The sequence below is a fragment of the Tachypleus tridentatus genome, chromosome 2, assembly GCF_004210375.1.
Source record: "Tachypleus tridentatus isolate NWPU-2018 chromosome 2, ASM421037v1, whole genome shotgun sequence".
In the NCBI taxonomy this organism is placed as follows: Eukaryota; Metazoa; Arthropoda; class Merostomata; order Xiphosura; family Limulidae; genus Tachypleus; species Tachypleus tridentatus.
Genome location: NC_134826.1, coordinates 17,688,193 through 17,740,193, shown reverse-complemented (window position 1 = coordinate 17,740,193; position 52,001 = coordinate 17,688,193). Strand labels below are relative to the sequence as shown.

The 52,001-nt window shown below is 35.4% G+C and overlaps 2 protein-coding genes across 6 annotated transcripts; both read right to left on the bottom strand.

Annotated features, from left to right (window-relative positions):
* Positions 1–7,650: 7,650 nt before the first annotated feature.
* Positions 7,651–15,868, bottom strand: LOC143238821 (uncharacterized). The gene is made up of 2 exons (XM_076479385.1): positions 14,905–15,868; positions 7,651–9,405 (listed from the first exon to the last, which is right to left on the bottom strand). The coding sequence occupies exons 1-2, from the start codon at positions 15,787–15,789 to the stop codon at positions 9,208–9,210; spliced, it is 1,083 nt and encodes a 360-aa protein (XP_076335500.1). The 5' UTR covers positions 15,790–15,868; the 3' UTR covers positions 7,651–9,207.
* Positions 15,869–15,877: 9 nt separating this feature from the next.
* Positions 15,878–46,230, bottom strand: LOC143238804 (uncharacterized). 5 transcript variants are annotated; one of them, XM_076479355.1, is made up of 3 exons: positions 46,102–46,230; positions 45,719–45,824; positions 15,878–17,287 (listed from the first exon to the last, which is right to left on the bottom strand). In XM_076479355.1, the coding sequence occupies exon 3, from the start codon at positions 17,264–17,266 to the stop codon at positions 16,004–16,006; it is 1,263 nt and encodes a 420-aa protein (XP_076335470.1). In that variant the 5' UTR covers positions 17,267–17,287; positions 45,719–45,824; positions 46,102–46,230; the 3' UTR covers positions 15,878–16,003. The 5 variants fall into 5 exon arrangements, with proteins under 5 accessions (XP_076335470.1, XP_076335479.1, XP_076335495.1 ...); XM_076479364.1 differs by having other exon boundaries at positions 46,081–46,216; XM_076479380.1 differs by lacking the exons at positions 45,719–45,824; positions 46,102–46,230 and adding exons at positions 18,166–18,451; positions 30,051–30,295.
* Positions 46,231–52,001: the final 5,771 nt, after the last annotated feature.

Sequence of the window (52,001 nt, the reverse complement as noted above, 5' to 3'; positions counted from 1 at the left end):
AAGGTCAGTATAGCCACCAGAGACTAGTACTGAATATAATGTAAATTTCGAAAGTCCATAAGGAAAGAGCGTAAACAAGGGAGATGTAATGAGTTTCTTTGTAATCCATGCTGGAGCTTTGTTGGCTTATAGTGTTAACGAAAATGGCGAGCATTTAATTATTCAAATGTCTCTGAACAACAAAGACCAGGTTTTCAGAAATCTCACCAAGTAGTCTGTTGAAGGTTTAACTATTTATAACTCTTCAGCTGAACCACACAGAGCAGCCTTCTAGAAATCTCATCAAGTAGTCTGTTGAAGGTTTAACTAATATAACTCTTCAGCTGAACCATACAGAGCAGCCCTCTAGAAATCTCACCAAGTAGTTTGTTGAAGGTTTAATTACTACAACTCTTCAGCTGAACCACACAGAGCAGACTTCTAGAAATCTCACCAAGTAGTCTGTTGAAGGTTTAACTACTATAACTCTTCAGCTGAACCATACAGAGCAGCCCTCTAGAAATCTCACCAAGTAGTTTGTTGAAGGTTTAATTACTACAACTCTTCAGCTGAACCACACAGAGCAGACTTCTAGAAATCTCACCAAGTAGTCTGTTGAAGGTTTAACTACTATAACTCTTCAGCTGAACCATACAGAGCAGCCTTCTTGAAATCTCACCAAGTAGTCTGTTGGAGTATTAACTCCATAACTCTTCAGGTTTAACCAAGTAGTCTGTTGGAGTATTAACTTCCATAACTCTTCAGCTGAACCATACAGAGCAGCTCTCTAGAAATCTCACCAAGTAGTCCGTTGGAGTTTTAACTTCCATAACTTTTCAGCTGAACCATACAGAGCAGCCCTCTAGAAATCTTAATAAGTAATTTCTTGAAGGTTTAACTACTATAACTCTTCAGCTGAACCATACAGAGCAGCCTTCTAGAAATCTCAACAAGTAGTCTGTTGAAGGTTTAACTACTATAACTCTTAAGGTGAACCACACAGAGCAGCCTTCTAGAAATCTCACCAAGTAGTTTGTTGGAGTATTAACTTCTATAACTTTTCAGCTGAATCATAAAGAGAAGCCCTCTAGAAATCCCACCAAGTAGTCTGTTGGAGTTTTAACTTCTATAACTCTTCAGCTGAACCATACAGAGCAGCCCTCTAGAAATCTTAATAAGTAATTTCTTGAAGGTTTAACTTCTATAACTCTTCAGCTGAACCATACACAGCAGCCCTCTAGAAATCTTAATAAGTAATTTCTTGAAGGTTTAACTACTATAACTCTTCAGCTGAACCATACAGAGCATTAAACACATAAAATGTGTCATTGAATCTGATAAGAATGTACATTTCCGTAAGTGATCAACCAATATAACAGAGAATTTCACTTCCTCTATTGTCGAGTGAAAATCCTATTTATAAAAGAGTCATAGAATGCAACAAGTTTACTGACGAAACACATTTATATAGAAAAGTAATTGAATATGACAGGTTTACCGACGAACTGTACTTCTACAGAAGAGTCATGGAATGACACAGGTTTATTGATGAACGTTATTTCTACAAGTTTATGTAATTATGTTCTGCTAGACGTTATTTTAAGGTGTGTTATATGTCCAATATAAACATTTTCAGATTCAATTTTACAAAGTACAGCTTTTCCCATAAACTGTATATTACTTTTCTTTTGTCCTAAAATGTGTATTATTTTATTTATTTGTCTGAATACAAAGTGAAAATAATTTAGTTTAAAGGTATTACCTTAAAAGCCTTCAGTGGCACAGCGATACGTCTAAAGCAACTGAAAGTGGACTTTTGGAAAGAAGAGATCTATACATTGTTTATTATGTTCCTGTGATCTTATATAATGTAAATAATATGTTATACATACGTTTAGCTAGTTTCGAATACATAATTATATATTATTTAGAAAACAAGTGAAGTGAGCGCTGTTCGTTTATTTTTCTCCAAATTTATCATCAACAACTCACAGACACCTACTGTTTTAGAATTCTAAGCCCAATAACAGCAACACAATATATATTTATGCTATCAAAATGTATAGAAACGGGGTTTCGATGCTTGTGGCGGATAGAGCACAGATAGCCCTTTGTGTCGGTTTGGGCTTAACTTTGAACAAACAAACAATTACCCTAAAACCGAAACATGATAAAATTATAAAGGAATGTTCAGTATTGACATATGCTCCAGGTTTAACTTCTAGTTTGTTAAACGTGTTTGAGCACAAAACTACACAAAGGGCTACCTGTGCTCTGTCCTTCACTGGTATAGAAATCGTTGGACGTCTGTAGACATACCACTGTGCTAAATTTCGTGTTTTGTTGTCCATGTTGGGTAGAATACAAATAGTCCATTGTGTAACTTTACGTTTAACAACAACCAAATCATTGCTCTCAAGAGTTTCCATTTTCTGAAATAATAGGTAAACATTTATATATATATATATAAAGAGTGAGTGGACGAATAAAAAATATTTATAACCAATTTCAAATACTTTGTATTGTGTATTATAAGTGCTCCTCAGATGGTGGTCTTTGTTAACCTGAAGATGACTTAAGAAGGTCGAAACGTTGTTCTATACTTTATTTTAATGAACATTTTAATAAACATACCAGCCGTCTTGAGAATACATATTAAACACGTTTGATTCTTAGAAGTTGGACACAAGTTGGACCTGTGGTAGAGCTCTGGATTTCAGAGTTAGAATTTGTACGATATCGAAAAACATTCTTCACATTTGAAGCCTTCCGTACGTTATAAGAGTGACAGTCAATCCCCTAGCATGGATAACGGATGGTAGGACGATGTTAACTGACTACTTCCATTCGTAAACAGTCGGAATGGAGTTCGGAATAGTTTTGCCATAAATGCAAGTAAAAATACAAATTTTTATAACTGTTATTATTGTTGTATAAATTTCTTTATTTAATTTCTGTCTGTTTGTTTGTTTTTTGGTTCTTTTCGTTTTTAAAAGATAGTTGAGTTATTGCATTTTTTTATATAATTCAGCCATGATGTTTCACCAGGGTATCGAAAAATGGCTTCTAATCATGTTTCTCTCCGATTTAAAGAATAGTCATTTATTAGTGTTTTTCTTACTAATATATTTGTTTGGTATCCAATTAATATGCCACATGTCAGATGATATATCGTATGATAAATTAGTAAAAGCAAATGATAAAACTGTTACTGAAAATAACACGGCACTGGCGAGTGCAAACTGACCATTTCTGATTAAATATGTTTGAAGAATTATATTTCTAGATAAAACAAATTTTGTATTTTTCATGCAGTGTAAAAAGATTTTGAGGTTGCGTGTAGTAACTTGTTAGTTACTAACTGCTGAATACAAGTACAGCTACCACTTTCAGTAAAGAAATAATGGTTTACATTGAAATCCAATTTTGTTTGTTTGTTTGTGTTGAATTTCGCACAAAGCTACTCGAGGGCTATCTGTGCTAGCCGTCCCTAATTTAGCAGTGTAAGACTAGAGGGAAGGCAGCTAGTCATTACCACCCACCGCCAACTCGTGGGCTACTCTTTTACCAACGAATAGTGGGATTGACCGTAACATTATAACGCCCCCACGGCTGAAAGGGACGAGCATGATTTGGTGCGACGGGGATTCGAACCTGTGACCCTCGGATTACGAGTTGAACGCCTTAAGACACTTGGCCATGCCGGGCCCCGAAATTCAACATTTCAAACTATAAGTAAAATCCATTAACTGCCTGCTTACCCTAATTATTTAGTCAATAAGTGCGTATTGTTAAAATAGACTGTTTTTCTTCTTGTTAAATCTTACGTAGCTTTGAAGGAAACGTTTATAAAGAAAAAAAAAATATTATTTTCCAATCAGATGTCTTCAAAGAAATTGAACAGCTGTTCAGTAGAATTTCCTGTTTCGATTACTTGATTTTCTAAAACGATTAATTTCATGTTGCTTTATTTCCAAACCAAACCGTTAATAACAAAATTTGCTTCTTAAGTGTATAATTTAGTAAATTAAAAAATATGAAGAAATTATATTATTCTACCAAGTAATATCTGGTCATTATATCTTCTATACCTTTTCAAGATACGATTTCTTTATTCTAAGGTTTAGGGACAAAGTTACGCGTAATTATACTTTTTATCAATGCAGTGGGTTAATTTCTTGATATGAAAAGAAAATTGGAACACAGCCTCGAGAACTACTTGGACAAGTACATTATTTTTCTGAAGTTACGTTATTATAAATGGTAACTTTTTGAAAACTCGGGTTTCTAATATTATATTTAAATATATGTGTATATTTATTTCACCACACTCACTAAAAAGAAAACACTTGTAGTTTAATGTCAAACCCTGAGGAACATATCAAATACTTGACTAAGCAATTAGAGGATAATAAAAAGGATAATAATGATCTTTCTTGATATAATGTAGTCTCAGTAAAAAGAAAGAACATAGTGGTGGTGTCTGCCTTATTTAAAATAATGCTAAGTTTGGAGGCTACCTCTGATCGTTGTCATTGATAATTGTCCCATTGTAAACGATTCTATGGATAGAGGACAACTCTGGTTGTTGTCAGTGATGATTGTCTCATTGGATGTGATTGAAAAATTGACACCACTTCTAGTTGTTGTCATTGATTATAATCTCATTGGAAACAACTGTAAAAATGGAGACCATCTCTGGTTGTTGTCAGTGATGATTGTGTCATTGCAAACGATTCTAAGGACAAAAGCCACCTCTGGTTGTCGTCACTAATGATTGTCTCATTGTTCACGATTATATGGATAGAGGCCAACTCTAGTTGTCATCACTGATGATTGTTTCATTGTAAACGATAATATGAATATAGGCGAACTCTGGTTGTTGTCACTGATGATTGTTTCATTTTAAACGATTATATGGATAGAGGCCATCTTTGGTTGTTGTCACTGATGATTGTTTCATTGTAAACGATTATATGGATAGAGGCCATCTTTGGTTGTTGTCACTGATGATTGTTTCATTGTAAACGATTATATGAATAGAGGCGAACTCTGGTTGTTGTCACTGATGATTGTTCCATTGTAAACGATTATATGAATAGAGACCAACTCTGGTTGTTGTCACTGATGATTGTTTCATTGTAAACGATAATATGAATAGAGACCAACTCTGGTTCTTGTCACTGATGATTGTCTCATGGAAACACAGGAACTTCTGAACGCTATCAATATTTTTAATGAAAGTGTTGTAAGAATAATGATGGTCAGAATAAAAACAACATAAATGTTAAAGTATCCACTAAAGTAAACATTCTGTGTGAAGAGATAAACCTTGGTTTAAAATACATTTCCAAGCTTTGAGGGACAACCAGGTAGAAATCATTAAGGCAATGTATGTCTTCATTAACCCATTATGAATGAGTAATACATATTACCTAACGCTAACGAATAATCCATCCGCAGTATTCATGGGACTTTCCGTGTTTTTTATGAGGTAAGTGATTTGTAAAGGAAAATCAATCTCTTGTAAATGTTAGTATTATTGGGCTTTACTACAATGAGATACTCAATAGAACTTACTTCTTGATATCAAAATATTATAATCTTCTTTGACTGTCTTTCATTCTGGTTTTGAAAATTCTCTCAGTGTATCTCTGATCTGATGTTAAGACTAAGACGTGCGATCCACTGAAGAAAACAACTAATTTTGATGTAAAGTTTGGTTTCTTGTAACGAGACACATCCAAATGATTGGAATTTTTTTAGGGAAGTTATTTCCTGTTGTTTTTACCGTTCAAAACTATTGATTCCAAAAATTTCTTTCACTAAAGGCCCCGGGATTAACACTTGATTTTCAGCAAAAAACCAAACAAACTGTTATTTTTTATATAAGCAAATTTGTTCCAGTTTCTTCAATTTCATTCACGTTTCTACTTTGTATATGTAGTACTCATATCAACTTATCCGGATATTAACCGAAAGCAAAGGACAAAACACATCATTAAAATAATCAAAGGAACAAAAATAATCGAAAATTTATTTCAAAGGCCTATTATTTTGAAAGGCCTTGGCATGGCCAGGTGGTTAAGACAATCGACTCGTAATCTGAGAGTCGCGGGTTCGAATCCCAGTCGCACAAAGCATGCTTGCCCTTTCAGTCGTGTGGGCGTTATAAGTGATGGTCAATCCTACTATTCGTTGGTAAAAGAGTAGCCCAAAAGTTGGCGATGGGTGGTGATGACGAGATGCCTCCCCTCTATTCTTACACTGCTAAAGTAGGGACGGTTGGCGCAGATAACCCTTGTGTAGCTTAGCGCGAAATTGAAAAACAAACAATTGTTTTTAAAACGCCCACGTGTTCTGTTTGTAACTAAAAACATGAACAGAATTTTTTTTCAAAAGAAGAAAACGAATAAAAATTTTAAAATTAAAGATGTTATTAATCGATTAAAATAAAATATACGTTCTCTGCGTGTTGAGATAACTAAAACTATTGTCTGTGTTCTTTCTCTTTTGTTCGTCTTTTATGTATTTCAACATACACTTCAAATATGAATAAAGTAAATTATGATAGAACTGATCTTCTGAATCGATTTTTAAAGGAAAATTATCAGTTAGAGTTCGATTTTAAAGGTTTTCTTCATTGTTAACCGAAACCAGATTTTACACACAAATATTTAATATAACAAATGTAATTTTATCATCTACTGTCAATTACATAACCTGGCTACGCCGTTGGGATAGCGGTAAGTCTTCGAATTTACAATGATAAAATTAGGGGTTCGATACCCGTCGCGGAACTCAGCAGATAGCTGAACGTGCCTTTGCTATAAGAAAAACACACACAAACATATCACGTGGTGTCGTTATTATTTCTTGTATGCGTGACAAACTGCAATTTTATTGGAGAAATGTATTTTTAGAAAGAATTTTAAGTTTCAAAAAGTAACATTTATTAGAGTACAACTCTTACACACCATGATGTACAGATAAAAATTAGTTACACAATGTAATAAGAGAATTGCAGACTTTTATAAAACGTTTTAAGTAATATCAGTTGGTTTTATCATTTCATTTTTTTAAATTAAACTTTTGTGTTTAATTATTACAGGACTTTAAACTTCTAATAACGTGTTTCTGTAGGAGTATCTGACGTTTAGGGCTACACATGAGTGTTAAATATACCAAATTAAAAAGTTAATAGATAAACCTAGATTAATGTTAGTTTAAAAAATCATACGCTTCCCACATACTAAAAAAATATCGATTTTCAATAAACAAAGAAATCTAAACAATGTCTCTGAATATATATTTAGGTATCCAGAAAAAATTTCTGGATTGTACTATAATTTGGATAAGTATTTTTCTACGAGAGGTATTGGTTAATTGCTTAAAAATCGTGCCCATGTATTTTAAGTCACTTTAATGAGTAAAATGGAAATGGTTACCCGAATAAATATTAGAGTATTGAGTCATAACACTATCCACGATAACAGAATCGTGTGGTTACCCTAATAAATATTAGTGTATTGAGTCATAACACTATCCACGATAACAGAATCGTGCGGTTACCCTAATAAATATTAGTATATTGAGTCATAACACTATCCACGATAACAGAATCGTGTATTAGTATATTGAGTTACCCTAATAAATATCGTGTATATTGAGTCATAACACTATCCACGATAACAGAATCGTGTGGTTACCCTAATAAATATTAGTATATTGAGTCATAACACCATCCACGATAACAGAATCGTGTGGTTACCCTAATAAATATTAGTGTATTGAGTCATAACACCATCCACGATAACAGAATCGTGTGGTTACCCTAATAAATATTAGTGTATTGAGTCATAACACCATCCACGATAACAGAATCGTGTGGTTACCCTAATAAATATTAGTGTATTGAGTCATAACACCATCCACGATAACAGAATCGTGTGGTTACCCTATAAATATTAGTATATTGAGTCATAACACCATCCACGATAACAGAATCGTGTGGTTACCCTAATAAATATTAGTGTATTGAGTCATAACACCATCCACGATAACAGAATCGTGTGGTTACCCTAATAAATATTAGTGTATTGAGTCATAACACTATCCACGATAACAGAATCGTGTGGTTACCCTAATAAATATTAGTGTATTGAGTCATAACACTATCCACGATAACAGAATCGTATGGTAACCCAAATAATTTTACAACTACTGTTGCAAGAGTTAAAACAACTATTGTAAAAATTACCTTATATGGTACACTGTTAAAAACGAAAACGTATTTTATGTATAGCGTATCCACAAATGCAAAATTAACGTGTTTTAAGATCAGCTGTTATAATAAACAACTTATTTAACGTTTTTGATCGATTTATTGTTTATTTTCGAGTTTAAATATCGTTGATTGGCAAAATATTATCTGTATTTTACAATTAGATGGCTGTCTATTCTTAGGAAACATAGGCGTAATTTTAATGGGGGGTATGCCCCTGTACTTTTATAATTTTATTTGTTTGATAGGTTGCACTAGTTAAGAAAACTGTCCCCAATTCTACACACACACACAATTTTGAAACCAAAGTTCCGCCACTAGTACTACACACCATACCAAAATACGTCTAGAAATACATGTAATATTGCTTAGTACGACACAACAAATAACAGTATTAGTACTGATGAAACGTTGAAGAATGGACGGCAACTGCCTGTTGTGGAGACACAAGTGTAGAGGACGACATTTTGAAAGTATTCCATCTTTCGTCTTCAGGCTGAAGACTTTCGAAACGTCGTCCTCTACACTTATGTCTCCACAACAGGCAGTTGCCGTTCATTCTACAAAGTTTCATCATGAATACTCTGCCTAAACAATCTATCAAAGTGTTAGCATTGTTTTAATTCTTAAAATTGCAATTGGGGAACCAGATATGGATCAGAAGAATATAGCTCCTCAAACTGTAATCTTGAGAAGTTGCTACTGGTGATGAAATAGCAATGATCCATTAAAACTAGGTATTTTCGTAATGTCTTAAAAAGTTCCTTTTGAAAATCATTTTCATTTATTATTTTCACCGAGTATGCGTTAGGTCTGTCTGCTGCTGCCATCTCTCGAGTTTTGTTTACATTAAATTGCAACCTCATGATCGTCACTGTTGCCGCAAAAATCTCACCTGCTTTCGTGTTTCTGAGGTACGAGACATTATTTAGAGCCGAACAAAATTAAGTAACTTTCGGATGTTTGCGCCTGAGGACAGCCAGTACCATGGCTACGACAATTCCAATAACCACGAGTATGCCAATTGCCATCACTCCCATAAACAACGCCCTCTTCTTACGTTTACGTAGACGTTGCTTGTATAGAAAATTCTCCCAAATTTGGACATTAGGCCATGGATAGTGTCTGTAATAGTCTCGTGTCTAGAAGGGAAAATAAAATATGCTGAAATGAGAAACGTGCAAAGGTAATTCACTTAAATGTTGTGGTTATTACAGTATATTACAGAAAACTTACATTCAGTAAAATTTCAACTTTTCTTAAATAAACTTCAAAAAACGTTTAGGTTTAATGAATAATTTCACACGCGAATTCATCAATTAGAAACGAACTTTTTCCAATACATAATTCCTCTCGTGACTTGGTGGTGAATCTTAGGGTTTATAAAACTGAATTCGAGTCTATACACTCGGTTCCCTGGATTTACATCGCAAAAACAAGGATTCGGTTCTCCTCGGTGGATACAGCAAATAGCCTGATGTGGCTTTATTATGACAAAACACACACACACAGCACAGAGGGGGCATTTGGGATTAACAAAAAAGCAATACATTCTTTTTCCAGATAAGTGAAAACCTGTCCTTTTGTTCTCCAAAATTCAAATCATATCATTAGATATGATCACAGTTTCGTCGATGGGGGGATTATAACGTGATGGTCAATCGCACTACTAGAAATAGCTAGCGCAAACAACTCTCGAATATATTTGCGTAAAGTTCTCTCTATCTTACCCTAGCATGGCCAGGTGGATTAAGGAGTTCGACACGGCTGAAATAGCGAGAATATTTGGTGCGACAGAGATTCGAACCCGCGAGGGCCTTATAATGTGACGGTTAATCCCACTATTCGTTGGTATACGAGTAGCCCCAGAGTTGCCGTTGGGTGGTGATGACTAGCTGTCTTCCCTCTAGTCTTACACTGCTAAATTATGGACGGCTAGCGCAGATAGCCCTTTAGTAGCTTTGCGCGAAATTCAAACTACCTCTCTCCTTTTATACGTATAAAGGCGCAGTGATGTACCATAAAACATTTATTGTTTTTTTGAAAAGAGTGAAGAAGTGAAAACGTTTTAATTGATGGGTAAAAAGTAAAAGTAATCCCAGCGTATTTTCGGTTAATTTAGTTCCAAAAACTCGACTATGGATCACCGGTCTATGGCTATGCCAGACCATCGGCTTTAAAGGTGCAAGACCCTATTCATTATCAAGGACTTTGGCTCTACACTGGGGCTTTCCGCACTTCCCCAGTTCAGAGCTTGTACATAGAGTCTCATGAACCTTCTTTGCACCTCTGCTGTTTTCAGCTGTCTTTACTGTATGCTTCGAAACTTCGATCCTCACTAAAGCATCCCACCTGGGGCTGTGTTTTTCTCCCTCAGTGGGCCATGCTTTTTCAGTACAGATGATCTGCCGTTGCTCCTTTAGGCTCTCATATCCAGGTGCAGTTCGATAAATTGGGTCTGTCCTTGGATAACATTGCTGTGTCCACTGGTCGGCCCATCCCACCATGGCTTCTTATAGTCCCCAAATGTAACATATCTTTAAGTTATCTGAGAAAAGTAAACACTCTTGATTAGAAATACAGAAGCTGCATAGGAGATTCTGCGCGCAACCACCAAACCACATGCCAGAGCCCACACAGTCACCTGATTTCGAACCATCCTTTCATTCCTTTTTATACAGATGGTTCACAATTAGCTTCTGTGTTCACTACTGAACTGTACGCCATTTCTCTTGCCCTGGATCACATTGAAACCAAGCAGTACTCAAACTGCACGATTTATACTGACTCGCTTAGTTCTCTAGTGGCCCTGGAATCGCTTCACATTAGTTCACACTCTATTCTCACCGATATTCAAAACCGACTGGCCCATTTCTCTTTAACATCTTCTTCTATCCAGTTTTTCTGGATACCAGGCTACGTTGGTATTCGCGGGAACGAATTTGCAGACACGGCAGCTAAGTCTATCTGCTCTGGCACTATCACCACTGTGCCTATTCCATACATGGACTATGGTCCTGTATTCAAGGCTCAGCTCCGTGCCAGCTGGCAGTTGACTTGGAGTGAGCAATGTGAAAACAAGCTTTTCCAAATAAAACCCTGTATTGGACTTTGGCCATCTTGCTTCCATAAGGATCGGAAAGAGGAGGTTGTTCTAACTAGACTACACATTGGTCACAGTTTTTTAACTCATTATTTTCTTTTATCTGGAACTGATGCACCAGTGTGTAGTTTGTGTAACACTTTTACCACAATAAGACATATTTTACTTTCTTGTCCTCGTTATGGCTCTCTCATTGAATGCAACATTTTAAACATGTTCTATCCCAAGGTTTGTCCATAACGTTAGACAGTGTTATTAGTGATGGTGACACTGTCCACCTTGGTAATGTTTTTAGTTTTATAAAGGCCATTAATGTTTTTAATGCCATTTAAGTTTTTTAATTTATCCATTACGCCTTTTAATGTGGCTCCCTTTTAAAAATCACAGTCATCTAGTTCGATCTGAAATTAGAAACTGGCCGTTATATTAAATAACTTGAAACCAGGACTGGAAAGGCCAATTAAAGTGACTAATGCTGCTGTTTGAACTATCCATTTAAACTACCTATTAGTCATCCTGGTGAGTTATTATTATAATTTTGCTACACGTCTTTTAAAACCTTTTTTATTACCTTTCTTTTTGAAAATGGCCTCAATGCCAAATAACTCAGAACCAGGACTGGAAAGGCCAACTTCAGGTCACTGATGGTGATTTGTGTACTTACCTGTTAGTCTTCCTGGCAAGTTATGATTATTACAGTTATACTACAGAAAGTCCTTTTCAACTTGAATTACTGTAATTTTTCTCTTGATGTTTAGACTAGATATAAACATTGGTTTTATGCTATTTATGTTTTTTAAACTTTGTTTTTTTATATAATTAATTTACTTTTAACTTTTTACCGAATGTTTAGGGCAGCTGGCCTAGCTGCTTTGTGCCATAAAACACACAGATAGCTTAACTGTTTTATGCCATAAAACACACAGATAGCCTGGCTGCTTTGTGCCATAAAACACTAAATCAATCAACCAATTCAAAATTTATAGAATATAAAGTATGTAAGAATCTAGAATTTTAAAACAGTTATCTTTACAGAATGTTTGTTTGTTATTCGGCAGAAATTTACGTGCTCCACCTTTTCCATAGGTATTGAAACCCGATTTCAAGAGTTGTAGCTCCTCAGACATGCCGCTGTTCCACGTGAGGTTCAACTTGAAAATATAATTAATAATATTTAACCCTTAAATCCAAATTTATTTTTTTATGTGACAAAAATGTATTAGACTACACTCCACGTCAAAATCGTAATTTTCGATATCGAATGAACGCATTAATAGAAAATGTATGTTTCAGGCACAAAGTGTGTGTATGTGTGTGTTTTCTTATAGCAAAGCCACATCGGACTACCTTTTGAGTCCACTGAGTGGAATCGAACCTCGGATTTTAGCGTTGTAGGTGCAAATTGTTGTTACATACTAAGTTATAACCACTCATTTCAATGTAAGTTGAGGTTATCATTGTATTAAAAAAAAACTGGCCTAAAAAGCACAGTGCAAATATATAAACAGTACAACCGCTGTTTGTTAAAAGCGTGGAACGTTTTATAATTGGTCTGTTTTAATTTTCGCAAATTCGAAGTCTCGTAGTGTAACGAGATGACGCCTTTGTTTGTGTATTTGGTTAATAAACACGAAACCATGCAATTAGACCGTAGGATTTTAGTAGGAAATGCTGTCAGTTACCAGTAAAATACTATAAAAGCTACACATATTTCATAAAAAATCATCTATATACAAAATATCCTTATATCAGTCATTATGTTCCAAGTGTGTAGAATTTATTTTTATCAATATTTCAATTTAAATATTTTAATATAATACCAATTCATCATATTCTTTGAAAGGAAATTTGAATTCGTTATATTCTGGCAATATTTCAGTTGTTTGTTTTTTTTAACACCAGCGTATATTCTGTTAAAATTCACGGGGCAAGTGTTATCACTCCCAGCCTATAGTATACCTTAACCTCATATTTTATAGCCAAATGAAATCAAACCTGGACAACGAAGCAGCATTAAAGTCGGTAAATTCTTTTGTGAACCAATCAAAATTAACATAATTCATGAAATGAATTCATGGCGTATTCATAGAATAATTACTTATAAAAATCAGTTATATTAACGGTTTCTAACGTATATAGAAAAGCCAGTTCGTTTTAGTAACAATAAGTTCCAACACTGGCTTTTCTGTCAACTCGCGCCCCCCAGTGGCTCAGCGGTATGTCTGCGGACTTACAACTCTAAAATCCTGGTTTCGATACCCGTGTTGGGCAGAGCACAGATAGCCCATTGTGTAGCTTCGTGCTTAATTCAAAACAACAACAACTGTCAACTCGCTTAGCAATAAAAGTATAGCCTAATATTATTGTTAGTCTGTGTATTGAAAGTATACAATGAAATGTATGGAGAATAAAGCTGGAAAAATATTTGTTAATTTCTAAATTTTAAGCGTCTGTTGATTAAAGAGGTTTGTTTTCTGATGTTGTCGATATAATAATTTTATTCAGAAATGATTTAAGTTTCAAATGCAATTGGTATATTTACTATGATGATAATGGCTCTAAGCTAGGTGATCCCACATTACTTCTCTAATTTATGCTTGTTATACAAACACTCACTACACTTATAGAGTTTCACGCACCCTTCTCACGGCTCGCTTTCATCCCCGTCACTAAAATCGTAACGAGCAGGCAGTAACCGAGCTTTTCTATCTGGATGAATCCATTTTGGTATTAAGACTCCTTCTATTTTGAGATGTCACGGGAAATCAAGCGTGACGTGACGTGACACACGGGCATTTATATGAGTTAGATATCAAGCAAACAGAATTTTTTCATGTCCATCACCCTCTCGGTGGCTTAGAAACAAAACTTAAAGAGCAAAATGCTAAAGACTGTTTACGATCCTTGCGGTGCTTAACATCAAACTAACAAAAATGTCCTTCATTTATTTATACAACCTCAAAATGTTCACATTACATTATTGGGAATTCTAAAAATAAGATTGTCCCACGCCTCCAAAATACAAAGTACCTAACAAGATAAAGAAAGTTGGTTTTGAATTTTGCGAAAAGCTACACGAGGGCTATCTGCGCTAACTGTCTTTAATTTCGCAGTGTAAGACTAGAGGGAAGGCAGCTAGTCATCACCACCCACCGCCAACTCTTGTACTATTCTTTTATCAACGACTAGTGGGATTGACCGTCACATTATAACGCCCCCACGACTGAAAGGGCGAGCATGTTTGGTGTGATGGGCATTCGAACCCACAACTCTCGGATTGCGAGTCGAGTGCCTTAACCACCTGGCCATACCGGGCCCGACATAAAGAAATAATCCGAGAAGACTAGAAACAGTCTGATACATTCAAGTGTGTTTCTAGTCTCACTGTTGTTGTTATTTTTATATTTTATGCCGTATAGACATAAAATTGAGACTGGGAACAACCTCATTTTGAGAACTCTTTAAAATAAATGTTTGTTTATGAAAAAATGTTTTAACGTTAAACATTTACACAAGCACCAACGAATGTTAATATTACCTGGGATAGCTGATAATGAGTTTGATTCTCAGAATCTGCTGGACGATTCTTGTGGGCCAGGAAATCATCTATTTCAGGGAGAGAATTTTTATTTTTGACCCTGCAAAGATAATCCGCATGGAGTTTAGAAGGACTGAGAAAAACAGGTTCTGAATCCATTAGGTTCTCTCTAGGTCCAAACCCAATTCCATCATTGTGCAATATTGGATTAAGTTTACCGATGCACTGTCCTTCTTGTGGCTTAAGGTCTTCAGCAAACGTTATATGTCGTCGATGACCATAGTGACCATTATGATGATTACACGTGCACTGTGAGATTGGAAAGCTCCATTGGTTTTCACTTCTAATAGTTCCTCTTGAATCACTGGCATATCTATGTATCTCTGGTTCTACTCCCTGCTTGGAACTCCAAGTGTCCATATAAGGGTGTCGACACTGGAACGTGTCAGAAGAACAGCTGTCATGAACCATATCTCTATCAATCTCCCGAAGGAATCCAACTGATGAATCTCCAGAATTATAACCTTGGTTCTTACAACTTAATTTTACTGAGTTACCTCGTGTGGTCACATCTGTTGAATGTTTACAGTTTTCGACCACACAACCATTACAGGAAATGTTTCTGGTTTTATATTCTGTATGAGGGTCCTGGTTACGCTGCTTTTGGCAATATGTGCATCCCTCCGAAATTTTAGATCGTTGTCGGCTTTTCGTTTCTTGAAGGCTGTTATAATATTCCTCACACTGCTTGGACACTCGATCTGTCTTGTTAAATCCACACTGACCACACAGACTAACAGCTGTCTTGTTTTGTTGTATTCTTTTTGTTGGCGGTTCTCTTTCCGAATTTCGAAACGTCCCTTGATTTTTATTCCACTTATCCATACCGGAGATATCAGTATTATGTTGTATTATTTCTCTTTTCTTTGTCACTTTGTCTTCCGAAGCAAATTTTCGAAGTAAATGTTTTGGTCCAGTGAGGACTGTTCACAAACAGGACATTCGGACACAAAGTCACTAGAACTGCTGTTATTTGGAGCTGATTTTAGGATGGAAACAGTTTTTTCTGAGGTTCGACTACCTCTGTTACATTCTCGTTTCATGGGCGACAGATTCTGCACTTGGACCAACCTATCAGGTTCCGTAATTTTGGTATTTGCTTGAGATGACCTATTCCATCTTGATCACAAACATGCCACGATGTTCTTGTAGAAAAAGGAGACTTGGGTCCCTTCACAGATGGATTATGAGGTAGTTCAGAATTACAAGAGGTAAATTCCAGCTGGGATTCTGAGCTTATAACACTATTTTTGTGTGCTTTAAATTCTGGCGTTTCTTTAATCTGATTGGTCGACTTCTCAACGTCATTCAAAAACTGTTGACTTTCATTGAAATCTTTGTTTTTAGTTGCAAACGCAGCTTCAGATTCAAGACTTTCATCCACATCCAACACATTTTCAGTATCTTCTTCCCGATCCTTATAAGTCTTCATCTGTTCTTCCCTCGACCCACTGTCCAGGGTTTCGTTGAATGTATCTGGTTGCTCCTTTGCTTTCCTGCTTGATGAATTCATTTGTTGCTCTTTTACTCTGACTACACAAGGCTGAGAGAAACTCAAGTTTCTTTCATGACCTTTACGAACTCTTTTTGAAACCGAAAGATGATCATGCTTCAGACATATAACGGGTTCAATTAAAGATATACCGTTTTTATTATATGACTGGAGCGAGTAACGTACACCACCTGTTTCTGCTGTTTCCTCGTTTTCTAAACTTGACGCGCAAGAATTCCCCACTTGAATACCACTGTCCTCAGTTTCCGATGACACAGGTCCATGGAAATCAATAATGTTTCTCTTCCTTTTTGTTCTGAAGTCCCCGTAAGAGTTTTGAAATTGGCTATCATACAGAAAAGGCACGACTTTATCAGCAACTTTAGTATTATTTGTTAAACGTCGGTTAAACTGGGGTCTGAGAGAGACATCACGTCCATCTTCGCCAGAAGTCTTCTTTTCCATAAATGGTTGATAAATTTCAGAAGATAGTAGGGATGGGGGAGCATAAATATCTCCAAGTGTCCGCGTTATTGGATAAGATAATGTGGAAGGGTAAAAACCACAGGTAGAACACTGTGGTTTATATACGTCTTTCAAATCAGACTTCACTCGACAGTTTCCACTCTTGGACGAAGATTCCTCTGAATCACTATTCTGATAAATGGGATTCACTCGGTTAACGGAATAAATATTCTTGTCCGGTGAACCTCCTAACGATAAGTCTGTACAGCAAAATGGATCGTCAGAAACGACGTAAGGCGACTTCTGGCGATGTGTCTTCCAGTGATTCATCAGGTGCTTTAACATTGCGGAATTAATGTTGAATTCCTGTAAGTAAAGAAGTTAAATGCGTAAATAATGAATTCGTGTACCGGTTTCGAGACACTTAAGCGTCTCTATATTTTTTTTTTTTTCTGAGACAGTTGATGGTCTCAGAATAGAGAATTTAAATTGTGTATTCTAAAACGTGGTTTGTGTGGATATTTTAATGAAGGTTTTACACAAACAACGTGGATTGTAACCACTTTAAAAGTATATATCTCAATTCAAGTAATTTTCTTTATGTTTACGTTCTCATCAAGTATACTCACACAGAAACTCTAGGAAAAGACTTAAGGATATATACTAAAGAGAAACGGGCACAAACTGGAGTGTCTCACTTTGTTTCTTTGTTTGTCGTTTGTTTATAAGAAACTCTTCAACATAATAGGTACTCAACTCTCGGAAGTCACAATAACAACAAGTCAATCGTTTAACCGGGCGTTTTGCAGGTTCAGTGCTCGATTTAAAAGCTGTAAAAACACGATCGAAGTGCTACCTGTAAGCACACAGTTTGTGGACGCTTCATAAAAAAATGTTACACTGGCAGCTAACGTTGTTATACGAATGACGATAAAAACAGATTTAAGATCACACTTTTTTACGTTACAGCAGAATGAAATCGGTGCCCTAAGGTTAATGTAAGATACACTGTGTGGAAGTACAACTGGTTCAAGCTGAAACAAGAAACAATGTTATTAATGGGGCTGTTAACAAAACGTGTAACTAATTTAAAACAGTCTGTAATCATGAGAGCCATACAGTATACTTATATACGTAAAACATAAGTGAACTGTAATACGTCTGTAATCACGAAGGTCACTTTATATAAATATATGTGATAAACATAAGTTAATTTTAATCGCCTGTAATAATGAAGATCTCACCTGTTGGTTTGTTTTGAATTTCGCGCAAAGGTATACGAGGGTTATCTGCGCTAGCCGTCCCTAATTTAGCAGTGTAAGACTAGACGGAAGGCAGCTAGTCATCACCACCCACCGCCAACTCTTGGGCTACTCTTTTACCAATATATAGTGGGATTGACCGTCACATAATAACGCCCCCACGTCTGACAGGGCGAGCATGTTTATCGTGACAGGAATTCGAACACGCAACCCTCGGATAACGAGTCGAGTGCCTTAACCACCTGGCCATGCCGGGCCAGATCTCACCCTATAAATAAATAAATATATATGTAAAACAAGACAATTATAATAGTGTGTAATAACTAAAGTAAGAATATAAATGTATATATCTGTCTATATATATATATATGTAAAATATAAGTTAATTATAATCGACTGCAGTAATTAATATTACAACATAATCACGTGCCTCAGTTACTTAAGTTTATTTTTAAAAAATATTTTACAGCTGATGAATGTTCTAAAGTCGAAAATATTTTGTTTTTCTCCGATCAAATACGTTTCTTATGCCTATATCGACGTATTATTACTGGTAGAGAGATGAATACGTTGCTTTTAAGCATCAACCAACCAATAAGTTCAATATGTTTGTTTATGTATATAACGAGGCGTATGCGCCACGAGGCGTGGTGACGTCATTAGTCAAAGTACATCACCACCCACCGTTTGCAAAACGAAAGTGGGATTGACGCGTTCTGCTTAAAAAGATTACGAGTCGCACGCCTTACGCGCTTTAAAATTTATTTTTTACGTTTCGATATTCCCACATGGGTATTTATTTACAAACATATAATCCATTACTCATACTCTAAATTAAAGGTAAGTTAAATTCATAAGTGTAAATATACATTAAATACCATTAAAACGAATCAAAAGAGGTACACAAGAAGCACGTGACTGTATAGTTGTATATTTCCAATTGGAGGAACTTGGTGGGGGAAGTGGTGAATTTTTCATATACTGAAGTTTTTCAAGACGCTCGACACGTAATCTGAGGGTCGCGGGTTCGAATCCCTGTCGCACCAAACATGCTCGCCCTTTCAACCGTGGGGGCATTATATAGTGACGGGCAATCCCACTCTCCGTTGATAACAGAGTAGCCCAAGAGTTAGTGGTGAGTGATAATGACTAGCTGCCTACGCTCTAGTCTTACACTGCTAAATTAGAGACGGCTAGCGCAGATAGCCCTCGAGTAGCTTTACGCGAAATTCAAAAACAAATAAAACAAACATGAAAAATTAAACAACGAATAAAATGTAACTCTAAAATCGGTACTTTATCGAAAACGAAATTAGTGGTTTGTTTAGCCATCACAATATCCGGAAAACAATAAATTATATTGAGATTTCGAGCGATATAATTTACAAAACATGTAGATTACAAGTTTTTCAGTCCAGCCTTTGCAGAAAAATGTTTCTTAGCAAATGTATACTTCACACCCGTTTGTTTCAAGATTTCTTCAAAAGTCCATTGCCTTTTACAAAGTAATTTACCCGAAGAACACTTGATTTCAGTACTGATGTTTGGAAGTCATGTTTACTTTTGTTCACTTCAAGATGTGACGTTCACGTGATATGCAAGTGTTGTAAATAAGAAACCTGTTGAAGTTAAAACATCAAAATCCAATTTTCTCCATAGGGGGAGAGAAAATTGTGAGGAGTTTTCTTATAGCAAAGCCACATCGGCCATCTGCTGAATCCACCGAGAGGAATCGAACCGCTGATTTTAGCGTTGTAAATCCGTAGACATACCACTGTACCAGCAGGGTGGAATAGGAAAATATTAAGCCTAATAAACAGTTTATTTCATTGTTTTAAATTTTTCACTGGATGACAGACTTAAATATAATTGATCAGACCTCAACCAACTAAAATAGAAAATATTATTTGAACACTAGTAATAAATGACTATATAACATCAAATCTGTTATTTCTCTTTAACCGGACACTCAGCGCTTTGATGTACTTCTTTCTCGAAATAATAACAAATATGGTGATTTAAGGTCGTTTATTAAAAATATACTTTATACCCCAGTATGGACTACAGAAAAATAAACATTAACTTGTTGAATAAATTTGCTTCTTTCTACTGAGTCACCACGAACAAGTTGAAATCATTCCTAAAGTGCAAATCAAGGCAAAAATGGCATGACCCCAAGGACACTGATCTTTAGTAAAACAACCTTTATGGAGTTTTATTGCTCTTTTCTAAGGAGAAGATTGGACCTTGTCGTGTAAAACTGACACTAAAATAGGACGTTTCTTGTAGGAAAAACTCACGAACTTGGAGCTAAACCATCAAAACATAGAATTTCAATAACAATATAAACTAAGTAACAGAGTTAAACTTACGTAATATTTCACACTTAATCCGTTATTTTAATACATTTTAGAAACAAATAATTGTTATTTTTTATGATACTGCTTTGTTTAACCTGTTCAATGCAGTAGACCAAATAACTCGTCCAAGCCGATCGGTAACACAGTGCCACGGACGAGTTAATTCGTTCTCAATAATACCTAACTTCAACGCTAGATGTCAGCATCATATATGCATTTGACCTACTTACATATTGTTTCACTTTCGATCCAAAATGGCGTCACGAAAAAGGTTACAAAATGAAGAAGCATTAGAGTTGTATTTTGAACTTGGTTCGGAGTTGCCGTAGCAGCTGAAATACTTGGCAGTCAACAGGTTAAAAAACATCAAAAGCTTTATTTCGACATTAAAACAAACATTTTCATGTATAACTTTTACAGAAGTAAAGAAAACCAATCTTACTTCTGTAATTAATCTTAGAATTGAAGTCAAATTAAGTTTAAAATGTGTTGAAATGAGACATCAGCTTTATAAGTCCCCTTTGAAAAGAAATCGTAGATCAAATGACCATTAATTGAAGATGTCCCCTGCACGATGTGTCTCATATCATAAACATCGTCAGAACACACTTTCCTATTGAGTTTAATAATACTATATGTTTTGAGTTACAGTTCACTTTGTGATAAAGATAACTGGTATCTCTTTTCGCGAGTGAAGTTAACCTAAAAGTTCCTTTAAATATATCAATAATTTATTATATTATTACAAATAAATGTGTGAAACTCTAAAATTAAAAAAAAAAAGTACGTGTGGCGCAGGACTTTTGTCAACCTTTGTAAAACAACTGAAAATAAAGTCGTAAATGTGCTTCCATTTACTTTCTTCCACGGTTTGAGGCTTAGCAAAAAGATGTGTGTCTTTATATGGAATTGGTTCAAGGATGGTATATTAATTCGGGACGGCTAGCACAGATTGCCCTCGAGTAGCTTTGTGCGAAATTCAAAAATAAATAAATAAATAAACTGTTCTACTGATATTTTAATCGGTATTTCCTCTTAGTAAGTAATGATCTATGTCAAGGAAAAGTGCCACTTAAGCCACTTTTTAAAATAACGTAACAATATTTGCAACACAGAGAATCAATAATTGATGTCCCGAGACACATAGACGACTCGAGTGGGAAAAAAGTTACGATTTCCTGATCTCTATTCGTTTTGTGCAAATATGTATTTAAGGCGTTATAATGGTATGCTTTTGTTGTGTAAAAATATGTAAAAAAAAAAAACACAAATCAGTTAAGGACTTCTTGTGTACAAATCACTTTTGTTCTTATTTTAAACGAAGTATTTTTATACTGACGGCAATACAGAAGGAGAGATGAGTTGACACATCATGAACGTGTTGTTTTTAGGCCAACAAAACAAAAACCGGTTCTGTATAGTTTAAAACAAAACAGGTTATTTGAATTCCGTGGTTCAGACACTTACCAAATGTCTTCACAAAGACTTAATATTGAAGACGTGCAAGCTTCCACGTGTAAAGTGTTGTTAAACTCCTAAATAAAGTAACTTTCTTACTTAATAAGTTAGGCCTATTCAACTGTAAAATAATGCAGTTATAGTTAAATGTAGGGGCTTAAGGGGTGAACTATTTGTATTAATAAGCATTTACAACAAATTTAATAGATTGAATTTTGTATCTTGGTATTATAACAAACTTTACATATTGGAATGACATAGACATTTTTTTTAAAAACAAAATTGTGGCTTTGGACACTTGTCTATAATAGTAAATCATTGTGAAATTAATTAAATTATATTTCCCAGACCTTATCAAGGACAGCGAATTGTTCTATATTATTTATACTTCATGGGAAAATAACAATATATTCATTGTAAAAAACTAGACTTGCTGGGTCTTCCAAAGGCCACACCTTTTCATTAGATTGTCCAAACATATAATTTTTTAGGGGATCTTGTTCATTTCACGCTAAGTTTTCTTGTCGTGCTGGTATTTGTAATGTTTTATATTTCTTTCTTTGTTCGAGGACTGTTCTTTCAATGCCAGACCAGTAATAATAAAAACGTACGCTCTTGATTTTGAACAAATCTATTTAAAGTTGACAGGTACTACAATGAGTTAACAAAATATATAATGTTTGTTAAAACGTCAAGAAATACGTTTAAAATGGCTGAAAAAATAAATTAATAATATCGTAGGAGGGCGAATGCAGTAGCCGATGTGACCTTTTGGAAGCTATAAGATTATTGGGTCTTCGAGTGTGAATATATTAGCTGAAATGACCATTTGAAACCATAAGATTACTGGTTTTTCATACGCCATTAGGAAAACGCCAAAATTAATTATCAGTCGGCCTGGCATGGCCAAGCGCGTAAGGCGTGCGACTCGTAATCCGAGGGTCACGGGTTCGCGCCCGCGTCGCGCTAAACATGCTCGCCCTCCCAGCCGTGGGGGCGTATAAGGTGACGGTCAATCCCACTATTCGTTGGTAAAAGAGTACCCCAAAAGTTGACGGTGGGTGGTGATGACTAGCTGCCTTCCCTCTAGTCTTACACTGCTAAATTAGGGACGGCTAGCACAGATAGCCCTCGAGTAGCTTTGTGCGAAATTCCAAAAACAAACAATTGTCAGTTTGTTTGTATTTTTTACAAAAATACATTAATCATTCTTTTTATGATCAGAATTAATTACAAACATATATCTTTTATGACAAAAATTAATGGTAAGCTTTATGACTAAAGCTTTTTACTGTCCTTATAACTAAATCTAATTACAATATGAGTAAAGCTATTTACAATACTTAAAACTAAAGCTAATTACAATCTTCATAACTAATACTGGTTACAATCTTTATGACTAAAGCTAATTACAGTTTTTATGACTAAAGCCAATTAGAATCGTTATGACTGAAGCTGATTATGACTAAAGCAGGCCCGGCATGGCCAGGTGGTTAAGGTATTCGACTCGTAATCCGAGAGTCGCGGGTTCGAATCCCTGTCATACCACACATCTCCTCCTTTCAGTCTTGGGAGTGTTATAATGTGACAATCAATCCCACTATTCGTTGATAAAAGAGTAGCCCAAGAGTTGGCGGTGGGTGGAAATGACTAGTTGCCTTCCCTCTAGTTTTATACTGCTAAATTTGGGACAGCTAGAGCAGATAGCCATCGTGTAGCTATGTGTGAAATTCAATACACACAAACAAATGACTAAAGCAAATTACAATCTTTATGAGTGAAGTTGATTACAATCGTTTTGACTAAATCTGATTACAGTCTTTATGACTAAATCTGATTAATTTCGTTATAACTAAAGCTGATTACAGTCTTTATGACTAAATCTGATTAATTTCGTTATAACTAAAGCTGATTACAGTTTTTATGACTAAAGCTGATTACAATATTTATGACTAAAGCTAATTACAATGTTTATGACTAAATCTCATTACGGTCGTTATGACTAAAGCTGATTACAATGTTTATGACTAAATCTGATTACAATCGTTATGACTAAAGATAATTAGAATCTTTATGATTTACATATGATTGCAATCTTTATGACTAAATCTGATTACAATATTTATGAGTGATGTTGATTACAATCTTTATGACTAAAGTTAATTACAATATTTATGACTAAATCTGATCATAGTCTTCATAACTAATACTGATTACAATCTTTGTGACTAAAGTCGATTATAATCTTTATAACTAAATCTGATTACAATCTTTATGACTAAAGCCGATTAGAATCTTTATGACTGAAGTTGATTATAATCTTTATGATTAAATCTGATTACAATCTTTATGACTAAATCTGATTACAATCTGTTGTGACTAAATCTGATTACAATCTATATGACTAAAGCTGATTGCAATCTTTATGACTAAATATGATTACAATCGTTATGACTAAGTCAGATTTCAATCTTTACGACTAACGCTGATTACAATCTATATGACTAAAGCTAATTAGAATCTTTATGACTAAATCTGATTACAATCTGTATGACTAAAGCTGATTATAATCTTTATGACTGAAGATGATTACAATCTTTATGATTTAAATCTGATTACAATATTTATGAGTGAAGTTGATTACAATCTTTATGACTAAAGTTAATTACAATATTTATGACTAAATCTGATCATAGTCTTCATAACTAATACTGATTACAATCTTTGTGACTAAAGTCGATTATAATCTTTATAACTAAATCTGATTACAATCTTTATGACTAAATCAGGTTACAATGTTTATGACTAAATCTGATTACAATCGTTATGACTAAATTAGATTACAACCTTTATTATTTAAATATGACTACAATCTTTATGAATAAATCTGATTACAATCTTTATGAGTGAAGTTGATTACAATCTTTATGACTAAAGTTAATAACAATATTTATGACTAAATCTGATCATAGTCTTCATAACTAATACTGATTACAATCTTTGATACTAAATCTGATTACAATCTGTATGACTAAAGCTGATTAGAATTTTTATCACTGAAGTTGATTATAATCTTTATGACTAAATCTGATTACAATCTTTATGACTAAATCTGATTACAATTTGTATCACTAAATCTGATTACAATCTATATGACTAAAGCTGATTTCAATATTTACGACTAACGCTGATTACAATCTATATGACTAAAGCTAATTATAATCTTTATGACTGAAGATGATTACAATCTTTATGATTTAAATCTGATTGCAATCTTTATGATTTAAATCTGATTGCAATCTTTATGACTAAATCTGATTACAATATTTATGAGTGAAGTTGATTACAATCTTTATGACTAAAGTTAATAACAATATTTATGACTAAATCTGATCATAGTCTTCATAACTAATACTGATTACAATCTTTATGACTAAAGTCGATTATAATCTTTATAACTAAATCTGATTACAATCTTTATGACTAAATCAGGTTACAATCTTTATGACTAAAGCTAATTACAATGTTTATGACTAAATCTCATTACGGTCGTTATGACTAAAACTGATTACAATGTTTATGACTAAATCTGATTATAGTCGTTATGACTAAAGTCGATTACAATCTTTATAACTAAATCTGATTACAATCTGTTGTGACTAAATCTGATTACAATCTGTATGACTAAAGCTGATTAGAATCTTCATGACTGAAGTTGATTACAATCTTTGTGACTAAATCTGATTACAATCTTTATGACTAAATCTGATTACAATCTGTATGACTAAATCTGATTACAATCTATATGACTAAAGCTGATTGCAATCTTTATGACTAAATATGATTACAATCGTTATGACTAAATCTGATTACAATATTTATGAGTGAAGTTGATTACAATCTTTATGACTAAAGTTAATTACAATATTTATGACTAAATCTGATCATAGCCTTCATAACTAATAGTGATTACAATCTTTGTGACTAAAGTCGATTATAATCTTTATAACTAAATCTGATTACAATCTTTATGACTAAATCAGGTTACAATCTTTATGACTAAAGCTAATTACAATGTTTATGACTAAATCTCATTACGGTCGTTATGACTAAAGCTGATTACAATGTTTATGACTAAATCTGATTACAATCGTTATGACTAAATTAGATTACAACCTTTATTATTTAAATATGACTACAATCTTTATGAATAAATCTGATTACAATCTTTATGACTAAAGTTAATAACAATATTTATGACTAAATCTGATCATAGTCTTCATAACTAATACTGATTACAATCTTTGTGACTAAAGTCGATTATAATCTTTATAACTAAATCTGATTACAATCTTTATGACTAAATCAGGTTACAATGTTTATGACTAAATCTGATTACAATCGTTATGACTAAATTAGATTACAACCTTTATTATTTAAATATGACTACAATCTTTATGAATAAATCTGATTACAATCTTTATGAGTGAAGTTGATTACAATCTTTATGACTAAAGTTAATAACAATATTTATGACTAAATCTGATCATAGTCTTCATAACTAATACTGATTACAATCTTTGATACTAAATCTGATTACAATCTGTATGACTAAAGCTGATTAGAATTTTTATGACTGAAGTTGATTATAATCTTTATGACTAAATCTGATTACAATCTGTATGACTAAATCTGATTACAATCTATATGACTAAAGCTGATTGCAATCTTTATGACTAAATATGATTACAATCGTTATGAATAAGTCAGATTTCAATCTTTACGACTAACGCTGATTACAATCTATATGACTAAAGTTAATTAGAATCTTTATGACTAAATCTGATTACAATCTGTATGACTAAAGCTGATTATAATCTTTATGACTGAAGATGATTACAATCTTTATGATTTAAATCTGATTGCAATCTTTATGACTAAATCTGATTACAATATTTATGAGTGAAGTTGATTACAATCTTTATGACTAAAGTTAATTACAATATTTATGACTAAATCTGATCATAGTCTTCATAACTAATACTGATTACAATCTTTGTGACTAAAGTCGATTATAATCTTTATAACTAAATCTGATTACAATCTTTATGACTAAATCAGGTTACAATGTTTATGACTAAATCTGATTACAATCGTTATGACTAAATTAGATTACAACCTTTATTATTTAAATATGACTACAATCTTTATGAATAAATCTGATTACAATCTTTATGAGTGAAGTTGATTACAATCTTTATGACTAAAGTTAATAACAATATTTATGACTAAATCTGATCATAGTCTTCATAACTAATACTGATTACAATCTTTGATACTAAATCTGATTACAATCTGTATGACTAAAGCTGATTAGAATTTTTATGACTGAAGTTGATTATAACCTTTATGACTAAATCTGATTACAATCTTTATGACTAAATCTGATTACAATCTGTATCACTAAATCTGATTACAATCTATATGACTAAAGCTGATTTCAATATTTACGACTAACGCTGATTACAATCTATATGACTAAAGCTAATTATAATCTTTATGACTGAAGATGATTACAATCTTTATGATTTAAATCTGATTGCAATCTTTATGACTAAATCTGATTACAATATTTATGAGTGAAGTTGATTACAATCTTTATGACTAAAGTTAATAACAATATTTATGACTAAATCTGATCATAGTCTTCATAACTAATACTTATTACAATCTTTGTGACTAAAGTCGATTATAATCTTTATAACTAAATCTGATTACAATCTTTATGACTAAATCAGGTTACAATCTTTATGACTAAAGCTAATTACAATGTTTATGACTAAATCTCATTACGGTCGTTATGACTAAAACTGATTACAATGTTTATGACTAAATCTGATTATAGTCGTTATGACTAAAGTCGATTATAATCTTTATAACTAAATCTGATTACAATATTTATGAGTGAAGTTGATTACAATCTGTATGACTAAAGCTGATTAGAATCTTTATGACTAAAGCTGATTGCAATCTTTATGACTAAATATGATTACAATCGTTATGACTAAGTCACATTTCAATCTTTACGACTAACGCTGACTACAATCTATATGACTAAAGCTAATTAGAATCTTTATGACTAAATCTGATTACAATCTGTATGACTAAAGCTGATTATAATCTTTATGACTGAAGATGATTACAATATTTATGAGTGAAGGTGATTACAATCTTTATGACTAAAGTTAATAACAATATTTATGACTAAATCTGATCATAGTTTTCATAACTAATACTGATTACAATCTTTGTGACTAAAGTCGATTATAATCTTTATAACTAAATCTGATTACAACCTTTATGACTAAATCAGGTTACAATCATTATGAATAAAGCTGATTGCAATCTTTATGACTAAATCTTATTACAATCGTTATGACTAAGTCAGATTACAGTCTTTATGAATAAAGCTTATTACAATGTTTATCACTAAAACTAATTACAATCTTTATGACTACATCTGATTACAAGTGTTTGTCACTTGAATTTAGTATAATAAATGAGATATTTAAATTCATCGTAGTTCATGAAAACATCCCCAGGTTATTCATAAAGAAACGACTGTCAGTGTGGAATGCTTAGCATGATGTTGGGTGATGTTTATTGGTCTGATCTTTTGAAACTTAATGATCAGTTTTGTTGTATTAATACGCTGTAGAGGATATGTGTTGTCTGTCAACCATTACAATTACACAAATTGGATGCAGTTTACGCAGTCTACAATATGACATGATCAAGCATGTCATTCAGTTTGGCAGTTTTAATATATATATTCTTAAAAGTGGCTTTTGTGGAAGAATCTACTGTCAGAAAGATCCTACAGAATTATCTTTAAACATGAGAACTTTCAACATTAGTCCATATGAAATGTGTTTCACCAAATTCAAGCATTTACGTGACTTACTAAAACGTTTCGGCCCGGCATGGCCAGGTGGGTTAAGGCGTTCGACTCGTAATCTGAGAGTCGCGGGTTTGAATCCCCGTCACACCAAACATGCTTGCCCTCTCAGCCGTGGGGGCGTTAGAATGTGTCAGTCAATCCCAATATTCGTTAGTAAAAGGGTAGCCCAAGAGTTTGCGGTGGGTGGTGATGACTAGCTGCCTTCCATCTAGTCTTACACCGCTAAATTAGGGACGGCTAGCGCAGATAGCCCTCGTGTAGCTTTGTGCGAAATTCAAAAACAAACTGAAACGTTTTGCGAGCATATACTTACAGGTTACTCATCATAGTTAACAAATGCATTCTCTCTCCTCAAGAGGATTTTGTTGCAACATGTGGTTTACCGTGGCAGTCATCTGGACATTTATTAAAATGTTCATAACCATGGTATTGAAAAACTAGTCAGTTTTGATTTGTTGGTCCCTTGTGGCTTTAGATACAAGAAGTAGTAGTCAGTGGAAAATATCCTAAGCTGATAATGACCTATAACAAGAAATGATATGAAATGCACATCGAAGAATGTTTGCTTTTTATATTTTACTTGGTAACGCTTACTGTTTTGAGTTTGTAATGGAAGTGTCAGATAGGGATAGACAACGCTCAAGTTTCTTACTCTTGGAAACTACCTATCTTCTTTCCTATCCATATTTTAGGTTTTGAATCTGGTTCAACAGAGAATATTTGTTTCCCTTTTTTTAATTCGAAGTACAATTTACCTAAAATTTATTCAAAGCGCAAGAATCCAAACCAACGACGGTGGTCAATATAATAGGTAAAACCTATAATGTTTCCAAAACAGTGACATGCACATACTTATAGATAAATCAAGTACTCAACCTTTTATATAAACCATTTTTACACAAATAACTCCATAAAATTTGTTTAAAAAAAACTTACGATAGCTTGGAACAAACAATGAACTGGTTAAGTTATGTTACATCTACAAATATGGAAGAAAGGATGTACCTAGGTTAACCAAACGTTTCTCCATGTTCATGGTTTTCGATCATATAGACTGAACACATCGAACTGATGAAATATTGATTTACCTTTCTTCACGTTATCACCACATTGAATTTCATCTCCATGACAACCAGTAATAGCCAATGAACAACATCCAAGTTCGTTTAACTTAAACCGCTTTGGTTTGTTGTAGAAAAGAAATATTTCTGTATCCGACCGTAATAAAATATAATGCTTTATCTGTGTTATCTTTTTCCTACCAGTTGATTCTAGGAAAACATATTTAACAGTGTCAGTAAAATGCTCGCTCGTTCCAAGCCACAATTCAGCGAGACCTTGATGTTGATGTGGTCCACGCCCTTAACAAAACCTTTTGTCACGACTGAAGGACAGCAATGGTGCAACTGATACAGTTTCAGGAAAACGTTAAAGCTTACGTTAATAAAAGAACAGAAAAACGTGTAGCAAAAATAATTGTTGGTTTATTAATTACAACGAATGTTTATCTTCAAGTATCTAAGAGGCAGTACACCAATGTCATGAAGTTTGTGTATTTGAGTTGTATATATGAGTTCTGTTATTTGTCAAACAATACAGATTGACTTGTTTGATAAACAGCCCCTTTCTCTATGGCTATCCATCTATTTATCCACCAAGAATAAGTGTGTTTTCTTTTAGCAAAGCCACAACGGGCTATCTGCTGAGCCCACCGAGGGGAATCGAACCCCTGATTTTAGCGTTGTAAATCCGTAGACCTACCGCTGTACTAGCGGGGGGCGCCAAGAATAAGAGTAATACTATGATTATAACACTGGTTAATGACATCCAAATATATTTATTTATTAACAGTGATGAAACTGTTAGTTTTCGTGAGAGGTTCAACACGCTAATGTTTCGTAGTCAGTTTCAACATAGCGCTTAAATAGTATATTAGCTTTACAAGGTTCCCGAAGACATCAGTTTTAGAAATGAAATTATTTAATGTAAAAAATATTTGGCTGTCAATCTTGACGAAAAGTCACCAAAACGTCGACAACATAAATACATTTGGAAGTTTGAACACGAAAATTTGTTACATTTAGTGTTGACAGATCCATTTCTTTAGTCAAAACAAACAAAAAAAACTTCCGTCAAGGAAGGATATATCAACATTGAAACACGTGTTTGATATCAATCAACATATGAAATCTTCAAACAAAATATAGCTGCTTACAAAAGGTTTGATTTGATAGAGACGAGAAAGACTAAGCTGGTACTAAAGGTAAAACACATGTGATAACTGATGAGCCAGATAGAAACTAGAAAGGCTTACAGCTGGTACTGAAGGCAAAACACATGTGATAACTGATGGGCTATACAGAGACTAGGAAGAGTTAAAGCTGGTACTAAAGGTAAAACACATGTGATAACTGATGGGCCAGATAGAAACTAGAAAGGCTTACAGCTGGTACTGAAGGCAAAACACATGTGATAACTGATGGGCTATACAGAGACTAGGAAGAGTTAAAGCTGGTACTAAAGGTAAAACACATGTGATAACTGATGGGCCAGATAGAAACTAGAAAGGCTTACAGCTGGTACTGAAGGCAAAACACATGTGATAACTGATGGGCTATACAGAGACTAGGAAGAGTTAAAGCTGGTACTAAAGGTAAAACACATGTGATAACTGATGGGCCAGATAGAAACTAGAAAGGCTTACAGCTGGTACTAAAGGTAAAACACATGTGATGACTGATGGGCCAGATAGAAACTAGAAAGGCTTACAGCTGGTACTAAAGGTAAAACACATGTGATGACTGATGGGCCAGATAGAAACTAGAAAGGCTTACAGCTGGTAATAAAGGTAAAACACATGTGATAACTGATGGGCCACACAGAAACTAGAAAGAATCACAGCTGGTACTAAAGGTAAAACACGTGTGATAACTGATGGGCCAGATAGAAACTAGAAAGGCTTACAGCTGGTAGTAAAGGTAAAACACATGTGATAACTGATGGGCCAGATAGAAACTAGAAAGGCTTACAGCTGGTAATAAAGGTAAAACACATGTGATGACTGATGGGCCAGATAGAAAGTAGAAAGGCTTACAGCTGGTAATAAAGGTATAACACATGTGATAACTGATGGGCCAGATAAAAACTAGAAAGGCTTACAGCTGGTAATAAAGGTAAAACACATATGATAACTGATGGGCCAGATAGAAACTAGGAAGAGTTAAAGCTGGTACAAAAGGTAAAACATATGTGATAAGTGATGGGCCAGATAGAAACTAGAAAGGCTTACAGCTGGTAATAAAGGTAAAACACATGTGATAACTGATGGGCCAGATAGAAACTAGAAAGGCTTACAGCTGGTAATAAAGGTAAAACACATGTGATAACTGATGGGCCAGATAGAAACTAGGAAGAGTTAAAGCTGGTACAAAAGGTAAAACATATGTGATAAGTGATGGGACAGATAGAAACTAGAAAGGCTTACAGCTGGTAATAAAGGTAAAATACATGTGATAACTGATGGGCCAGATAGAAACTAGAAAGACTTACAGGTGGTACTAAAGGTAAAACACATGTGGTAACTGATGGGCCAGATAGAAACTAGGAAGAGTTAAAGCTGGTACAAAAGGTAAAACATATGTGATAAGTGATGGACCAGATAGAAACTAGAAAGACTCACAGCTGGTACTAAAGGTAAAACACATGTGATAACTGATGGGCCAGATAGAAACTAGGAAGTCTTAAAGCTGGTACTAAAGGTAAAAAAACATGTGATAACTGATGGGCCACACAGAGACTATAAAGATTTAGAGCTGGTACTAAAGGCAAAACACATGTGATAACTGATGGGCCACACAGAAACTAGAAAGAATCACAGCTGGTACTAAAGGTAAAACACATGTGATAACTGACGGGCCAGATAGAAACTAGGAAGTCTTAAAGCTGGTACTAAAGGTAAAAAAAACATGTGATAACTGATGGGCTATACAGAGACTAGGAAGAGTTAAAGCTGGTACTAAAGGTAAAACACACGTGATAACTGATGGGCCACACAGAGACTAGGAAGAGTTAAAGCTGGTACTAAAGGTAAAACACATGTGATAACTGATGGGCTACACAGAGACTAGAAAGAGTTAAAGCTGGTACTAAAGGTAAAACACATGTGATAACTGATGGGCCACACAGAGACTAGGAAGATTTAGAGCTGGTACTAAAGGCAAAACACATGTGATAACTGATGGGACAGATTTGATTATTGTACTGATGTTAAAATGGGCATGTCTATCAATGTAAAGACAACGTATAAGTTTACTTTACCCTTCCGTTTCACACACTTTTGTCATCGTTTTTAAGTTAGTGAAAGAATTAGTCAGTATTGTACGTGTTGTAGTAATTACGTATGATTTTTATTAATTAAAATATATTAAAACTTAACTTTGCATCACTGCACTATTGTCTCTACCCTAATCAAGCCCCCTTCCTCACCCAGAGATCATTTGAGCCTCTCTGGGGACAGTGCCTCACACTTTAGGAAACATTAAGTTAAACATTTCCAGAAGATTGCTAAACAATGCAAGACATAACAGTGATTATTTCTAAGTTATAAGAAATGGGAAATTAAAATACAGTTATCTGGTAACGGAACTATGTGTATTTTTGTTTGTTTGGTATTACACAATCATAATTCTGCCTTGTTTCTTTACGAAAACAGGTCCACCTGTTATTCATATCTTCTTGATACAAACGTACAGATAGGGTTGTCTGTGCTCTACAAAACCACTAGTACTGAAACGAAATCTAAACGTTATGAGTCCTCAGACAAGCTACTAAGCAATCATCAGACAAATATGTGTAAATAAAAACAGAAAATAAAAAAGTTGTTAAATACTCTAAATACGATTTTTACGGTTTGTAAAACAGTCATGAGTATCTTTTTTTTTCTGAATAAAGTTAGTGTTAACTCAATTTAAAAATTGAATGCGCTAGAGTTGCGCGATCACCGTTCCAAGTACTGTTAAAAACATGCCCTTTGAAGGCCTTTTAAAGCCGAATTGATCGTAAATATAATGTATCATTGCTCGAAAAATAAAACAATTGCTGTAAATCTGCACAAATACAGTTATAACAAAAGATAATCACTGACCTACATTATCCCGCACCTGATTTTAAGTGTATTATTACCACAATAAAACAGGTTTAGGCTACACCTTAATGAAAATAAGCATATACTGTAATTCACTTTGGCTGTATACAAAATAATACGCCAACGTTTCGTTTTCTTGTGTTATCACGTGCATGTACAATGTAATTACGTGTGAATATTTTGTGTAAGGCTGTTATAGGTTGACACTATATTAGGTAAACTGTTTTAAGGTCGTAGCAATAGTACAAGCTTTCACAAAAAAGATAAAATATTTCAACATTTATAAGTCAAATCAGAAATTGACCTGCTGGTTGAGAAATGTGTTTATTTCATTTGAGCAAAATGCCTGGATTTATAACGGACCTCCCAGTGGTACGGTGATAAGTCTGCGGACTCGCACCGTTAAAAACCGGGTTTCAGTACGTGAAGTGGGCAGAGCACAGATGACACATTGTGTTAGTTTGTGCTTAATTCTAAACAAAATCCGACTGAGTTCGAGAGCATTAAAAATGTTTTTTGTGTGTATTTTATTTTATAAATCACTTGTATTTTATAAAAATGGCTCAGCGGTATGTCTGCGGACTTACAACGGTAAAATCCGGGTTTCGATACCCGTGGTGAGCAGGGCACAAATAGCCTATTGTGTAGCTTTGTGCTTAATTAAAAAAAAAAACATTTTATAAAATAATTCCCGTGATGCTTTAAAACGTTCCTTCAGAGAGAAAAGAAATATAAAAATACGCACTCTAGCAGAGAAAACAAAACATAACTTTGAATTAATTAAATAGAGCTACCCAAAATTATCTCCTCTGATAAAACTTAAAGGTGTGATGCGTTCCAAACATCAACTGAAAAATATTCTAAGAGTTGCTTCGAACGTTATTTACGAAAGAGAAACAAATTGTTACGCTTTTAAGTGGTAATATTATACTATAAAAGCCAGCAGTTCGCTAAATTTTGTGCAAAGCTACTCTAAGCCTATCTGCACTTGCCGTCTTCAATTTTGAAGTGAAAGACTAAAAGGAAAGCAGCTAGTTAACACCATCCACCGCCAACTCTCGGGCTGCTCTTTAACAACGAATAGTGGAATTCACCCTTAAATAATAACGAATCCAATGATAAAAGAGTAAACATGTTCGGGGACGCGTTTCGCAACCGTGACCTGTGTATTGAGAGTCGACCGCCCTAATTAGCACGCCATGCTAGGATTACCGGAGCCGACAAGTCTATATAGCAGTTAACATGGTTTGTGAAAGCTCACACACAATCTTTAGGGAAAATCTCAAGTGTATCGCGGCGAAGATCAAACAGTTATTGTCCGTGGAGACTGTGCGTGCTTCTGTTTGGTTTTATCCTTCTGGTGGGAGGTTCTAAATAAGGAATAGTTATGCTTGAATACATTAAAAGTCTTGAAACTGGACGTTTAGCCCACGTGATGTTCACGTTCAAGATACTTTATACTATATACAGTGGTACCTCAGGTATCGAACTTAATCCGTTCCAGAAGGCTGTTCGAAAACCGAATCAATTTTTCCCATAAGAAATACTGAAAATTAAATTAATCCGTTACAGACCTCCAAAAATTACGCATTATGAAGCATTTTAAGTCAAATTATTGCTTATTTTTATCTGTATAATAATACTTACATGCATAAAGTCAACCACAAAAACTATAAACACAATAAAAAAACAATAAATGAAAATTTAACTGCACTTTACCTGTGCTGAGGAGAGCTGATGTCGTAAGTGAAAGGTGGTGAGGAACATGGATAGTAGGAGGGTTATTGTTGTTTGGAAGGGGAGTCACCTTCCATAAAAACATCAGGTAACTCTCTTTCTGGGGTTCTTTCTCTTTGCACTGCTACAACCAGCTTGAGACTCACTGGACCTATTTCTCACTAAAAACTTGTCTAATGAGGTTTGTTTCTACCTGAATTTTAAAATGTTTCTGAAGTAAGACATGACATTGTCATTGAAAAGGTTTATGCTGCAGTTTGCTACAGCTTTGTCAGGGTGAAATTTTTCCACAAAACTTTGTAACTCTCCTCATTTTCCACACATTTCCTTGATTAGTGAACTAGGAACATCCTCCCTTCCCTCCTCCTCATCTGAAGACACTTCCTCAGTTGTCTTCTGTTGCTGCTCCTTCTGAAGATCTTGGAGTTCTTCCGTGGTGAGCTCAGTGTTGTGGTCTTCTACCAACTCCTCCACGTCATCACTACTCACATTCAAGCCCATACACTTGTCTAGTGAGACAATATCCTCGACAACAGGCTCAGCCTCAAAGCCTTCAAAGAGTCTATCTGCTACTAAGTATGGCAACAATTTCTTCCAGGGTGAGTTCATGATCCTCAAAGACACTTCCCTCCAGGCTTTGTCTATGATCCTCAAGCAATGGAGGATATTAAAGTGATTTTTTCAGAACTCTCTGAGGATTAACTCTGTGTCAGAGGTCACTTCAAAGCACCTTTGAAACAGTGCTTTGGTGTAGAGTTTCTTAAAGTTCGATATGACCTGCTGGTCCATGGTCTGAATGAGAGGAGTCGTGTTAGGGAACAAGAGCTTCACCATAATGAAACTGTACTCCTCCACCAACCCCTCCTCCAAGCCTGGTAGGTGAGCAGGTACATTGTCCATCACAAGAAGGACCTTGAGTGGCAACTGTTTTTCCGTGAGGTAATTCTTTACACTTGGGGCAAACACTTCATGGACCCACTCCATAAAAACATTGCCTGGTTACCCATGCTTTACTATTAGCCCTCCACATGACATTCAGTTTACTTTTCAGGACATTATTTTTCTTTAAAACCTTCAGGCTCTCAAAATGGTACACAAACAAAGGCTTAAGTTTTAAGTCCTCACATGCATTACTACATAACAATAGAGTTAGCCTGTCCTTCATTGGCTTGTGTTCTAGCAGTGACTTCTCCTCCTTGGTGATGTAGGTCCTCTTTGGCATTTTCTTCCAAAAGAGGCCTGCCTCATCACAGTTGAACACTTGTTGGGAAATAAAACCCTCAGCTTCTACATAGTCCTTAAATTCCTTAACACATTTATCAGCAGCATCTTTGTTAGAACTGGCACCCTCCCCATGTCTCACCACACTATGTATGTCACTTCTCTTCCTAAATTTTTCAAACCACCCCCTACTAGCCTTAAAGGCATCACCTGTATCAGCACTTGTTCCAGAGGTGTTTTTCAGGAGGTCAGCATGCAACTGTTTTGCTTCCTCACAAATGATGGTCTCAGAAATGCTATCACCAGCTAACAGTTTTTCGTTTATCCAAATCAACAGCAGTTTTTCTACCTCTTCCATTTTGTGTGATCTTTGTTTCGTAAGCACTGTCACTCCTTTTGCAACATCAGTTTCTTTGATGACCTCTTTATTTTTCAGTATGGTGCAGACTGTAGACTTTGCCATACCAAACTGTGTAGCAAGATCAGACACGCGAACACCATTCTCATACTTTGCTATGAGATATTTTTATGAGTCGCCCTGGTGTTGACGGTGAGTGGTTTTGACCATCTGCCTCATCTTTAGGCAATGTTTACAAAATTAAGTACGGCTAGTATAGATAGTCCTCACATAACTTTGTCCCAAGTTTCGAAACAATCGTTTTTTTTAATGGCGCTTCCCCTAGTAACAACTATGTGGTAAATGTTTGGCTAAGTTGTTTTAACGGCGCTCCCCCTAGTAACAACTATATGGAAAATGTTTGGCTAAGTTTTTTTAACGGCGCTATCCCAAGTAACAACTATATGAAAAATGTTTGGCTAAGTTGTTTTAACGGCGCTCCCCCTAGTAACAACTATGTGGTAAATGTTTCTAACGGTGCTCCCCCTAGTAACAACTATGTGGTAAATATTTTTAACAGCGCTCCCCCTAGTAACAACAATGTGGTAAATATTTTTATCGGCGCTCCCCTAGTAACAACTATGTGGTAAATATTTTTAACAGCGCTCCCCCTAGTAACAACAATGTGGTAAATATTTTTATCGGCGCTCCCCCTAGTAACAACAATGTGGTAAATATTTTTATCGGCGCTCCCCCTAGTAACAACAATGTGGTAAATATTTTTATCGGCGCTCCCACTAGTAACAACTATGTGGTAAATGTTTCTAACAGTGCTCCCCTAGTAACAACAATGTGGTAAATGTTTCTAACAGTGCTCCCACTAGTAACAACTATGTGGTAAATGTTTCTAACAGTGCTCCCCCTAGTAACAACAATGTGGTAAATGTTTCTAACAGTGCTCCCACTAGTAACAACTATGTGGTAAATGTTTCTAACAGTGCTCCCACTAGTAACAACTATGTGGTAAATGTTTCTGACAGTGCTCCCACTAGTAACAACTATGTGGTAAATGTTTCTAACAGTGCTCCCCCTAGTAACAACAATGTGGTAAATGTTTCTAACAGTGCTCCCACTAGTAACAACTATGTGGTAAATGTTTCTAACAGTGCTCCCACTAGTAACAACTATGTGGTAAATGTTTCTAACAGTGCTCCCACTAGTAACAACTATGTGGTAAATATTTCTAACAGTGCTCCCACTAGTAACAACTATGTGGTAAATGTTTCTAACAGTGCTCCACTAGTAACAACTATGTGGTAAATGTTTCTAACAGTGTCCCACTAGTAACAACTATGTGGTAAATGTTTCTAACAGTGCTCCCCCTAGTAACAACAATGTGGTAAATGTTTCTAACAGTGCTCCCACTAGTAACAACTATGTGGTAAATATTTCTAACAGTGCTCCCACTAGTAACAACTATGTGGTAAATGTTTCTAACAGTGCTCCCCCTAGTAACAACAATGTGGTAAATGTTTCTAACAGTGTCTCCCACTAGTAACAACTATGTGGTAAATGTTTCTAACAGTGCTCCCCTAGTAACAACAATGTGGTAAATGTTTCTAACAGTGTCTCCACTAGTAACAACTATGTGGTAAATGTTTCTAACAGTGCTCCCACTAGTAACAACTATGTGGTAAATGTTTCTAACAGTGCTCCCACTAGTAACAACTATGTGGTAAATATTTCTAACAGTGCTCCCCCTAGTAACAACTATGTGGTAAATGTTTCTAACAGTGCTCCCACTAGTAACAACTATGTGGTAAATGTTTCTAACAGTGTCTCCCACTAGTAACAACTATGTGGTAAATGTTTCTAACAGTGCTCCCACTAGTAACAACTATGTGGTAAATGTTTCTAACAGTGCTCCCCCTAGTAACAACAATGTGGTAAATGTTTCTAACAGTGCTCCCACTAGTAACAACTATGTGGTAAATATTTCTAACAGTGCTCCCACTAGTAACAACTATGTGGTAAATGTTTCTAACAGTGCTCCCCCTAGTAACAACAATGTGGTAAATGTTTCTAACAGTGCTCCCACTAGTAACAACTATGTGGTAAATGTTTCTAACAGTGCTCCCCCTAGTAACAACAATGTGGTAAATGTTTCTGACAGTGCTCCCACTAGTAACAACTATGTGGTAAATGTTTCTAACAGTGCTCCCACTAGTAACAACTATGTGGTAAATGTTTCTAACAGTGCTCCCACTAGTAACAACTATGTGGTAAATGTTTCTAACAGTGCTCCCACTAGTAACAACAATGTGGTAAATGTTTCTGACAGTGCTCCCACTAGTAACAACTATGTGGTAAATATTTCTAACAGTGCTCCCCTAGTAACAACTATGTGGTAAATGTTTCTAACAGTGCTCCCACTAGTAACAACTATGTGGTAAATGTTTCTAACAGTGCTCCCACTAGTAACAACTATGTGGTAAATGTTTCTAACAGTGCTCCCCCTAGTAACAACAATGTGGTAAATGTTTCTAACAGTGCTCCCACTAGTAACAACTATGTGGTAAATATTTCTAACAGTGCTCCCACTAGTAACAACTATGTGGTAAATGTTTCTAACAGTGCTCCCCCTAGTAACAACAATGTGGTAAATGTTTCTAACAGTGCTCCCCCTAGTAACAACTATGTGGTAAATGTTTCTAACAGTGCTCCCACTAGTAACAACTATGTGGTAAATGTTTCTAACAGTGCTCCCACTAGTAACAACTATGTGGTAAATGTTTCTAACAGTGCTCCCACTAGTAACAACTATGTGGTAAATGTTTCTAACAGTGCTCCCACTAGTAACAACTATGTGGTAAATGTTTCTAACAGTGCTCCCACTAGTAACAACTATGTGGTAAATATATTTTGGGACAAGTGCTTATTGCCATTGATATGTTAGTATTATTTCCGAAAAACAAAACTGATTTTTTTTATTTGATGTATTTTAGTGGCAAACTAAACAATGAGTTATCTGCGTTTTTACCCGCCAGAGGGGAAGGGATCGAACCTTGGATTTCACTTTTAAAAGTCCAGAAAATACCGTTGGCCCGAAACTTGTTTTTTTTATTCAATTTCTTGAGAGCACATTTGTATTTGTATTTCGCTCGTTTTACACTTCAAAAATATAAAGTTTTTGTTGCTTGTTTTTTTTTATTTCACCCAAAGCTACTCGAGGGCTATCTGTGTTAGCAGTGTAAGACTAGAGAAAAGGCAGCTAGTCATCATCACTCACCGCCAACTCTTGGGCTTCTTTTTTACCAACGAATAGTGGGATTAGTCGTACCATTATAACGTCCACACGCCTTAAACGGGGAGCATTAATGTGACGGGGATTCGAACCCGCGACCCTCGGATTACGAGTCGAACGCCTTAACCCACCTGGTCATGTCGGGCCTTCTTGTTGCGCTTGTTGTTGGACAAAAAATCACAGTTTCGACAGTTTCACTTCCTGTTTTTCTTTAATGAAACTGACTTTTTAAGCGCTTTGACCATTTTTATTTAGTTAAACATTAAAGTAATAATAATAATCTCGATATTGTTAAGCTAACAGTTTGTTATTGTTGTTTCTACGTCGTTTGTGTTGAAATAAAATAAGCACACAACTTTAAACATACAATGCTTGTTTGATCTGGAGCGTGATATAATCGTAGAAAGCTATAAGTGGTCGAAGCACGATTTGTGTTTTGTGACGGGGCCTGACTAAACGTACTTGATGGAAATCACTTTCCTGCGTGATCTGTATTATCTAGTACTTTCAGTCACGTAACATAAAACAAAAATGCAAAGTCGGTGACTGGACAACTAGGTATTAAACTATCATTCCTTCGATAGCACGTGATAAAGTAAAGCCCCCCTTCAACCTGATAATTATCCATCACAAATACAGGAATATATCTATAATATACACATTACTGACAAAGTTATATTCTGAAATTTTATCAGGCAAAACGGTGTTATTGTTGTTGCTTTGTTTTAAGGCCAAAACAAAAGAAGGTTTGATTGTTTTATTAGAGAAGAGCCACTTTGAGCTACCTAGTGTGTTGACCGCGAGGAATCGAACCCAGAATTTTAACGTTGTGTGTCTGTATTCTTACCGATGTCCCGGTGGGCAATAATGTTTTGTTTTTTTTTAAATTTAGCGCAAAGCTACACGAGGGTTATCTGTGCTAGCCGTCCCTAATTTTGTAGTGTAAGACTAGATGTAAGGCAGCTAGTCATCACCACCCACCGCCAAATCTTGGGCTACTCTTTTACCAACGAATAGTAAGATTAACCTCCACATTGTAATACCACCACGACAAAAAGGGCGAACATGTTTTGCGTGACGGGATTCGTCCCCTTGACCTTCAAATTACGAGTTGAATACCTTAATCACCTGGCCATATACTGGGCCAATCAGTCAGTCTTGGAGAATGTTCTACACGAAATAATGAAGTTACACCAACTTTTAAAGTAATATCAAAATCTTCATTTAATCAGTACCACAGAACGTCCGTGCAGTAGGGGGAAGAAAGTACTGGTGATTCATAACTGACCTCATAGTTCCCGATTAAGTCGTCGTCAACGGGACGCGAATAAAAAGTCTCCGGTTTTACATTCTGGGTACCACAACTATTCAGCCACTTTTGACCCGCACTAGTCGTGATAAGCTCGGGTTAAAAATTACACACAAGGAGGGGTATTTTGTTAGAATCCTGTTTTCGAAAATTACCGATCTATGAACTTATTTACAAAGTCTACCCGAGAGACCACAACGACGTATCGTTCTGCAAAAGCAGCGTGAAAAAAAAATATATAGAAGAAAAGGAATCAAACCAGATTAAGTTGACTTTTATATTGGTTTTAAAGTTTGTGTTTTTCACTTATCGAGTGCTTTTTCGTGTTCGTATCTATACACAGAAATTTACGTTCGGGCTGTTCATAATTTTTAACAGTTCATTAGAGGAAGGACAGTCGGTCATAAGCGTACACCGCATTTTGCACTACTCTTAACCCAAATAACAAGATTGGCTGTCATGTTTATGACGCGCCCACAACTGAAAGTGTGGAGTGTGTTCAGCTGTGTGTCACGAGCTCGAACCTTGGACCTTCCTATCTGCAAATCGGCATCCTATTCATGATCCACACACACACGTTTCCTAGGTGATACTTCTTTCCTTGGCCAAGTGGGTTAAGGCGTTCGTCTTGTAATCTGAGGGTCGCGGGTTCGAATCCCGGTCGCACCAAACATGCTTAGCCCTTTCAGTCGTGGGGGCGTTATAATGTGACGGTCAATTCGTTGGTAAAGGAGTAGCCCAAACGTTGGCGGTGAGTGGTGATGACTGCTTTCCCTCTAGTCTTACACTGCTCAATTAGGGACGGCTAGCGCAAATAGCTCTTGTGTTGCTTTGCGTGAAATTTAAAACAAACAAACAAACTTCTTTTCTTGCAGTTCACTTCACACGCACATGATCCACACATACACATTTTCCTATAACTAGGTCCATGCTTGCTTATTCACGTGTCTTGTTTTTACCTGTTTATGTAAAGAGAGAGAAAAATAAATGCCACGAAAACACGAGCCCGCCAAGACAAAAATTACTAAAAATATTTATCGTTATACGCTCGCCCCCTATCGGGTCATAAAAACGACGGATGCAGAACACTATACGTTTGGTTTCACACAACTTCGTTACGTTCCCCTGGAAAGAAAACATCCGATGAGTGAAAGAGGCACTTTTGTCCGGTACGGGTACCAAAGCGGTTTGGTCACTACACGCATCCGGCTTCGAAAGAGGAATTTCATCCGGTTTTTCTTGTTTGTTTTTTTTTCTTTTTTTGTACAGCAACTTTTATTTTTTATCTTTTGTTTGCAAGGAATTCATTAAATGAGTTTCGATAGTAGATTAGGCTGCAAGTATTCGGTTTCACGTGGAGCGAGGTTGAGGGCGAACTCGAGATGAATCTCCCACTTTATACGTTCTTCAGAAGCTATGTCCTGATCTTCTGCACAGTGAATTAAAGACGTGTTTATTTTTGAAAGTAACTGTGGCCTATGGCTTGTATACATACAAGAGACCTTTTTTTGTATCATGAATGAATTGAGGAACCAGACTAAGGGTATCTTAAAACAACGTATTCGTTTCGCCAGGTCTCATTCGAAGTAAATTATAACAACTACGTAGTAGCCATTTGTCATTACGAGTCAAACGCCTTAACCCACCTGGCCATGCCGGGCCCTTCTTGGCTTGAAGTATGCGTTTGTTTGTTTTGAATCTCGCGCAAATCTACTCAAGGGCTATCTGCACTAGCCCTCCCTAATTTAGCAGTGTAAGACGAGAGGGAAGGAAGCTAGTCATCACTACCCACCACCAACTCTTGGGCTACTTTTTTACCAACGAATAGTGGGATTGACCGTCACATTATAACAAAGGGAAATGCATTATGTAACTTTTAAATGCCCAGATGTTCTTGTGTGACAGAAAAACACCCAACTGTTCTTCTGGTAACAATTTGTTGAAATAATGTCTCTTTTAAAAATCACAATGCATGTTGCACAATGCATGTTGCCGTTAACTGAGTACAAGAATGTGTTAAAAACTTGAATTACAATAAATTATAGACCATATATATAACTTCTATATCGCAGAAACAAGCCGAAAAATGGAAAGCAAATTCAAAGAAACAAAAAAACACCTCGCACATTTTTGAACACTGCAAATCAAAAAAAATAACACGAGAGTATAAACAACCAACATACTAACTAGGGAATCAAATATAAACAAGCCCCTCCCAGTGGCACAGTGGTATGTCTGTGGACTTAAAACCGGGTTTCGATACCCGTGGTGGGCAGAGCACAGATAGCCCATTGTGTAGCTTTGTGCTTAATTCTGAACAAACAAACAAACAAAATGCAAACAAAACCAGAGAAGCCCAACTTAAACAAGAGCTAAAATTAAACCAACATAAAAGAACATTTTTACACCTATATTAATTAATAACCTAACATGTAACTACAACACTCCTATACTCCTGTCCCCAAAACATGTAGCCAGTGACGGTAAGTTTGTTGACCTGAAGATGACCTGAAAAGTTCAAAACGTTGTTCTGTACATTATTGTAATCAAAGCTTTAGCACCCATACCAACCGTCTTGAGAATACATGTTTACTTCAAGTGGATTTCTCGTCATCATGACTACAAGAACAAAAATTAAGATAAAAAGAAAGATAGACGATGTTTCATCATGTTTACGAATTACTCACAATTAAGAGTCAATACTCATTCCTGGTGTCCAAGACAGACAAGCATTACTGCCTAATATAGTAAAATAAAACTTATCTATTTATTTGTAATTAAGCACAAAGTTACACAATGGGTTATCTGTGCTCTGTCCACCACGGGTGTAGAAATCCTATCTTTAGTGTTATAAGCCCTACAAAGCGAGACCACTATGTTGTGTATTCAGTGGAAGCCCTCACAGCTTTTAGAATTGCAAGTTGTTTGTTTTTTTTGTTTGGTTTGGTTATTTAATATATACAAGAAGGTTCACGTGTTTCTACTTACGTTGTAAAAAGTAAATAACGTTTGTTTTGGGTTCAAAAACCTTTGCATTCTTTGTCACAACGAGTTTCAAGTAATCGTAATGATGTTTCTAGATTTATTTATTAAGTCTAAAATTTATTTTTCTGGAAGATCAGTTCTACTATTTCGTAAGTAGAAAGATTATTTTTAATTATCTGTGGCGCCAGTGCATTAGACCCGGGTGTGACGTATTCATGACGCAATATTTGCACTCTAAGAATGGAGAAAAATAAAGTTCTGTGTAACGGAAAACGGAGGCACAATGGTAAATCGTGACCAATATTGCAAATCTACATACAAACAGAATAAAGATTCTGCAAAGTTGGGGTTGCAGACCTTGTAATAAAAAAGTTGTTCCAGTATCATATAAGTAAGAGTGTCATTATAGTATGATGATCGAGAATCCTGCAAAACAATCAGTATTTTATAGAGTTGAACAAAAGATGGTATAACTATTTTTCATTACAAATTAGTTGTGTGTTGAATTTTTAAAAGAGTAATTTATATATTGAAGTTGTTAATTTTATAACTATTTATTTACCTACAGTGGGCAGAGCACAGATAACATTTCGTGTAGCATTATGCTCAGCAACAAACCTTTCACCTATTAGTACGTATGTACTGTTCTATATCTAAGATCAGATGGACATATAATATCATTAATTATCTTCTATCGTAAAGATGTTTGATACTTCTTACCTAACAACGTCGAATTGAAAAAAAGTGCATGTAGATTCTCTCTTTGGGCAGTTTCAATCGTTCCAAAAAACTTGTCCTGTCCGATATACTGACATCCAAATCCATTCTGAAATGTAAAAGTCGATTGTTCCAAGATCAAACATTAATGTAATTATAGTATTAAAAAGGTTTTACGTTTAAGAATGAGCCTTTAGAAGCTAATAAATAAATGTATGTAACACTTATTTTTCACCAAGAATTTATACTACACTAATGTCTTATTTGTTTATTTCAAACTAAAATATCACTTTATCTTCACAAATTGGAATATATACTCAAAACGTAAATACAGATACAACGCATTGAAATTGAGCATTCCCAACCGTTGTTCTCTTTAACGTTACCATAGCAACGTCACCGGTCTGGTGTATTATCCATGACACGAGACATTGTTTAACAGAGTTGTACATTACTATCGAGTAACCATTTTTAAAGTTTGAGTAACGAGCTAATGGCAACAACTGAGAGAAAATAACTCAGGACAGAGTTTATAAATATCATGCAACATGCTTCGTTTCCTGAGTAACACCTGTTCTTTCTCTTGTTTTTCTTAGCGTCCGACAGAATTTGTTCCAGTTATTGGTGATAGCGCCATCTACAGACCTCAGAGAAATTGCACGTTTCTATCAAATACGCTTTAACAACACACAGACGAAGTGTTAACCGTATGGATTTGACCTGTCTCTCTAGCGACTGTTAACATATTCATATTTCAAGTTGTTATTGTTCATTTTCATATACTGATTTGTCACGCTGTACAATTCGTGATATAAACCACATTTTTTTAAAAATCAAGAAAAAATACCAACATTGGATTTTACGTTCTGAAATTCCATGAAATAGATCAGAAAGCTATCACCAGAATGTTTGTGTGTTTGTTTTGAATTAAGCATAAAGCTACACAATGGGCTATCTGTGCTGTGCCCACCACGGGTATCGAAATCCGGTTTCTAGTGGTGTAAATCCGCAGGCATACAACTTGGACACTGGGAGGAGGTGGCTTTCATTTTCCCTCCGTGGAAAGTTTGAATGAACAACTAAATTTTCTGGTGGAAATAGAACACCTTGAATATATTTTTATTTGTAATTTTTTTCTTCATAAAAATCCGTTTGACGACTTTACCCATGTTTTGGGTTAGAATTCGAAATCGAAGTATAAATATTCCGTTAATTCGTTCGATGTCGAACATAAGGCACAAGCTACAAAATGGGTTATCCATGTCGTGCCTACAGTGGATATCGAAACTCGATTTTTAGCGATATAAGCCCTCCGACTTACCACTGAGTTATTTGCGGGGACGGGGTTCTTGTAATATCCTGTTGTCCCATGCAGATTACAAATTCATAGTTTGTTAATAAAAATATGGACTTCGCATTTTAAGTTTATAAATTTCCTTTCAAAATGAACTGTATATATAAAAAACAAGTCATTTAAACCCAATCTCTATTTTAAATATAAACTTTTACGTTCGATACACAATGTGTCGTAACCAACACAGATATCGAAACTCGATGTTTAGCGTTATGAGCCTACAGATGTTACTAATGGGCCAGTGAGAGCTGGCACATTTAAAAATCACCAAATCAACAGAAGTAGTGTTGCCAAAGAAAATGAATCGATAAATAAAAAATTACTACATTCTAAACGCATTAACTTCGTTCAAGATACATTTAAAACGTAATTTAGAGTGTTTCAAGATACAGCCTAAACCTATTAGACTGGTTCAGAATATAGCTGACACGTATTATAGTTGTTCCAAATACTACTTACTGGTTTTTGACTGTACGCTGTGTTCGATAATTAGCTAATTACGAAACATCTACATTTAGGTGAAATCTTACACGTCCTAGAGAAAATGAATCAATGTCTGGAAGCATGAGACATGCAGTAAGTGTTACATCTTAAAGTATAACTTGTTCCAGCGCTTAAGTTTAGAACGTGTAAATGTGGACCATCGACACTCTATTTTGCACTTACTTTTTGAAATATAAAAAAAAAATCTAACCAGAAACGACAACAACAAAGCAGCTGTCTGTTCACCGGCAGTATACAAACAGGGTCGTCCACAAGGGGTCAAGTAAGGTCTGGACCCAATCTAATAACTCAACGAACTTGGTAATTTTGGTGAATGTAACACCGTTCATTTTAATGGTTGTGTGTTCATATGTACATGGTTTATTTTTCTTCAATAACAGCATATTTTAAATTATTGAGCTCAGGCACGTGTATAAATCAACTTACCGGTTTTCTCATTAGCCAATATACATAAGTATAGTTACCAGAAGAATCTATAAATTTCGCACACAGCCTGATTGCCGCAGGGTCATTGATGTTCCAAAATAACACGTCATGCGACGGCGACCTTTTGCGGAAGAAAATACACAGACCAACAAGCGCCACATAGCTTCTTAAATATAAAAAAAAAATTGTAGATGTATAGAATTATAATTGTATAAATTGAAAGCCTTACAGTTCATTGAAATGTTTTTTTGTTTTTTTTTAAGTAAACATTCTGTTCTGTGCCGTGAAATTAATTATGTATGATGTATCTCGTATCGGGCTAAGCATAAGACACAGAGTAGGTCATACTATGGACACGATGAAGTGTGTGTTAGGCTTCGCTGAATTTCTTGGAAGTAACTATTTATTTTACGATTCTGATAAGACACATTTTCTTCTTATTTGTTTTAAATATAAATATATATATTCTGGTCCTAATTACTTTCACGAATATCTAAAGGTTTCCAACCAAACGACTAGTTTTAATCATTTTGGCTCACTTTTGTAAGAGGAAAACAATTTCACTGAATAACATTTGTGTTATTTCCAGCCACTTTGTGTATCATAAAGTCTACGGTCGCATTTTAGTACAACTATTAAGAGTTTGAGTTTCGAGAAAACACTTATAACTGTTTTATATAATACAGAGGAATGTAATATAACAAGCTTTAGATTTATCTAAAGAACGATAACACAAATAAGCATCAGAAATGTTTACTCAAGTTGGTGTTCTTATAATTTCGCGCAAAGCTACACTAGAGCTATCTGCGTTAGCTGTCCCAAACTTGGCAATTTAAAACTAGAGGTAAAGCAAACAGTCATCAACACCCACCGCTAACTCAGGGGCTACTCTTTTCCCCACGAATATTGGGATTGATTATAACGTTCGAAAGAGCGAGTATGTTTGGTGTAAGGGGTATTCGAACCTGCATCCCGGAGGTTACGAGTCAAGTGCCCTAACCATCTGGCTATATTGTTGGTAAGAGCAAATTACACGCTTGGCTATCAGCGTTTTGCTCATTGCCGGTATCAAAATCCGATTATTTAGTATTACAACCCCACAAACTTGCAGCTGACCTCCAAGGGAGAGAATTTATTTATCTGTAATATGTCACTATAAAACAATACCACTCGTTTTACTTATCGCAAGGCAATCGTACAAGTTACTTGTACTCAAGTAAGAAGTGAATTCAATAAGTGGGTAGTCATATTCCACGATTCAATAAATATAAAATATAACGGAGCCGAAACACGTAATCCTCACTGCTGGCCTTGCATGGCCTAGCGCGTTAAGGCGTGCGCTTCGTAATCTGAGCGTCGCGGGTTCGCACCCGAGTCGCGCCAAACATGCTTGCCTTTTCAGCCGTGGAGGCGTTATAATGTGACGGTCAATTCGTTGGTAAAAGAGTAGCCCAAGAATTGGCGGTGGGTGTTGATGACTAGCTGCCTTCCCTCTAGTCTTAAACTCCTAAATTAGGGACGGCTAGCGGAGATAGCTCTCGTGCAGCCTTGCCTCGAAATTCAAAACCAGTTCTAACTCGGAACTATAACAGAGGAAAGGCAAATAACTAACAGTAACTTCCATCACAAGGACTTTTTTAATCGTACACCAGTACGACCTACTTTATAACATTTTAATAACCAGCCTGTACAACAGTATCATCGCTTCTTCGTCAGATTTAATGAAAATATTACTTGTTTATATTAACACCAGTTAGTATAAGTAAATAATATTTTCTTATTGACTCTTCCGCTAATTAAGATTTGAATATGACCTGTAAAACTGATGGCCATTGCGCGTCACTAACTTGATCCAGTTGTTAATACAATGACCCTGGGTACTGAGGCGTCGTTGTCACTGTGTACAGTAGATACAGAGTAGTTGACATATCATATGTTACATTCTTCTTTACTTACACTCATAAGTTCTTTGACTTTGAGATAGAACGAAAATGGGAGAAAAAAATGTATTATTTTACTTGTGCATTCGTTGTGGGCCTGGCATGGCCAAGCGCGTAAGGCGTGCGACTCGTAATCCGAGGATCGCGGGTTCGCGCTAAACATGCTCGCCCTCCCAGCCGTGGGGGCGTTATAATGTGACGGTCAATCCCACTATTCGTTGGTAAAAAAGTAGCCCATGATATGGTGGTGAGTGGTGATGACTAGCTGCCTTCCCTCTAGTCTTACACTGCTAAATTAGGGACGGCTAGCACAGATAGCCCTCGAGTAGCTTTGTGCGAAATTCCAAAACAAACAAACAAGCATTCGTTGTTTTGTTTTTTTTTAATTTGGTGCAAAGCTACAAAGTTACATTATAACGTCCCCACGGCTGAAAGAGCAAAAATGTTTGGTGTAACGAGGATTCGAAACTGCGATCCTCAGATTACGAGTCGAGTGCTTTAACCACCTGGCCCGCATTTATTGTTATTCAAATAATTGAGACAATTATTCTGGCCTTCAACAATAACTTTTATTTTTATGAAGGAATTTTTTTTTTATTACAATGCTCTACATATTTCTATGTATTTTAGTGCTTCAACACCAGGTAGAAGCGAGAAACACAGAAATTTAAATATTATCTGTCTTGTTTCTATGTATACGTATTGGTGGCTAAATAACTGTTTATGCTTGAAATTAATTTCAAGCATGGAAGGCCTGATATTGTTTTGACTGTTAATTTCTCACTATGTATGCGTTAAAAAAGCTTAAAATCCCAGTGGAACAAGCTCGAATCAGAAGTTTCTTTTTACTATAAATATTTCAATTGATATATATATATATATATATATTATTGTAAAGTATGTTTTGTATATTCGGACATTTGTATTGTTACTTTGACAGACAGAAATTTCACGCCGCAAGATGAGCGTGGCGTGAGGGCTCAAACCTTCTTAAACATTTAGGGTACAATTTGAGTCATTTAAAAACAATTAATTTAGACTAGAGTAGATGATGATTGGTTATTAAGTCAGCGATTCCGCTAGTTGGTCTTTTCTGTTTTTCTTAGCTATTTAGTTAAACTTTTGTGAATATTAAATTTATGTTTCGGCGGGAATATAGAGCTACCAGAAAGTTCCACGAACAAGAGAGCGAAGTAAAATTACTGTATTAGTATGTAACGTAAGCTTAAGCATCTCGGTAAAAATTAGCTAAACTGTAAAACTGATAATCGAAGAATTAAAACTTTTTCATATGCATTAAGTGAGCTCAGCCTTGTATTATTTTTTCCTGAATAATAATAAAAAACGCCTAACAGTAAAACTGTTAAAACAATAGAAATGGATAAATATCCTCATTTTACTTTTTTTGTATTTGATATATTCATTCCGATTGGCATCTCACGTGACACATCTGCTACACGTATAATTCAGACATCTCTGAGGTTCAGGTGCAACTGTCCCTCATGTAGACCTACTGACCAACAAGGCAGCAGTCACTGCTGGCTTCACGGCAGATATACTCAGTGTTTTCTACCCCTTTGTTTAATTCTGAGATCATATCAATTTTTTTCAGGTGTGTATAAGATCATTTTAACCTAGTTACCTGTTGTTCAGGGTTATTTACATACGATATCACATAAGCCATCTATGTGGAATATTAATGCAAAGTCCCCCCAGTGGCTCAGCGGTATGCCTGCGGAGTTACAACGCTAAAATCCGGGTTTCGATACCAGTGGTGAACAGAGCACAGATAGCCCATTGTGTAGCTTTGTGCTTAATTCAAAACAACAACATTAATGCAAAGTATTTCACACTATGTTAAAGAATATCTTGATCTCTTATAATGGTGGGTCACGTGATACCTTGAGGAAACATCCCACTTTATGTTTCATTGAGAATGACCAACGCTGATCCAGGAAGTGTACGCATTACAGAAAGATTATTTTTATATTTCTGTGAATATAATGCTACGTTTTTCCAGTCTGGAAGAGATTTATAGTTCTGCTTCTATTAGTTTTTATTG

Excerpts from the sequence above, each read along its gene's own strand:
- LOC143238821 (XM_076479385.1), bottom strand. The coding sequence starts at position 15,789 with ATGGATAAGTGGAATAAAAATCAAGGGACGTTTCGAAATTCGGAAAGA. Across the intron at positions 9,406-14,904 it reads CTCATTATCAGCTATCCCAG|ACACGAGACTATTACAGACA; the intron begins GTAATATTAACA and ends TTTCCCTTCTAG.
- LOC143238804 (XM_076479355.1), bottom strand. The coding sequence starts at position 17,266 with ATGTTAAAGCACCTGATGAATCACTGGAAGACACATCGCCAGAAGTCG.